General features: G+C 42.2%; 8 protein-coding genes across 11 annotated transcripts in view; 4 read left to right on the top strand and 4 right to left on the bottom strand.

The window, feature by feature from the left end:
* terb1 (telomere repeat binding bouquet formation protein 1) overlaps window positions 1-9,488 on the bottom strand; it is a 14,110-nt gene extending 4,622 nt beyond the window's left edge. Inside the window, exons 1-16 of the mRNA XM_072695812.1 lie at window positions 9,473-9,488; window positions 9,020-9,130; window positions 8,804-8,932; window positions 8,463-8,591; window positions 8,136-8,196; window positions 6,017-6,114; window positions 5,660-5,788; window positions 4,545-4,697; window positions 4,336-4,467; window positions 4,088-4,213; window positions 2,666-2,781; window positions 2,338-2,601; window positions 831-1,123; window positions 510-574; window positions 282-377; window positions 1-158 (exon numbers count right to left, since the gene is read on the bottom strand). The exon at window positions 1-158 is cut by the window's left edge and continues 130 nt beyond it. Of these exons, the coding sequence (XP_072551913.1) occupies window positions 1-158; window positions 282-377; window positions 510-574; window positions 831-1,123; window positions 2,338-2,601; window positions 2,666-2,781; window positions 4,088-4,213; window positions 4,336-4,467; window positions 4,545-4,697; window positions 5,660-5,788; window positions 6,017-6,114; window positions 8,136-8,196; window positions 8,463-8,591; window positions 8,804-8,932; window positions 9,020-9,130; window positions 9,473-9,488 (2,076 nt within the window). The remainder of the gene's footprint in view (window positions 159-281; window positions 378-509; window positions 575-830; window positions 1,124-2,337; window positions 2,602-2,665; window positions 2,782-4,087; window positions 4,214-4,335; window positions 4,468-4,544; window positions 4,698-5,659; window positions 5,789-6,016; window positions 6,115-8,135; window positions 8,197-8,462; window positions 8,592-8,803; window positions 8,933-9,019; window positions 9,131-9,472) is intronic.
* Window positions 9,489-10,872: 1,384 nt separating this feature from the next.
* Window positions 10,873-14,803, top strand: pdp2 (putative pyruvate dehydrogenase phosphatase isoenzyme 2). Of its 2 annotated transcripts, none has more exons than XM_072695207.1 (2): window positions 10,873-10,943; window positions 12,202-14,803. In XM_072695207.1, the coding sequence occupies exon 2, from the start codon at window positions 12,253-12,255 to the stop codon at window positions 13,843-13,845; it is 1,593 nt and encodes a 530-aa protein (XP_072551308.1). In that variant the 5' UTR covers window positions 10,873-10,943; window positions 12,202-12,252; the 3' UTR covers window positions 13,846-14,803. The 2 variants fall into 2 exon arrangements, with proteins under 2 accessions (XP_072551308.1, XP_072551307.1); XM_072695206.1 differs by having other exon boundaries at window positions 10,911-11,150.
* A 1,972-nt stretch (window positions 14,804-16,775) lies between these two features.
* Window positions 16,776-28,205, top strand: anln2 (anillin, actin binding protein 2). The gene is made up of 23 exons (XM_072695189.1): window positions 16,776-16,840; window positions 18,001-18,082; window positions 18,852-19,025; window positions 19,181-19,267; window positions 20,762-20,934; window positions 21,105-21,197; window positions 21,638-21,779; window positions 21,930-22,387; window positions 22,487-22,575; window positions 23,289-23,418; window positions 23,544-23,679; window positions 23,765-23,929; window positions 24,016-24,142; window positions 24,703-24,751; window positions 24,906-24,971; window positions 25,065-25,097; window positions 25,213-25,234; window positions 25,315-25,424; window positions 25,551-25,604; window positions 26,158-26,244; window positions 26,356-26,463; window positions 26,566-26,699; window positions 26,826-28,205. The coding sequence occupies exons 2-23, from the start codon at window positions 18,004-18,006 to the stop codon at window positions 26,989-26,991; spliced, it is 2,682 nt and encodes an 893-aa protein (XP_072551290.1). The 5' UTR covers window positions 16,776-16,840; window positions 18,001-18,003; the 3' UTR covers window positions 26,992-28,205.
* Window positions 28,206-29,449: 1,244 nt separating this feature from the next.
* On the bottom strand, window positions 29,450-33,737 carry syt1b (synaptotagmin Ib). The gene is made up of 8 exons (XM_072695011.1): window positions 33,542-33,737; window positions 32,880-33,055; window positions 32,653-32,766; window positions 32,387-32,554; window positions 31,348-31,515; window positions 30,999-31,116; window positions 30,391-30,524; window positions 29,450-29,653 (listed from the first exon to the last, which is right to left on the bottom strand). Exons 1-8 carry the CDS (start codon window positions 33,735-33,737, stop codon window positions 29,450-29,452), a joined length of 1,278 nt encoding a protein of 425 aa, XP_072551112.1.
* Window positions 33,738-36,677: 2,940 nt separating this feature from the next.
* bbs10 (Bardet-Biedl syndrome 10) lies at window positions 36,678-40,495 on the top strand. Its single transcript, XM_072695576.1, has 3 exons — window positions 36,678-36,859; window positions 37,355-37,551; window positions 37,901-40,495. Exons 2-3 carry the CDS (start codon window positions 37,361-37,363, stop codon window positions 39,555-39,557), a joined length of 1,848 nt encoding a protein of 615 aa, XP_072551677.1. The 5' UTR covers window positions 36,678-36,859; window positions 37,355-37,360; the 3' UTR covers window positions 39,558-40,495.
* Window positions 40,083-48,191, bottom strand: LOC140575312 (cAMP-regulated D2 protein). Its single transcript, XM_072695575.1, has 8 exons — window positions 47,095-48,191; window positions 45,688-45,889; window positions 44,445-44,578; window positions 44,098-44,225; window positions 43,868-43,986; window positions 43,637-43,777; window positions 42,322-42,494; window positions 40,083-42,067 (listed from the first exon to the last, which is right to left on the bottom strand). The coding sequence occupies exons 1-8, from the start codon at window positions 47,878-47,880 to the stop codon at window positions 41,615-41,617; spliced, it is 2,136 nt and encodes a 711-aa protein (XP_072551676.1). The 5' UTR covers window positions 47,881-48,191; the 3' UTR covers window positions 40,083-41,614.
* A 10,612-nt stretch (window positions 48,192-58,803) lies between these two features.
* caps2 (calcyphosine 2) lies at window positions 58,804-67,192 on the top strand. Of its 3 annotated transcripts, none has more exons than XM_072695638.1 (16): window positions 58,804-59,083; window positions 60,825-60,865; window positions 60,946-60,997; window positions 61,076-61,165; window positions 61,369-61,584; window positions 62,733-62,800; window positions 62,956-63,039; window positions 63,168-63,242; window positions 63,569-63,664; window positions 63,771-63,849; window positions 63,973-64,088; window positions 64,268-64,344; window positions 64,951-65,102; window positions 65,254-65,373; window positions 65,458-65,554; window positions 66,601-67,192. In XM_072695638.1, the coding sequence occupies exons 1-16, from the start codon at window positions 58,910-58,912 to the stop codon at window positions 66,762-66,764; spliced, it is 1,701 nt and encodes a 566-aa protein (XP_072551739.1). In that variant the 5' UTR covers window positions 58,804-58,909; the 3' UTR covers window positions 66,765-67,192. The 3 variants fall into 3 exon arrangements, with proteins under 3 accessions (XP_072551739.1, XP_072551740.1, XP_072551741.1); XM_072695640.1 differs by lacking the exon at window positions 58,804-59,083 and adding an exon at window positions 59,932-60,058; XM_072695639.1 differs by lacking the exon at window positions 65,458-65,554 and having other exon boundaries at window positions 65,254-65,407.
* cers3b (ceramide synthase 3b) overlaps window positions 67,170-68,738 on the bottom strand; it is a 7,604-nt gene continuing 6,035 nt past the window's right edge. The window contains exons 9-11 of the mRNA XM_072695641.1: window positions 68,081-68,187; window positions 67,839-67,992; window positions 67,170-67,757 (exon numbers count right to left, since the gene is read on the bottom strand). Coding sequence (XP_072551742.1) covers window positions 67,650-67,757; window positions 67,839-67,992; window positions 68,081-68,187 — 369 coding nt within the window. The 3' untranslated portion in view covers window positions 67,170-67,649. The remainder of the gene's footprint in view (window positions 67,758-67,838; window positions 67,993-68,080; window positions 68,188-68,738) is intronic.

Genomic DNA, 68,738 nt, shown 5'->3' with positions numbered 1-68,738 from the left:
GAGATCATGCGTGTGCATGACAGGCTCACGTCGTAGACCTCTCTTGAAGTGATCCTCGGCCTGCTGCAGCACCAGGTGAAACTCACAAAGGCATCTGCAGCTGCGCATCACAGCCTCCATTGAACGGCTGTCCACCTCATCCTCACCACTCACGCAAGCTGAAACACAGAGCAGGCAAAGAAGAGGCAGATGAGGAGACGGACCATGAGAGTTTATGAACGGCCTCATCATTATTTCCCTTATTAAGACAATAATCAGCTAATACAAAGCTAAAAACACACCAGCACAGCGTAGCTTGCTGGGTTTGGAAACAACTGGAGTGATGAGGATCCTCTCAATCTCGCTCTCCAGCAGCTCAGAGCACAGAGACAGCTCATCTGGGCAGAAAGCACAATATACAAGAGAAGGTAAAACTGTTTCATAACATAAAACACCTTTACCATTTTTAATAGTCTAAAAAAATAACTGTACACTACAGATAGACAAGCTTTAGACAGAGAGTTGTGTACCCTCAGAGAGAGCCTGTCTCTGCTGGCGTCGCTTCATGGGAGCAGGATGTCTGAAAATATCTGGGCTGAAACCCAACAAAAACACAACACAGAAAAAATGTCACGGCAGTGACAAGGCAAGCTCTACTGCCTCTGTGAGAGTTATATCAGCCTGATATGATGATATCTTTCTTTCATAATACATATTGCAGTCTACAATCCGTGGGATATTGCAATGATACTGTAATATCCACTAGAACACCATGTTTAGTGTGTAGTAGTGTAGCTGTGTTTATGCCTGGAAGAAAAGCTGATTTCAATATTACGTGACTTTACTGTTACCTCTGCATGCCTCTGTCGCCTTCTGCTGGTGACTTAGTGCATGTGGCTTTGTCGGGATGTCCATTAGTCCAGTCGACTGTACCTGTGCCTGTGCTTCTGCTGCGGTGAGCTTTCATCTTCACCATCTCCTCGCTTTCATCTCTCCTTTTCATCTCCTTCTGTTTCCTCATTTGTAGCACACTTCTTTCTGTTCCTGCCCTCCCTGTTTCTCTCAGATCCCGTGGTTTCTCTCTGACCTGGGAAGAGCTCAGCGACTTATCAAAGTCTCTGAAGATCTGTCTCCGAACGCGCTGCTGCAAACACACACACACACACACAAACACACACTCTTTTAAAAAAGTGCTAATAAGGTTCCTTTGAGTGATGCCATGGAAGAACCCCTTTCGGTTTCATAAAGATAAAAAAAAAATTAATTGTAGAAGAGATGTGTAAGTGTGAGGAACCTTTTAAACCTTTGTTTATTTTAATCTTTAATCTTACATCTTTCACATCTCTGTGACCAACAGGGCTTCTGCACCTTTATGAAACCAAAAGTGATTCGTCTATGGCATCACTCATAGAATGCGCATATTCATATACAGTGCTGTGAAAAATATTTTTGCATATTTGTCTTATTTAAATTTTATCTAAGTCATTTAATATAAGGTAAAGACAACATGGGTAAACACACAATGTTTTAAGTGATTATTCCATTTATTATTTAATTTATTATTTAAAATCTACACCCCCTTGTGCCACCACAACACATCTGACCATTCCTCAAGACCTCTGAAGGTGTCCTGTGGTAGACTACTGTTAACAGTCCACCCTTTAAATCTTGTAAGTTGTGAGGTGGGGTCAACAAGACCTGTCTGATGTTTTGGAGATGTTCTGACCCAGTCATTGTCTAGAACATCACAGGTTGGTTCTTGACAAAGTGTCTCAGATTCTTATGCTTGTCTATTTTTCCTGCGTCAACACCTTCATCACCTTCAAGAACTGACTGTTCACCTGCTGCCTAATATGTAGATCCACCCCTTGATTGGAGCCACTGTAGATAATCAATAGTTTCCCTTTACCATTGATGCTAATGGTATGGCTAATCAGTGTATTTCACCCATGTGAAAAAGTAATGGCCCTAAACATAATAATAACTGGTTGCGCCACCCTTGCAAGTAACTTGCGATGAGACTTTTACCAAAGCTGTGGGTGAATTTCCACCCACTCTTCTTTGTATTTTTTCTACATTGGAAAGTTTTCCAGCATAAGCTGTCCATTTAGGGCGATGCCACCACATCTCAATGGGATTCGAGTCAGGACTTTGGCTTGGTCACTCCAAAACCTTCATTCTGTTTCTTTTGAGCCACTTGCTTGTGTGCTTCAGGTCATTGTCCTGCTGCACAACCCAACTTTCACAGCACTGTACTGTCATATAACCATGCCACACTCTCAGCAGATCTCTTCATGTAGGACCTCTGCTTTACACTTCTAAAACTAATGTAACAAACGTAAATATAAAGACGTTCACCATTGGCTCAAGGTTTTGAATTGTCTGGGTGGCGACTGGCCGAGCCGGAGGTTGTGTACGGGTCGTGTACATGTGCAGAATGTTCTCTCCATCCGACTCCTCCTCATGTAGCCGGCTTCGACCTTTCACCTTTCGCATCACTGAGCCCTCCCACAATTCCTCTCTGCATTCCACAGGCCAAGCTGTGTGCAGAACTGGAGAATTTTCTGTATCCTTTCCCCACTGCTCCTCCTCCATCTGAGTGAAACACACCACAGAACACCACTTTCTCTAAGAATAACAGCAAACATGAAAAATGTCAATATCTACATCACAACATCTCACAAACCAGCTGTCGCTTTTCTAGACGCTGGATCCTCTGTAGTATTTCCTGGGCTGACTGCCAGTGTTTCTGCAAGTCACAGTCCTTGTTCTGACCCAGTGTGACTCCACCCAACGACTCCGCTGGAAAGAGAGAAAGAGCAAGGGACAGAGAGAAAAATCATTCATATTGGAATTCTGCAGTATCAGTGTAATACTTTAATAGGTAACCATCCTAAATAATATATTTTTACATAATAACAATAAATAATACATTAAATAAGTAAGAATTATTAAGAAGAAGAAATTTATATCATGTAGCATGTTTTCTCCCTGGTGGATAAAACACATACAGATTTAAAATGTTAAACTTACTTAAGTCAACTGAGGGTATATTTATATTAGCTTGGTAAAAAGTGTTATTTATTCTTTGCACTTATTGGTCAGAAAGTAAAATAAATAATATAATTAATATAATAAGGATTTAAAAACAGATATTCTGGCAATTATGTCTTGTCTATAATGTGGGCTATTCTTGTCTATAATGTAGACAAGACAAAAAAATATAGCTTAAAATAAAAAGAATTAAAGAAATTTGTACAGTATAACATGACACAAAAGAAAAGATACATTATAATCATTAAATCTAAGAGTAGAATTCTAATCTAAGCAAAAATTTAAAAAAATTAAAAATTAAAAATTATGAAATGTTAAGTGCTACATTAATAAATAAATGAATGAATGAATGAATGAATGAAAATTTAAAACAGGAAACTCTGTTAAGCAGTACCTAAAACACTATAAAATAAAAGATGCTAAAAGAAAGTTAAATGAACTAAAGGTTTTAGCCATGTTGTACTGTACAAATTTCTTGTTTTTAATTTGATGTATTGCCTCGGGTACATTGTAAATAAGGGTCTGATGTATTCTGAGTTAGGGGTGACCATTTAATTGGCAGAATTTTAGATTTTTAAATACTTATTTAGATTAATTACATTATTTATTTTACTCTCTAATAAGTCACAAAATAACATTTTTAACAAACGAACACACATATCCTATAACACAAAAAACTATACACAAATATAAATCATATAGAATGTCAACTAAAATCCAATAAAACTGTTGCAGGCTGAGTGGATGTGGGTAGAGACTAAGAGTTTTAAATGACTGAGTGATACCAGTGAGCTGAGCTTGCGAGTTCTTGTAGCCCGCTGGTGCACGGTAGCTAAAAGCAGTTTTTCCCAGTTCAGTAAAAACTCTTGGTACCTGAAGGGTGATCCAATCACTGGAACGAGTCTGATCATTTATGATGTACGATGGCATATGGCCAGAAAGTGCTTTAAAAATAAAAAGAAGCCAGTGTGTTTCTAGAGATGGTGGTTAAGTGGTAATGTGGTTAAGATGAGATGCATTAGAGGTAAATCGTAGGACTGGGTGTGTAACTCACTGATCTTTTTACAGGTATGTAACACAAAAATAGCTGCCTTTCTGACTTCCTCATCCTTTGTGTCAGTCAGCACAGAGATCATCAGGGGAAGCCCTCCACCAAGCAGCAACTCTGACTGATGCTCCACTAGAGAAAGAGCAAAAACGTCAAAAAGACAGACCGATTAAAAGTCAGGTTTGTAAAGCTAAATTCCTTTACATCGCACCAAAAACTCAGCTGCATGCTCACAGAGATGCATCCACACTCACCACAAGCGTCAGTGCAATGCCCAAGAGTCAAGACCACCGGCAGTTGGTCTCGTTGATTGAGGTTTGGGCTAGACAGCAGCAGGAGGAGGTCTGGAACCACCCGCAGCTTGGATAGAACAGGAGCTAAAGCCTCTGAGAAAGAGAAAGAAAGACACCGCCTGCTTCACCGTGTTTACACTCACATGCGTGTATGTGTACAGATACTTTACCATTGTCTGCGATGCAGGCAGAAAGCGTTCTGGTGATCATAGCAGCAAGCTTGCATGCCGTACCATTGTTTCTGCACTGGGGCACCACTTTGGCCAAAGTGTCAGTGAGTGTGATCAGCCCTCCAACTGATGCAAAGTACTCTTGAGCACATGCTGAAGAAGGACCAAACACATACACTTGGTATTACATTCCATGATCTTGATCTTGATCCATCTGAAAACACCTGTTGCTTATTTTAATGAAGGTAAATGAACATACAAGGTTCATCTGTCCAAAACTTAGTTCCAGAGGTCCTGGCCTTTGTGTTCCAGGTGTTCTCTGGTAAACTTTAGTCTTGGCCTGCTTTTTTGGGGGTTAGCAAGAGTTTCCTCCTTGTACACCTTCCATTAACATCAAGCTTGTTTGGTCTCTTTCTGATGGTAGATGCTGTACTTTGACATTAACTGTGGGGAGAGCTCCTTGGGCTGCTCTTGGGCTAAACTTGCTAGGATGGACTAACCTGGTCATGTTGGTGGCTCTTAAATGACTTAGCAGACAGTGGAACACCCCCCTCCCAGACTAATCTGCATCCACAGCCTTCAACTTTCTGAAGGTCTCAGAGAGCTCTCTGGATCTGGCCATGGTGATTTTCTTCACCCCTCACTTCAATCATCAATCAAGATCAGACCAGACTAAACGTCTGAGGTTTAAATAAGACTCCAGACTCCTCCAGAATAATCCTCTCCAACCATGTTCTGATCATCTGCAGCTGATGTTCTGCAGCTGAGTCTGATTCTACACATTTGAAGCAGTAATAAATGTATGTGTGGGGGGGTTGAACTTTTTCCTCATGAAAAAAAAACCATTTCTATTAATTCTATTTTATAAATGATGATAAATAAAGACGTTTATTCAGGTGTGTGAGTTTAGTTGGATTACCTCCATCTCTCAGTGTTGATCACATGAAGATCAAACGTCCAGATGTTTAATATGCTCAAAAAAATACTGGGTTTTATGGGGTGTCCTTTATTTTTTTAACAGGACTGTATATACAGTCTACAATTCAGCAGGTATCACCACATCATGCACTTCTGCACTGCACAGTTTCATCCTCTGCTCAGTGCTGTGTACTCACTGTTATTGGCCACAGTCATGCCGATGAAAGAGCAGATGGGTTGTGCCAGCTCTGCCTTGGATACAGACACCTGCAGCAGCCACGCTTTTACCAAGGGGAACACACACATGCACACACGCTGGTTCTCCTCTGGTACGGAAATAGAAAACACAATAAACAGACACACGCGTGTTTGTGTTTGGTACCTTACCTCTTTGAGAAGCTGTTTCCATAATGTAAGGGCTTATTGAAGTGATGACAGGGGTCCAGACAGAGTCTGAGTTAATGATCCTGCTTCTTATCTTACAGCACTGATTAGGTTCCGTTACGTCAGCAGTTCTGATGCATGGCAGCGTGTGTGTGTGTGTGTGTTTGTACCATTCTGGGGGTTGTTGACACAGCCACAAAGAGCACTGGACACTGAAGCCCACAACGGGAGCAGCTCATTAGGCCCACCAGACACTGGAAAACAATCCCTGACAACAGACCCAGAGAACATACGCTCATTGAACATTCAATGTGTGTGCATTCGCGAGACTGAGCTCACCACCCCTGATCTTACTGATTTAGACAATTGTTCTATATATTAATCAGCTGTGAGATCAAAAATACTCTGAATTTGACTTCACAATTTCTCCACGCTTTACGTGTTTTATGGACACCAAAACTCAAGCATCTCAAATTTATTCTGGTTCATTCATTCCAACGTTATTCTCCTTCAGCAAGCACCGGACGTCACCTAGGCTTAGACGTTAGACATAAAATTTTAGTTGAAAATGTAAAATCCGGTTGACGTCAAAGACCAATGCTGTGTTGACATCAAGCTCCAATGTTAGATAGACGTTTGTCAACACCTAATAATGTTAGAGCGTCACATCAAGTAGATGTTAAGACTATGATGCTGACCAGACGTTTGGAAGTCGCTGGATTTTGGTTGCTTAACACTATGACTTGCTTAAAATCATCAACATATCAATGTCTAAAAACATTAATTAAGTTAACTTCATGATGTTTCACAGACGTTGGGTTTTGGTCAGGCCACCTCACAACCTGTCGATATTCTATGTCAATATGATGTTAGCGCAGGACTTTTGGAAGACTTTGGATTTTTGATTATGTGGCACCAACAAAATATCAACATCTAAAAATGTTAGAATGTCACGACAAGAAGATATTAAGATTATGATGTTGACTAGACGCTGAGCTTTGGTCACCATGTCTCATACTACTAAAAGCTGGTATTCAATTCAGTTTGACGCTATTAAAATTTGGAAGACGTTGCTTAACACCACAACTTAACAAAACAACTAAATATCAACATAAGCAGACGTCACTACTCTACGCCAAATAGACAAGTTAGAAGTTGGCATCAGACACTGAATTTTGGTTACCTGACATCAAGTTGTACATTCAACCAAATATTATGGTCTATGAATGTTGATGGCCAGCTGGGCCAATTCAGAGCTGTACTATCTCAGATAGGCCTGGTTATTAACTGATGCATCAGGAGTGGGTAGGGTAAAGGGGTGCAGGAGGGTACTCCAGTGTGGTGCACAGTCTTACATTACCGATCTAATTTCACTTGCCAAGGACCGCCGGTCAGTATTGCGTCTGCAGCAACGTCTGCTACACTCAGGAGATATTATAAACATTCTTCATTACAATAATTGTTGAACAGTTTAGTCAATTAATAACTTAAATTCATTAATAGCCACACAGTTTATTGCTCGGTTTGCATACCCTTTTGGTTTTCAGGTCTGAGTCCGAACTAGCTAGCCTGATTAGCAATTTTCATTACCATTCAAGACGTACAATTAACTACAAAAATCATAACTGATGTTAATTCAAGTTTATACCAGATTTGATGTGTTTATTTACAAATATTTACAAATATAACAATGCTACACAGATTCAGGCACAGGCCTATTGGACGTGAATCATCCAATAGGCACAGCATGGAATTGCAACCGGAAACCAGGGGAAGTGAAATCAGGTTTATACTGGAGTTACAAGAGTAATAGAGGATAACACTATAGGTTGGTTTCAAGGTAGTCCAGGACTACATTTACATTTATGGCATTCATCTGATGCTCTTATCCAGAGCGACTTACAAGGTTACTCGTATTATAGAGGAGTGTTAGGAGTCTTGCCCATTGGTGTAGCGCAGCATAGTCACCCAGACCTGGAATCGAACCTCACTGGCAGGTAGTGGTGTTATCTGTTGCGCCACACCAACCACAACACTTACTAGGCTAGACTAGACTTAATCCCTTTCTGGGAAACTGACCCTATGACTTTCAAAGCTAAATCTATGACTAGACTCTACTCTCATCACTTTTAGCTTCAGGAGCTCACATCAAACATGCCGATTCAGTTACATTTAAGCCAGTTGGGGAACTGGGTCAATCTGATTAGTCGGTGCACCTTTCCTTTAACGTCCTGATACAGTAGTCAACATTTCACCTTGTGTAACGAGTGTGATGTTAAGTTTGTGTACCTGAATATTTTTAGTAGAATATCAATGCACCCTGAAGCTTTCGCAAGGCTCTGCCCCTGTCCTAAAACACAAAAGCAAGTACATTTAATGCAGTGTGTTGCGTCTGTGAGAATATCAGCGCTAATTAGAAACAGACACTGAGCAGCAGAAGTATCTCCACAACTCTGGAATTACTGGAATGTCTGGTGTGCAAGCTCAGATGCAATAGCACCCAAAACAAAGCCCATCTATGGAGAATTGGCCTTCACCCTGATTACAAGACCTATGACTACTTGAAATACCTATTATCATATGACTCGGTATGATGCAACTGGTAGCAAATCTTACTGTTGTTGGAAACCAGTACACAGAGCACATATACTGCCACTCTCTTCTGTGTTGGGGACGCTTCAGTTTTCATGCACTCTGCCAAGCCACCGAACGTCTCCTCTGTACACAGGGCCTGTTTACAGCTCTCTGCAAAAAAGGGCAAGCTGTCACTTTTCAGTTGTATACCTGCACTTACACTGTATTGGTGTTACACTGGAGGAAAGCAGAATCAATTAAGTACTAAAGCTGTTCTTCATTTAACAAATCCAATCTGTTACTCTGGACCACCACAACTTGAAACATCTTTAACGTCACAAAATACAAGCAGAAGGCTTACGCAGACATTCACAGACACACACCATTAAACTCCGCCAAGGAACCCAGAGTGAAAAGAGCTGTCTCTTTAACTTCAGAGTAATGGCTGGACCTGGAGAGGTTGTAGATGAACATCACGCCTCCAATTTCTTTGAAGAACTCCAAATTCTGTCCTAATAAATGCAAAAGAAACACACAGCTCTGTATTAAACAGGAACTTTAAATGCATACACTGTATATATATATGCTGTGAAACTGACCATTCTGTTGACAGATTGAAACAATGGTGAGTAGGGCTTGTTTCTGTGAGTCTGGACATTTCATCTGGTACTTCAGGCACTCGAGTAATAAACGGAGATCAGTCTTGATTGCTAGAACAAATATATGTTTGAATAAACATCTGAGGTCACAGCGAAATCCATAATTACTGCTCATGCCGGAGGGAAATCACACAGTGATCTTGCCCACACCTGTCACCTGTAGGGTTATATAATTCATAAAGATAATTGCCAGACAGTGTACTTCCTTATGGCGATATCACAGGCAGTGTTATAAAACGCAACCTCCAGGACGGGCTGTCTGAACAATTAATACTTCAAATTCATCCACCCGCAAAACAAAGTTCAAACAAAATGTTCATCATAATGTTCGCTCTAATTGTTTAAAATCTTTAAAAAGTCTTTAAAGAAAAAATTCTTTAAAGTCTTACCTACCGAGATCAGTCACCATCGTTGAACAATTTGGATTTATGAGAATTGACTATTGCAGAAGCAGATTATAAGGGTTTATATAATGACCGATCAGAATCTGGGAATAATCTGTGTCTGGAAAACCAGTCCTCTGTGATCTGATATTTTAGAAAACAAACAGGTGTCAACTGATGCCTTGTAGATACCTGCAAAGCTCTCGCTGTGTGCTAATCAGTCAATAATAAATGCAGTCTATATATGATTATGACTGACTTACCGTTTGACATTTTTGAACAACCACTGTTCATATTTCCTCCTTGGGTGCCTAAAACTGCAAAGACAGAGATGACATTACAGTAATGTTAATGGAAACAAACACTGAGACCTGCACCATATGGAGAAAGATTTTGGGACATCTGCTCTTTCATAGTTTCTTCTGAAATCAAGGGTACCAAAAATGATCCTGCCTCTCCTGTCTCTACTGTTTAGGGAAGTGTTTTTACTAGATTTTGGAGGAGCATTGCTGTGAGGATTTGATTGCATCCAGCAAAAAGAGCGTTAGTGAGTTCAGGATGGTGGATGATCAGCATCCCACCTCATGCGCAACTTTCATCCCCAACTCATCCCAAAAGTACTGGATGGAGAGCGAACACAGTTCCTCTGTTCCACAGCTGGGGGGCTTTCTACCCCTCTAGCCCTACCCTAGCATTAGGCATGGTGCATGATTCATCAGTGTAATACTTTAATAGGTAACCATCCTAAATAATATAGATTTTTACATAATAACAATAAATAATATATTAAATAAATAATAGTAATTATTATTAAGAAGAAATTTATATTAGACACATGGTGCATTATCTGTTCCAAAGAGTCAAATTATATAGCTATATATATATATATATATATATATATATATATATATATATATATATATATATATAGCTAGTTAGCCACTTAGCACTATGTATGCTAAGCTAACATCTCAAGCTTAACCAGGTTTAAAATAAAATCTACGTCTAAATACTATTAAATGTACCACATTTTTGAACATATAAGAGAAAATAACATATACTGACAATCATAAACACATTTTATATCAACTGTTCTGACAACAGACCAGGCTAATGTTAGCTAGCTGGTTAGCTCGCTAGCACTTGCTATTTAAAATAAATTGCGCCACATTAAGCTTATAATTTCAGGATGTTTCTGTGGGGAATGTTCAAATTATTCTTTCTGGTCATTAAATATTACCTGAACTCACTACTAGTACCTTAGATTATAGCTAGCGCTATCCAAACGCTTCCAATTTAGCCTTTAGCCTGTAAAAAAAAAATGACACAGGCGCCGAAACTACATTTCCCAGCATTCCAGTTTTTACACAGTCACTAACTACGCATGCCCGTGTGGGCCAAAAAGCCACCAGGAAATGCGTGGTCTCCTCAAAGCGAGATTGACGGGATCCGGTGAAGCGGCCATTCATTGATTTGGACTGGTATTCTGTGCCTCTACTTATTTACTCTCCTTTCTGAGCTGAATCTGTAAATCTGTAGAGCTGTAGATCTGTAGTTAGCTGACTGTGCCGGGTGAACGTTATCTAGAAAACGCGTTTGGGTTTTTCTATACAGATTTCAGTAACGTCGAACCGACAAGGGTCGCTTTTATTGCTCTGGTCCAACGTTGGATCTTGGTTGTGAAGTCGGTGAGTTCAGTGCAGAGCTTATATGATAAGTCTAAAGGCATCAATAGGTTTAAATTATAACTACAGCTGGAGCTGAACGTTAGTTAGTGATTACACACAGCAGCAGTGTTGATCCATTACTAGTGAACTGAGCAGACCTGTGTTAGACCTGTGTTAGACCTGTGTTAGACCTGTGTTAGACCTGTATTAAACCTCTCAAGCCTTTTTTCCCCTTTCTTATTAATTCATTAAGTAGGTGAAATTATACCAAATGCAGTGTACTGTATATTGTTGCTGCAGGAGAAAACCTTATATCTCTATTTATACTAGGGATGCACTGATACAATATTGGTATCGAATATCGGTCCCGATATTAACAAAATCAGTTGGATCGGGTATCGGACAATTAGGCAGATCCATGAAACCGATCCTTTCGCTTTAATTTGTTGGTGTGAGACTGCACTAAATGTGCAAATGAATGAATGAGAAATGGTAATTTAGTACATTTATATCGGTGTTAATTTGTTATATTATATAAAGTAATGATGCTTTAAGTCTCTCCCACATGGTGATATATATATATATATATATATATATATATATATATATATATATATATATATTTTACATCTTGAGTCCAACCATGTTTAAAATACAATTTACGTCTAAATACTATTAAACGTACCACATTTTCGAACATATTAGAGAAAATAATATGCTGACAATTAAGTCTCTCCCACATGGTAAGGTATACAATGTATTAATTCAGTAATGGTATCGGACTGGTATCGGGTATCAACCGATATGCATTTATGTATCGTATCGAAACTAACAAAGCCGGATCGGTGCATTCCTATTTTTTTTTACCACTATTTGAAATAATCTGAATCTGGCAGTTTGTCTTTACAATGTTTCCAAACTTTATTATGAATGGACCAATAGAAGTGCTCCAAAGTGACCTGCGATTAATTTCAGTTGCCATTATGCAGACTAATGCAGCCTGCGTTGAGTTTCTGCTGTATTTTTTAAGTGGTGAGAGTAATCCACTGTTTCTTTGTTTGTGTTTTTCCAGAATTTCCCAATGTAGGAACTCCAGGCTTGTCCTCTGTAAACACAGGCCGTGATGTCAGCTAACATGTGCACAAGGCTGCTGTGCCATGTAGGCAGAAGCCGTTCGTCCATCTGTTTCCCACCTGCCTGGTATGCTCTTCCGTCCTCCTGCCATTTCAAAGTCTTACACTCCCAGACCCGGGCCTGCTCCTCTCGCGGTAGAAGGTCGGATGGGGACTCAAACCAAGGCAGAGTGCAAGGGCTCTCTTCTCCTGCGCGTGAACTGGACTTCCAGCTGGGCAGACTGCAGATCGATGGACTACTGCGTGCCAATGAGCAGTCTGTGCGTGTTCCAGAGTTTGACAGACGTGGTGGTCCCAGCCCTGTGCTGAAGTTTGAGAGTAATCAGCTTGCAGCTAATTCTCCTCTGGAGGACAGGCGCAGTACAGCCACTTGCTTGCAGACGCGGGGGATGATGTTCGGTGTTTTTGACGGTCACGGTGGACATGCATGCGCTCAGGTCGTCAGCGAGCGCCTGCCTTATTACGTGGCTGTGGCCATGATGTCGGAGTCTGGCCTGGAGGACCTGGAGGCTGCCATGGAGACCATGCGACCTGTCCCTCCAATTCTGCAATGGTACAAGAACCACAACGACTACAATTACCGTGAATCTGCTTCTCTCTATGTCAACCACTTGCGTGTTTATTGGCAAGAGCTGCTCGCGAGTGAAGAGCATGGTGATGGAATGAGCCCTGATGAAGCTCTTAGTTATGCTTTCCAGCGCCTGGACACGGACCTCTCCCTGGAGGCCCAGGTCCCGCTGGCGAGCGATCTTATGCGTAACACAGCTGTCCAGGCTGCTTTTGCAGGCTGCACGGCCTGTGTCGCCCATGTGGGGCCTGAGAGCATATTTGTGGCCAATGCTGGAGATTGCCGTGCCGTGCTGGGAGTGCAGGAGAGTGACGGGAACTGGAGCGCTCTGCCTTTGTCGTTGGACCATAATGCTGCCAACACCGCCGAACTGGAGCGAGTACGTTCCCAGCACCCAGCGAGCGAGAACCAGACCCTCATCATAGACGACAGACTGCTGGGGGTCCTCATGCCGTTGCGCGCCTTTGGGGACGTTCGCTTTAAGTGGAGTCGGGAGCTCCAGCAGAGCGTGTTGGAGAACGGAGGCTGTGACTTGGAGGCTCTGAACCTCTATCAGTACTCTCCGCCCAACTACCTCACCCCACCTTACCTTGAGGCCACGCCCGAAGTCACCTATCACCGCCTGCGTCCACAGGACCGCTTCCTCATCTTGGCGTCGGACGGTTTGTGGGATGAACTTGACAATGAGGAGGCAGTCAGGCTGGTGGCAGAGCACTTGACGGGCGTCCACCTGCAGGCGCCGGTCTCTGCAAGCCAGCGCCAACTGAGTCTGGGACAGATGCACCAGCTGTTGCTACGGCGACGGGCCCGCGCAACACCAGTCCTTGACTCGAATGCGGCCACTCACCTCATTCGCCATGCTCTCGGCACCAACGAGTACGGAGAGATGGATCAGGAGAGGCTGTCGGCCATGCTGGCGCTGCCAGACGACCTGGCTCGCATGTATCGAGATGACATTACAGTCACTGTGGTTTATTTTAACTCCAGCCTAAACAAACCATCCCGTAATAATTAGTGCCTTTGTGAAGTCCAGTAATTCTCATTAATCCTGCCCGTTTCTTCACTTTGCAGAGTGTCTCTAGAAGCATATGTCCTTTCCTCTCACTTAATATACTGTATTCAGTGTTTGTCTATTATCAGAGTATAGTTTTTAACTGTGAGCATCAGCGCTACGGTTTAATCACAAATATCGACTCATCCTACATGTTGTGTACGTTTTAGAGCCCATCATTACTCCTGGTTATACACACTCTATATGCACACTCTAATTGGCTGAAAAGGGACTGAATTTGCCTATAAAAACAGCTGTCACTTTAACCCCATGTTTATGTCCGTCTAACTGATTTCCCTGTAGGATGCAGAAGTAGTGGTAATGGTGGTGTGATGGTTTGTTAATAAGGTATCTGTGAGACCTCTTAAAGCAGCATTTCCTAAAGCTATATAATCTATTATTTCACTCAGTATGTTTAATTTGTGAGTATGCGTTTACATCGTGTATATAATCTCAAGGCAGGCCTCCCTGAGAGTTTTTGTATGTTTCTTAGTTTGTTCGTTCGTTCATTTCAGCAGCCAGAACCTGTTTACTTCACTGGACCTTTCCTAAGACGTTGTTTTCTCATGGCACTTTAGTGGACGCTCACTATGTGATACTGTATGTGTCTAGCCTAACAATATGTTCATTATCTGTTGGTAATTTGGACAGACTAGTAGGCAGTTTTTATGAATTTTAGTGGCTGCAGGTCATGTTTTATGCTGTGAAGTTGTCACATTTCCTAACGTTTGCCATTAATAAAAAGTTTTTTTGTTGTTTATGATTTTACATTTTGAAGAAGCTTGATTAATGTTTTTAAAAATAAGTTAATCAGCTATAATGTAATATAATAACACAGGAGAAGAAAATCTATATTTTTAGTGAAGTTTTGTTTTGATAGTTTCTAAATTAATTCCAATGTTGTGGCATCTTTCTTTTGTTTGTTCTCTCAACCTTTTAATGCTTTTTAACCCTTTTTTTTTTTTTTTACTTGTACATGTAATATTTGCTTTTCTGTGTATTAAAGATTTTGTTCCAACTTTAAATGAACTAAGCCGGGCCCTCTCCTTATTTCTCATCTTCAAGCTCAGTGTATAATTTGTGTTTATCACCTTAAGCATTTATAAGGATCAAAATGTATACAGATATAAAAGCTCCATTATTATGTAATTTTATTTTAGACCAAGATTGTATCAAAAAGAGACAAATAGCTGTAGAATATAGAGGAAACTACCCTCACAAGCTTCATGTCCTATGGTGAAATATCTTGGGTTAAGAAGAGCCACAGCCAAGTCACCGTTTTTTATGCTGAGAAGTAGCAACCCCAACCTTCATAGCTTCTTATACAGAAACAATATCTTCAGCAAATTTATGTGCACAGTTAGAACAGAGTAGCTATAGCTTTTTTCATCAGTGTGGCCTTTAAAAGTTTTGGCACCCTGTGCTTCGACAAAGCCTCAGACCTTGATTAGTGAATTAGGCCTCAGGGAAATGCCACCATCTGTAATTAAGACCTGTCAGCTGACCCAAAGCTGTCCATGCCTCATAAATGATGTCAATGGATTCCACAAAATCCCAGCAAATCCTGGATGCAAATGTCAAACCATCTGTGGAAAGGCAGACACTGAAAAGAGGATATCTCATAATAATAATGATTCAGAATATATCTCAAAACCACCATATGGACAACCTGAAGACACATCAACTGGAGAAAAAAACTAAATCACAGTTCCCTGACCTCAACATCATAGACAATTTGTAGTTTGACCATAAACAAGCTGTGAAGAAAGACAACTAAAGAATATCTCGGATGTAGAGTCCTTGATGAAGAGCGCAGTAAAGAGTGGGGAAATTCCCATGACAAGATCCAGAAGACGTGTTAGCAAGCTGTGATTCGAGACAAAGGGGGTTTTACTGACTCTGTAATGTGCCCAAACTTTTGCACTTTTTTATTTGCTTGTTTACTCTGTTAAGAAAGAGCATTAGATTGCAGCTGAGCTGCAGATGACATGTTCACTCTTTCTCAGTTAAAAAAATTACAATAATCTTTTTGGCCAAGGGTACTCAACATTTTACATGTGTAAATGCAAGATCTTTCACCATAGGACATGAAGCTTGTGAGGGTAGTTTCCTCTATATTCTACAACTATTTGTCTCTTTTTTGATACAATCTTGGTCTAAAATAAAATGATAAATAATAACGGATCTTCTATATCTGTATACATTTTGATTCATTCTGAGAGAAAATATGGTCTTTTCTAACATTACTTTCATGTGGTTTCAACTTGTTATCAAATGGTTATCTTAGTGGTCACTCTCTCTTTGTATACCATCAACCCCCCCTCAACTTCACCCACCTCCTACCCCTCTTTAAAGTGATAACTATGACCCCCTATTGTTGATACTCCAAGTGACCTATCCTTCATCCCCCTCCTACCCCTCCTTAAACTCCTCTTCATCAACCTTTCTCCTCCCACAATTTCCAATGTATATAAGGCCCTCTCAAAATACCCCTAATCAGACTTGGTTGACCGTGACCGATCGAGTTGTACATCTCTGTGTGTATCAATAAACTCATCAACACTGAAGATCCAGTCTCCTGACTCCTGAATCTGTCTCCTGGACGCTGGATTTCTATTTATTTTTTTATTTTGTATTAAGATTAAGTTATTATAAGTATTAAGTATAAAATTGTTCGGAAATGTACTTCTACATTCACTTGTACTCCAAAAAAATCAAAATACAGAAAAAAATATTATATTATAATATATATAATAAAATATATAATATATATAATATATAATAAAATATTATAATAGCAAAATAAACATCTGCATTCTCACCATTATTATGAGACTTTCCGTTGAGGCCACTAGAGGGCGTCGGGCCAGTCGCAGTAGTGGGACGCAGTGCGCATGCGCCGCGCTGAAATTCAAATGTTCGAGGGAAGCGTCCGAGGAGTCTCCCTGCTTTCACTGAGGTAAGAGAGAAACCAGCAGCAGAACTGCCTTTACTTTCAGCCTGGGTTCAGTAAAACTGCTGGTCAAACTGAGATATCGTGTTTATGTTCGTGCTGTGCTGTTTATAACACTTATTACTTAGAAAGTACGTTCGTTAGCTAGCTAGCTAGCTTGTTAGCTAGCACTAGCTGAGCAAAGGTAAACACCCCTAACTGACCAAACGGCGGACAGTCGACTGCAGGTATGCAAATTAAGCATTTATAGGTTTTAATAGTCAGTGTAGTTTATAATATAATCTATGTTAAGGCTTTAATAGTATTCTGGGGGCTTGTTAGAAGTGTGAAGTTGAACACCTAGCTAGCACTAGAGCTGTGTTAGTAGCTAGTAGCCAGTGAGGTCAATTCCTATAGTTTAACTGTTACAGATATCTGATATATATATATATATATAGCTAAATATGTAGATATTAAAATATTACATAGTAGAATTATATAGCTACAACATATTTGGCACATCTAGCTATATAGAATTATATAGCACAATCAAATGTGGTGCACAGTTCAGCCCTATGTAACATTTTCTAACTAATATATGGTAGAAAATCATCAATCATCGTCAATCAAACGTCATATCTCCAAAATGTCAACTTTACAAAAACTTTCAATGAAAGAATTGTATGTTGACACAGTGTAAACTACTGGCAGAACTGAAAACCACCTGTTTTATATGTATTATACATATATATGTGTCTATAATTGATGTTTACATGTGTTACCTGCATATACAGTATGTATTTGTGTGTGTGTGTGTGTGTGTGTGTGTGTGTGTGTGTGTGTGTATATACACCTGCCAGTCAAAACTGGATGTTCAGTTTATGTATTATGCATGTGTGCATCAACCTGAGCCTCACCACAAGCATTTCAATGCATTAATGTCCTGACATGTTGTGCAGATGACAAATAAACCTGAAACGTGAAAAAACATGAATAAATATAGCTATATATTTATTAAAATGTGTGTATGTATGTGTTTGTACAGGAAAGATTCATGCATCGAAAATGTTTTTGGTCAGGCTCAGGAAATAGTTACTGGAGCAGGATAGCAGTACTGTACGGAAATCTCCTAAATATAAATACATCTAAATTGTGTGTGTGTGTGTTCCTGTTTTGTTCCCCGTAAGAAAATGGAAACGCACAGTCAGACTGACCAAAAGCAAAAGAGACAGAGAGATCCACTGGAGGAGAATGTGTTGGTCCCTGATGGTATGTGTGTTTGACACCAGATATGTTTCACACAGGCCTTCTCTCTGCACTCACTCTTCACTTATGTCAGGCTTGTGCAACTCTTTCTGTTAACACTGTCTTCCTTGTCGTGCCACATGATTCAGGTACTTGCTGCAGAACTTGAAGTCCAGAGGGTGGAGTTGGCCGACACCCAGCAACTCCCTGTTTGTGTTTCTGTTAGTCTAAAATCCTGTACTGTTAACATAACACCTGTGCATAGTTAAAATAAACTGCAGTAGAGAGAACCGACTAGTAATTGATACATTATTATTTACAAATTCAGATTTTTATTAAAATGTTCAGTTCTTCTGTGGTAAATGGCAAATACAGCTCCATCTAGTTGGCTTGCTCTTAGAAATAATTCATTGTTTCAAGTTAACAAATTAGTTAACAAATAAGTAAATTTATCACCAAATTTACCCGTAAAACTGTATCCATGCTGAGCATTTTCTTATGGAGAATGAAGATGCACATTTTAACAAAGTACTACAAAATTGATTTGTTCAATGGAATAAAAATGCAGTGGGGAGGAGTTGGATCCAGCTCGACCCTCTGCAGGTTTCAGGTTCTGCAGTAACGATCATCTCACAGGATTTTTGGCAAGCTGGCTTTAGTGTCTACATAAATACTGTATATCTTAACATTTATAGGAGAGATATTTTTATGACCGCTTTTAAACTGTTAAATGTGTATTATTCATTAATACTGTAATGGTGACAGTTGACAGTGCTGGTGTCCCTTTTTCCAGAGCTTGAGAGCGTTCTGAAAAGGAGGCGCGTGGCTGCAGAAGGCGTTGAAAATCAGCAGCCTCTGGCAGGTTCCCCATCCAGATTGCGACGAGTTGAGTTAGAGTTGAAGCCAGACACGCCGGCCATAGCCTCTGTTCGCCTTAGGGTGCAGCAGCTCACGCAGAGACAAGATGGTGAGAGAAATCTGACATCTACTATAACTCTCCACTTCTGTGTTGTTGAGCTCAGGGCATTCTTTTTTTTTATTTTATTTTTTATTATTATTATTATTATTATTATTTTATTTTTTTAAATAGTAAGTGACTGAAGGTTATGTTTGTTTTAGTAGGTGGGGCTGCACTGGTCCAGCGCTGTATGTCAGACCCAGGGGCAGAAAGTCCCTCTACCAGCATACTCAGAGATGTTTGTCACATTGGTGAGCTGACATTTGAATAAGGACCTGCAGATGTTTTACACACTTTAAGTTAGTCTGCTTGAAAAGCACACACACAATGTGGGTCTGTTTTCCCAGAAGATTAAGCCTAAACCTACACAAAAAAAAATGCAGTTAGGTAGGTATGATGATAACACAGTACAATAAAATATTGTTATGGTACACTATATGCTTTTCTAAGCATATGGAGGATACTGTTAGTGCTTAATAAATACTGATCATCTGCAGGTTTCAATACTAACAGTGTAATAAGACTGGTTTCAATAGACAAAGTGTAGCAGATGTATAAAAATCTCTGTACTCAGAACAGGAAAGTATCTGAATAGTAGTTTTTAAGAATCTGTCACTACTGATGTTTTTAGTCTGTCGTTACATATATCGTGTATGTCTTTAAATGTCGTGATCTAGTATTTTTACCATATTATTCCGCCCTCTGCTGAGTCACGCTTAAAGAAAACAATATAGGCCAGTTTCCCAGACCACGGCCCTGCTCGGACAGGATTGATTTTACATGAGGAGGTGGGGTAATAGAAACTCTGGTAATTACCAGTGATTTTGGTTCTGTCTGAATGCGCCATGTCAGTCATTCTGGTGCCTTTTTTCTTCTGTAAAACGGGCTGTAAAAATAACCTCAGGTTAAATGAATCCTGTATGAATCGACCTTGTGTAAATTATAGAGCATTGTTATTGTGATAACGGTATGCTTTTCTAAGCACATCAAGGATACTGTTTATTTATAGTGCTTAATAAACACTGATCAGCTGTAGGCTTTTATTACAGGCTGTGTAATTAGACTGGTTTAATTTGATTTAATTAGACTGGCTTAGTTAGATGAAAAGCTGCAGATGTTGAGTACAAATCACAGTACCCCATACGGGAGAGTATCTGAATAGTAGTTTATAAGAATCTGTTGCTACTGATAATTTTAATCTGTGAGTACATGTATCGTGATAAATATTGTGTATCGCAAAAAAACTCTTTAAATATCGTGAGAGAGTTTTTGCCATATCGCCCAGCCCTAGTAAATCATATGTGGAAAAAGATTTCCCCACTATGGAGGCGCTCGAAGAGACATTTACTTTCCGTTGTGCACAGATACCTCAGGTCATTCAGGTCTGTGACAAACCAACCAAAGGCACAATCCTGCTGGCAGCTTTTGGCAAGTGATTGTGTAGCGTAGCCTATAGCTATAATATAACTAATCTTATATCCCAGTAAATAGTAATGATGAATTTTTAATATGAAAATTAAATTATCACATTTTTTGGAGGTGAAAGAAGGGTGTAAATCAAGTAGCCACTCCCATTTCAGTCATTTTTGCAGAGATTTCTTATCCTGTGTGAGTCTGTTATACATTTTACAGACTAAACCTTAACCTACACTAAAAATAATTTACAATAGGGAATCACTGTTGGCACTGACGATTAGTTCAAAACTGGTTGGATGTGAATAACATTTGTCGTGTGTGTTTGTAAGGTGACGGTGAGTTTAACTCACGTTTGGAGCGCTTTAAGACGCCCACCCCGGACAACAGCCCAGTCCTTTCCACACCCTCTACACGCCACCTTTCCAGCTTTGTGCACAATATGCAGCAGCAGCTTAACGCTACAGTGACCCCCAGCTCTAAGGAGGCGTCCCGTATCCGCCAGGTGGGGTTTGTTTCCTGCAACACTAAAACGACCCGTATTATTGGTCTGAAGACATTAACTGAGATGAGTGTAACTTCACAGTAATCACATGCCCTAATAAGCATTCAAGCTGCATGACCAAGACTGCCTCTGGCAAGGCTGACATGTGTATGTGTGTGTAATCTGTTCAGGCTAGAGAAGATGAACTGAAGTTATTGAAAGTTCAGCCTCTCACAGAGAACATGTGGCTCAAGAGGAGCTTGTCTGACTCTTCTCTTGCTGAGGTAAGTTGTTCTTACTAGACGCTTTTCGCTAAACTTTTAATTAATATTTAATCTGACTAGATCATGTCAGTTATGATTTATGCATATTTTGCCAGAGAGCTTCTTTGCCAACGAGCTCTACTTGTGTTTGCCAGAGATCCAGAAAAATCCCTTGGCCTCCTTTACAGTTTGGGAATGTGAGCGTAAATCTGAGACTGATTATGTGCACTTGGTGTTTTGGTTCCTCTATTTTTGTATTTTTGGTTTTCACATGTTCAACCGCCTGTAACTGTAACTAATGCTGTCAGAGGTCTTTAACCATGTCAGTGTCATAACAGCAGTTGTATTTATTTTGTATTATTTTATTTATTTACTTTTCATTCCAGTTTAATGCTCATCATTCATATTTGGCATGGGAAGTATGTTTGGTAGCGCAAAATCTCTCTCTGTTTACTTGCCAGGATGACTCAAGCATTTACTCAAGGGAGGCTGAATGCAGCATAAGCTTTAGTGGTGTAAATGAAGGGGTGGGCGACAGCTTCAGCGACACGTCAACCTTTGCTGGAGACTTACGGCCCCCTTGCAGAGAGTTTTGTCCCTCAGGTAAACCTAATAGTGGGATGTACACCTGCTGTTTTGTCAAACCCTGCAGACTGATAACTACAGAAGCAACTAGTCTTGACTAGTCAGTTATTATTTGGATTGCAAATTCTAAAAGCACTGTTCAAAAACACTCTGAACACTCTGTTTTAGAATCTGTGCTGCAACCCAATGAAGAAATGAGCACCTCCGCCTTAATCGACAAGATGTTTGAAGACGTCTTGCAAGCAGCTGACAAAGAAGACGAAGAAGAGAAGGGGAATGAGAAGGGACGCAGCCTTTTTGAGCTCAAAAAGGAAGTGAAAACTGACACAAATGCAAGTGAAACTAAGCTGAAGGGCAAAACTCTGGCTTCTAGCCCTGGAAGGAATGGCCTATGCAAAGAAGAACCAGAAGAAGCACCTCTTAGTGCTGAATGGGTAAAGAGGGAGAGTAGAAGGTCTAATGAAGGAGATCAAGCTGAGGAAAAGAAGGTCTGCGTTAATAGAGAGGAGAAGATGAAGGAAGAAGAAAGCACTCCAATGTGTAGTGAAGATGATTTCCTAACTCTCCCACCAACTTGCATCCTCTCTCCTCTCAGCAAATCTGTGGAGGCTGTCGTAACGCCATTGGTAAGGGCATGTACCTGCCTATGTCCCTTTACCATAAATTGATCATTTCATTTCCCTGTCAATACATTTGACATTTTTAAATATTTTTGTGATGTTTAGAGAATGGCAGCCACTTTGCCTCCACCGACAGTCCAATGCACTCCTGCAGAGGAGGTGGCTCCTGCTAACAGTGCTCCACCTCTGTACAGGTAAGACAAGAGAGATGTACTAGAGATACCTGCTGAAACATATGCCTCCTTCTGAGGGCCTAAAAGTATAGGTACCAGTTTGGTCAGAGGTTCTTCATAATTGGTTTTAACTCCGCTATAAAATTATCATTTATTGGTACAGCCACCTCTATTAAACAGTTTGTTCTTTTCTGAGTTCTGCATTAGTAATGAGAGCAACTGACTCTTTTAAAACAATTTGTCAGATATAATTACTTGCTTTGGTATAGCTAAAAACGCAGCATTCAGAGGAACATTGTGTAGCAATTTTTACCTTTAAGATGGCAACTTCAGAATCATGTTGGTTCTATATTGACTGTAATGGGAGGAATGGCAACATTTTTTTGGAGCTGGTGCTGTGTAAATTAAGTCATATTTATGCAAACTCCTGTAATATTACTCTACCATCTGAGTCCACATACTAATTTCCCTTTAAATGCTGCTTCTAGATCTCTGTTTGTCAACAAATGCATGTGTACAGCTGTCCATAAGGGAGAGCTAAAAGCCTGATTTGTATTTACAGCAATAAATAAGAGAGTACACTCCCCACCTGTAGGGGGAGCCCAGGAGCAAAAACAATTAAAAATACTAAATAATAATTAAAATACTAAGGAATAGCTTGAAGCCCAAAATGGGCCGATTTTGGATGTGTGATCCCTATTGTTAGTAATTATAAGTATATTCGTTATCAACAGCATTGATGCTTACCGCTCTCAACAAAAGAACAGTCATCTACCCTCTGAAAGTGTAGCCTCTGGGCTACAAAGGCAGGCTCCTCAGAAGTCCTCCATTAAGCCAGCCATCAACACCAAAGAGACGATCAAGGTTTGTCGTACTTGAATTAAGTTTTAATGAGAATGTACAACTAACAGCATGTTGTGTGACAGCAGTTCCTGTAGAGCTGTATGGGATCAGTAGATTTTCACCTACATGTCTGTTTTGTGTTTCAGGCTCTGAGTGAAGAGGCTGCCAAACTACAGACTGTAATTAACCAGACTCTGCAGGCCCTGAGCTGTTGCAGTGATGAAGAACATGGCAAAGGATCCTTGCAAGAGGCAGAAGCTGAAAAACTCCTGCTTGTTTCCAGTGAGCAAAGCCTTAAATATTTAACACAAGTTTATGTTGGTCATGTGAGTGTTGTGTGCTGTTAATAAGGGTTGCTCTGATTCAGGTGAGAAGCACACTGCCCTCCTGGCTGAGATCAGCAGACTGAGAGAGGGAAAGGGAGCTGAACTGAACTCTAAAGCTGGCTCTCTGCAGCCGTGCAGGGGCACCGTCAGCATCAGCAGTGTCCAGCTGCCCCTGAAAGTGGAGTTTGTGTGCTCTGCCCGAACAGGTGAGTCATGCACTTCAGATGGAATGCTGCTGTCAAAGAAGCCATGTATGAATGTAGTGCTTAATCTTACTGATCTCTCCCGGTAGGTCGTCCCACTCACTACTTTTTCATCCTGATCCGTTATGGTTCCTGTAACATTGTGGCCACCCCACTGGCTACGGCAGCTGATGCTGAGAATGGCGACACTATCACATTTCCCACTTCCATCACATTGTGAGTGCACTGAGAGTTTGTTTATTTATTTATTTATTTACCTATTTATTAAAATCGCTCAATTTGAGGAAGATATCAAATGCAAGAACTACTACTGAGGTTTTGGATATGCCCTAACCATCTGTGGCTGGTTTTCCAAGAGACTATAACTGGCCTCACTCTCTCTGGGCTGGTAGGGTGGCTCGATTCTTGCTGACATACCAGGATTGACAGTATTCTCCTCCAAGCCTTTTTAGCTGTCCAGTGACATTACATTAGCAGCAGTCTGAAGAACACAGTGGGGCTTTACACGTCTCAGAGGAAGCATATGGTTGCCCTCACCCTCCCAGAGCTGGTAGCCTTATGTGTTTGGGAGACCTAGTGGTCATGGGAATTTGCAATAACTATATAAATAATTATCTGCCTTTTTGTCCAGCCCCCTTCTGCTGACTAATGTAATATGTCCAGCATTGTATTAGTTTTAAATGAAGCTCTGTACTGTATGTGAGATAGCAGGTTAGGTTTCCAATTTCCAAGAATAGGGGTTTTGAGATCCATCTTTTGTTTGTATGTTGCTACAGACAGGACATTCGTTCCAGCTTTGAGATTGATATAGAAGTCTACAGCCTGGTAAGCAGATATTTACACATGCATGCCCTGTATTTCTGAAAATACCCCAGTGAAATGAGTACTATTCAAATTCTATGTTCTTTGGCTGCCACTTGTGAGTGCATTGAGTTGAGTTCATTTTTTCCCCTCCCCTTCTCTTCCATGTATTTTGTAGTCTGGTAGTGTAGCGAATACCTGCACTGCTAATCTGCAGCAGCAACGCAGCTCTACTAAATCCCGAGTAAGTATAGATTCACATTAATGCAGAGTTAATGCAGAGTATGTTCTCAGAGGTGGTCTTCATTGTGTCCTTCTCTTTTGTTTGTATGAGTAGGTAACACCAAGGAAGCTCCTCAGCACCATCACGGTATTACTCTCCTTTTTCCTGAATGCCACTTTGTAATTCCTGAATAAAAATGTAGTGTGATGATAATATGATTAGGTTTAGATTCCTCATCAGGATTTTATTTTTTCCCCTACAGAAATCCAACCCAGGTTTGACCTGTAAGTATCTACTACACACATCTTTTACAAAGATTCTGGAGCTGGAAGTTTCTCATCTGTATCATTTTTTTTCTCCGCAGCTGGAGCTCTGCCTGTTCTAGGCCCTCGTCGGACCAGTAGCTTCTGTTTAGTGGGCTCTCACAAGATCACCCTAGCTTCCCTAGGGCAGAGCAAGTTCACACTAGACAAGGTGTGGGGTTTGTTTGTTTGTGTTTTAATCCGTTTCAGGTTCATGTTGGGTGTGTTGCACAGTGGTGGGCTCTCTGGTAATGTAACTTTGCCTCCTCTTTCCTTGTCGATGTTTCTGTCTTCTCAGATGAAGTTTGAGGGCAAAATCAGGCGACTCCTTGGAGATGAGTTTCAGGAAAAGGTTTCACTCTTTCTCTCACAGTCTTCCCTTTTCTTCACAGTGTTTGGTGTTCTCAAATGCATGTTTTGAGTTTCTGCACATATTTTGTGACTCTTTGATTCATTGGCTATGAATAAACAGAACATGATCTATACAAGAGAATACAATCAGTAACTTCAAAGAATCTGAATGTTTCTGGACAAATTAGTCTCTTTCTGTTGATTTAATTATAATATCAGCATGTTTGTCCTTGGGCTGACACCTTTTCAACAACTGAAGTGATTCAAATGAGTCAATAACAAAAACAAAATACCAGTTAGCATATAATGCTGCTTCATGTGCAGCGCAGCCAAGTTCACCTGGCTGACATTGTTTACATAAAATTGCAATTTAATAATAATAATAAAAATAATTAAAATAATTAAAATAATGGACTATTGTCCTTAATGGTAGGTATATTTATTATCAACAGAATTGATTCTGACCGCTCTCAGCAAAAGAGCAGTCCCCTACCTCCTGAAAGTGTGGCCTCTTTCTGTTGACATCTTAAAGATTTTCTGTAACTGTGTTGTAGGTTCCCTTCCTGTCTCCCCTGGAAGGCCACATCTACCTAAGGCTGCACAGCGAGAGCCACTCCAGTGTCGAGCACCAAGGCTTTCTGGTGCGTATGAGTGCTCCAGGTCGAAAATATTGGCCAATAAGCGGCGCATGCACACAATATGCTAATGGCTCCTGACAAGTGTTTCATCCCCTTGTACTCATGCCCATTTAGACCATGTTTGAGGATGTGAGTGGTTTTGGAGCTTGGCAGCGTCTCTTCTTTAAACTCGACGGAGGATTCTTCTTCTACTGGAACCATCCCAATGAGATGGGTGACAAGGTGGGGACTAAAATGCATAGCCTTCTTGATCTTTAACAGTGCTTGGTTTTTGTGTGTTATTTCTATTTATGTTGTTGTTTGCTTTTGTAATTGTCCCCTCAGCCTGCAGAGGGAAGCATATCTCTGTGTGGTTTTGACTGTGTGAGGCCTGTGGAGAGGGACTCCTGTGCACGCCCCAACACCTTTGAACTGGTGAACACCAGAGCCCTGCAACAGGATGGCCATGTCTTGACTAAGTAAGATGTTTTGAGGACCCCTGCACACTTGAATGCTCCTCAGGCCAGAGAAGCCGTTGATTAGGATGTTACTGCAATTGAATATGCTCATTAATGATCTTATTGATATTGTTCCCACCTGTCAAGGACCTGGTTCTCAGCAGATACTCGGGAAGAGCGTGCAGAGTGGATGGAGAAACTGAACCAGGTGCTGCTAGATCTACACACATGGAGTCGGCAACCTTCTCACAATGAGGTGGACCGAGCCAACACCTCTTCTAACACTGCCACTTCGCGTGAGAGCATCCTATAATGTTACTGAAATCAGAAATGTCCACAGTAATCTGAAGGTATTTTCTGCACTTTTACATTATGAAGAGCAGAACGACCTGGTTTACCCGGCACCTTGCAGGGTACGCCGCACACTGTTGACCAAGAGCAGGCAGTCAACTCAGCCATTTTTCAAATATGAGTGACCTTGTAATAAATAAATATAAATGTTTATGATGGTAATATTCATGATGTACCAGCTTAATCATAACCATATGGGAGTATGGACATATTAACGATTCTGATATTTAGGATGAAAGGTGTGGTTATGGCCTGCGTTGTATGAATTCAGGGTTATTTTCAGTGCCTCTGTTGTTGATTTATATGCTACCCTGTTCGGGCACCTTTGGTTTTGATTGACATGACTCTTGACACTGTCAAGGATTTCCTCTGACTGGTGACTTTTTATAAACACAGCAAGGGTGTAGGTGATCATTCGCAACCCAAAGGATCATTGCTGTTTTATATAAAGAGTATTTGTTGAGTAGGTAAATGCTACTCTTTTTCAACACTATAGACAAACACTGCAGATGCCCTATAGGTGGTGGTGTTTTTGTTATTGTTTTGTCCCCTTCTCAAGCACTACTTACAAGATGGCCGAAAAGGTGTGACAGACTGTCATGGGAGTATCAATTTTATTTGCACATATGAAGTGCTTAGTCTGTACTATGGCATATTATTTTGAAAGAGTAGCATTTATCATTTTATTTTATCGTCCTTTATAATGAGTAACGTCTGCGAGTGATTTCATCAGTGGTTAGATTGTATTATGCATTAGAGAAATCTTTCACAGGCCTTGTATTCTGTAAATTGTAGCATATATACTTTGGAGACACAATCTAGAACTGTAATGTACTGAAGCGTGATTGTAATGAAAATATCAAACTGTAGGCTACATGTCTTCTACGCTTGGCTTTCTGTGGACTAGAGTGGAGTGCCACCTGTCTGCAACGTGAAGGATGTGTTCGAACTTCAAAACAAATATCCAGAATTGTGGCTTAATTAATTGGCTTTCCTCTGTATGCTGGTAAAGGCTGTATTTATGAGCTGTTCTGGGAGGGAATTGACTGGATTAGGTTGGATATTGGGACGATAGCCATGAAAATCGCACTTCTAAAGCAGTATCTTGTTTACTACAAGCTATTATCTATGTATTATCTGTCTGTTCTCTGTCTGTCTGTTATTTTCTCCTATCTGCCAACCTCTATGCAATACTCTGGTATAGGTACTACGGAATAAATATGGCTATGATGACCTACACACTTGAGTCGTGTTTGAATGTTGGTGGCGGTTTTGTCTGCCAGCTGAGTATTTTGTACTTCTGCCTTTTCAGAGATTGATGGCACTTCATGGTGACCTCAGGTGTGGCTTGCTGTTTCTCTCATTGAACTTGAGGGGAAAAAAAGGAATGAAATTCATTCAGGTTATCTCAGGTTGTTTGAACTGGATCCTTTAATGACATTTTCGCTGCATCATACAGGGCACAGAATTAAAAAGAATAACACTGAAAGTAGAAAATAAGGCTACGTTCACACAACGGGTAAAAGTCTCCCAAGTCCGATCTCTTTCATCATGTGGAACTCAGATGTGTTCTCCATGTGGCAGTGTAAATGGCAGAAAACACACCGGATCTGACAATTTCCTGTTCAATTTGGGCCACTTTGGCCATGTTCAGACTGCAGACAAATGCTTTCATACACTGAAGCAGGAGGCTTTGAGGCCGACCTGAATTTTACATGGTCGTTGTCTGTCGTGTTGTCAGTGACGCAAAAGAAACTTGGAAAATATTTTGTCCGTCCACGCTCTCAGAAATCAACCTGGAGACAATCTAGATCTGCTAAAAATCTGATTAGGCTGGCAGTCTGAACACAGCCTTTCATACGTGGCAATAAAATCCGATGCATATCCGATACTCAGTCGGAACGGCCAGATTGGGTGATGTCTATTGAAACTAAATTAGGCAGCTATTGCAACTGTTCCATGTTTAAAGAAATTGCTGAATGTGGTCAATTGATGGCGCTGTTGCAGCATCAAAGGAAAATATAAATCTTAAAAGCAAACCAAGGACGCAAACTAACGAAGTGGCCATGGTCGAAAAACATGCCGCTTTTAGCACAAGCTCAAAGGCATACTCTATGATGAGCCCAGCCGTCAGCCACTGGAACTCTTTGATGGCTCCTGTGATGCTGGTGAAGATTAACCTCACATAAAGCACTGCTCTTTTGTGCATCAGTTTATACAGTTTATGCTAAAATGACAAGCATTAACAACCTAAAAAAACTGGCTAAGGATTCAGGGCCCTTTACCTACTGTGTGAACGTAGCTTTAGTGTCCCTGTTATACACATGAAGCCAGAGGACACTGTAATGATGATGGTGTGTGGTTGAGTATGTCTGATATAATATAACTTTACATTAATACTGATCCACACGAATACCCCTTCATTTCTTGGAAAGCTCTGCGTCCACGTCTTCCTCGGGTTTAAGGGCGTGCCATTGAGCGATTGGTCTTCTTGGATTGGCCAACATGTCTGCCCAGTGACGTTGCTCAGTCCCAGAGCTGTTCAGTCCCACGAAAACCTTCCCAATTGCATCATTCTTGCCGATCTTATCATAATCCAGCACTGTCACTACAACCTGCACCTTCTGTGGAGAAACAGAAAAGACTGGTGGATTACCATCAGTGCGGGCACTCATTTACCACATACACCTTCTTGCTCTTGTGACCGGCATGAAATCTACTTGTACTATATCTGTCAGTTTTATTTATAGAGCTCATATGAAAACAACAAATGTTGACCAAAGTTCTGTCCAACTGTTATACCAAAAGACAAGGCTGATAAATGCCAGTATAATTATTAAGATGAAACTAAACTATAGTAAACTATAAGTAAGGGTCCTAGCCTAACATGCAGTGGCAAGTCATCCCATAATGAATTCTATGACCGCTACAGCACAATCTCCCTAGATTTGGCACCACCAGAAGAAGCCCTGTAGAGTTCTTTTGGGCCATGTGCTGATGCTTAATCAACCCTGTATAACACAAAACTGCTTGTTCAGGTAACACAAAGTTCCATTGGCACAGAAACAAGGTCAAATCTGTTGGCCTGGCATGTTCAGTAATTCAGATTTCCTTATCTCAGTGGCTCAAAATCCCAAATCAGGGGATTGTACTACAACTGTACAGTAAGTCAGGACATCTGGACGAGCTAAAAGCATGTGTAACCCTTTGAAAAGCCCTAAAAGTTCAAATCCCTGTCCGTTATCAAACCTATATATTTTTTTTACATATGGGTCCAAAAAGTCAGATTACTGACTTCAGATTACAACAGTAGTTTTAGACTAATCGGACCTGAGGTGTTTCATGCGAGATGCAATGGTACCTGGATTTGTTCAGCTGGAACCTCAAAGCTGAAGGACTCGTTGTAATACGGGTTCAGTGTGTTCTTCTTAATAGTCGTCTTCTTCTTCTTCAACCTCTTGCCGTTCTGCATCAGGTGGATCTTGACATAAGGGTCTGAGGAACAGAGGAGCACTGTGAAGTCATGTTTTCCACACACTTCCATGCACTGAACTGAACCGTGTCCCAGACACGGATAGAGACGAATTATGTGCTGGCTTTCTGCTAGATTCTGGAGCATTGCTCAGAGGATTTGATTGCATTAGTGAGATCAGGATGTTGGATGGTCACCATCCCCAGCTGGAAAGCATTGAATGGAGCATCACCATCGTTCCACAGTTCTTCCACTGCTCCCCAGCTCAATGCTGGGGGGCTTTCTTTATACCCCTCTATAGCCCACACCTGGCATTAAGCAACAGGGTGCCAATAGGTTCATGCTTAACTGCTCCAGAGAGTCCTATTCTATTGGCTGTACTTCTCTATAGAGTTTGTTGAAGCTGTATGTGAGCAATTAAAAGCAATGGGTGCACGTCTGAACAGAGTAGCCTGCCCTCATCATTTGGCAGTACAAGCTAGTCTAATTATGCCCACCTGAAAGTCCACCCACATCCATTTTCTTGAGGTTTTTGGCCTCCAGGACGACGACCGTTAGTTTGCCAGCAGTCGGGACGTATCGCAGGGACAGACAAATATCCCCCAGCTTCTCCTGCTGCAGAGCACCAAGCACAAGTAAACCTGGGTTAAAGTTCCATTTACTGAACCTTTCTGACCTTTATCAGACCTCTAATCTAAGTGATTTTTGTTATTTTCATCATTAGTAATAGGATTTGATAGATGCTGGGCCACACCGCAACCAGACATACAACAGTATTTGAAGTGGGTCACAATAATACAGTGAAAATTCAGGGAGGTCATCACTCTCTTCCCTCTGTCCCATTACCTCCTCCTTCTCTGCCTTCTGTAGTGCTCTCCATTCCTCGGTCACATGGCTGAAGTCAACTTTATTCATCTGGACTCTCACATCCCCGATAGCGTCATGCTTGGAGAAACGGTCAAAGTCATAAACTGTCATGACCAGCGTCTTCCCACCCAGCTCTGTGTAGGGCACCTGCAGATGGTCAGGCAGTGATGTCATTTCATATTTATTATCATCACAGACTTTTTTTTTTTTTTTAGCATTTTAGTAAAGCAGTCTATATCAGTCCTGATTCTTAAGTACCACTGTCCTACTATACAGGGCTGTGGTACTCCTGTGGTACTTCACCATGAAAAGAAGCCCATACACCAATCAGCCCTTACAGTAATTATCTTGTCGATGGCACCTGTATATTAGGCAGCAAGCAAACAGCAGTGTTGCAGCTCATATAGTCTATATTCATGTACACTGATATATATATATATATAATGTTACTTGGTTTTAATGCCAAAACATTTTTTTGTTACAGTGATTGGTGATTCCAGTAGCATCTGTCAAGAGGTGGAATCTACATATTGAAGCAGGAAAAATGAGTAAGTGTAGGAATTGTAGACACTTTGACCAATTGTGATGTCTAGACGGGTCAGAACAGCTCCAAAACACCAGGCAGGTCTTGAGTAGCGGGTTCCTGGGATGCAGTGGTCAGTACCCACCTAAAGTTCAGTAGTTCAGGGGCGCCCAAGGCTCATTGATGCTTATGGAGGTCCCACCTCACAACTTCCAGAACTTCCAGGATCTGCTGCTAACATTAGTCTTGGTGCCAGAAGCCACAGGACACCTTCAGAGGTCTTGTGGAGTCCATGCCTCGACAGGTCAGAGCTGTTTTGGTGGCCTCTAGACAATATTAGGTGGGTGGTTTTAATATTATGGCTGACTGGCGTACATAACGATGAGTCAGGCCTGTCAAACTCAAGTGCTTGGCTTTGCTGTTTCCTGTCTTACTACTGTCGATAGATCATTAACGTAGAGTAATTAATTTGCAGATTATGAAATCCAATCAGACCTTAAAGGTGAAGTGCTCGTTGAAAGTGGGGTTAAGGGTCTTTCGGTGGACTTTCGTCTCAAACTTTTTTTTCTTGTCTGGAAGGAGATACAGCTTGACGTATGGGTCAGACGTTCCGCTCATATCCATGGCAGCCAGGTCTTCTGCCTGCATCACACCCACTATAAGCTGAGAATAGAAAGAAATGAGAGAAAAAGAGGCGATGGTGAAGTATTTTCCTTTGACTAAATGATATGCAAATTTATATCTGATATGCATATTCATACAGCTCCATCAGTGAAGTTGTAGTCGAGAGTGAACTGCAGTTTTCCCAGCTCTTCTTGCTCTTTAGACGCCTCCTCTCTGTCCTGAGCGTCAGAGTCAGGGTCGGGACGCAGAGTCTGAAACACACATTCACTCTTCAGTCAGGGCAGGAGACCCGAGTGGCCAGAGAGCCTCCGCATGTTCTGAATGGCCTGAGTAAGCAGTGTCCACAAACACACTGATACCTGACCTGTCCGAAGCCCTCCTCTTTCACAGTCGACATGCTGATGGCATCCTTTCCACTCTTCTCTTTCCCTTTTTTGTCTTTTTTCTTCTTAAATAAAAACTTCTTACATATGCAGAAGCAGCAGCTGAGCATGAGGAGGACTGTGATGAAGCCCAGCGCCGCCAAAGCCCAAGAAGGCACTGGAACAGACAGTACACAGAGAGTCAAATTACATAGTTATATATATTGGAGCATTGCTGTGAGGATGGCATTCAGCGACAAGCGCATTAGTGAGGTCAGTTGATTGATCACTGCCCCTGGATGGAGCACCACTATCACTCCAGAGAACACAGCTCTTCCACTGCTCCACAGCTCAATGCTGGGGGGCTTTATACCCCTCTTGTCCACGTCTGGCAGCATTAGGCAGCATGGTGCCGATAGGTTCATATTTATCTGCTCCAGAGAGTCCTATTCTATTGGCAGTACTTGTATACAAGGACTAGACAAGCTGTGTGTGTGTGTGTACACGTCTGTGACAGCAATTGTTGCAGCCTATGTAGCTGAATGCATTCATTGGCATTCATTGTGGGGTGTCCACAAACATTTGGACATATGATGTTTCATATATACATTTGTGCGTGTGTGTGTGTGTGTGAAAGAGAGAGATATTGCATTAGTTTTCTCACGTGGGATTTTGTGAAGCTCATTCATAAATTTACTCCTGATGCTGGACATGGCCCCCTCTCCAGGTGCTGCCTGTGGCGGGGATTCAGTGGGTGGAGCTTCAGTAGGTTTGAGCGTCCTTGAACCATTCATCTTCTGAGTAGGCGTGGTAGATCCAGGGGGCAGGAACACCTGCTCTTTCATCTTGCTGACATGCATTCTGCATACAAACATTAAGTATATGGAGATCTACACAGCATGTACACTGATCAGCCATAACATTAAAACCACCTGCCTACTATTGTGTAATGTTGGAGATCTGGGACCAAGATGTCAGCAGCAGATCTTTTCAGTACTGTAAATTTTGAGGTGGAGCATCAATGAGCCTTGGGTGCCCACTGCCAGGCCGGCACTTTTGGTAGGTACTGACCACTGCATACCAGGAACAGCCTACAAACGAGATGTTTGTGTGACCCAGTCATCTATCCACCACAAATTTGGTCCTTTTCGACAGGCCTCGCTTGCCCATTTGTCCTGCTTCTAACTTCAACTGACTGGTCATTTGCTGCCTGATATTTAAATTCCACCCCTGGAGCCACTGGAACCAGATAATCAGTGTTTTTCACTTTAGGTCAGGTGGTTTTATTGTAATGGCTGATCGTGTGTTACATATACATATACAGTCCAAACAGCAACACTGCAGACTTCAGGGTTTCCCCTAATTCAACTCATCAGGCCCTCACCTTTCTCAGGGCCTGCATGGTTAGCCCAACTGGGAACCAGAAAGTCTTGTCCATGGGTTTCACATTGACCCCTTATATGAATGCCCACCAGGGTCCCACTAGGGTCAGTGATGGGGCCATGAGGGTTTAAACACGGACCTTGTCTGGGTTGTACGTTGCACGTGGGGCCTAAATGGTGGGGTTGTACAGTGGGCTGTATGATTAGTCAGGCCCAGTTGGAAAGCCAATCTGGGTCCCAGTAAAAATGCATGTACAAACCCACTAATAGCCCATGCCCACCTGGAACCCACCTGGAACCCACCTAGCCCATATTTCTGAATAAAAAACTTTTTTGTTTGAACACTGTTGTTTTTCTGCTGTATCGCTTCCACCCCAAAAATATTAGGAATATTAAATGTTCTGATATTGTCTAATATGATAATATTGTCTATATATAATTATAAATTGAGTAAATAAAGTGGTGTGATGGTTTTTTTATATAGTTTTATAGCTTTTTGTATAGCAAGCTACTATACAGTATAATTTTACTGAGTGTGTGTTTGTGCATTGAGCAAAGCTAAACTGAGTATATTTATGATAATTCATAATTATTAATTTAACACTGGGCCCGCTGTAGCGTGTATGTTGTTGGACAAGATAGGTTCTTATTTTGCACACGGCCTGATACTTTATAACCTTGAGATTATTTTGAGAAATGCAGAGTAAGGGAGTTAAGGACCTATTGATTTTCTCTCAATTTACAGGGAAATGAGACAGAGCGGCAGTGACACTGATACGGCTCACGATGCGCAGCCCATCCAAACTTCCACCAGTACATACAGTGCAAATATTTAGAAAATCACTCATCTACATACACTCTCTCACACACACACACACACACACACATACACATCCATTATTTCTTCATCTGACCATTTTCTCACAGTAATTCATCATAAAAAAAAAAATAATAATAATAATAATAATAATAAAAACAATATTCATATTAGGAGGCATTAACGCATGTCTGAACACCAATGCCAACATTTTAAACATCCCATACCATCACTGACTCAGACCGATTCAAAAGACCCTTACCTGATCCACTGTAGGGGGCTCTGGAGGGGGTATAGAAGGACAGTCAGTTGAGCCGCAGGGCTGAGGAGCAGAGTTTACAGGGTGCTGAAGCTGAGAGGTGAGGAGGTGAGTGTAAGGAGGAAAGAGAGAGAGAGAGAGGGAGCGCAAGAGAGAGAGAGCGAGAGAGATAGAGACTTACTGCAGGTCATCCAATTGGAGAGCTACACGCAGTAGGAGGACCCTACCATGAGAACACTAGAGGAACAGTATGGACGTTTGTTGGGTCACATAAAGAGATGTATAGTTTAGTGCAGTAACTGTGTAAATAAGGACACTGTAAAGAAACAATAACCACAACACCACTGGTCAAAGAGTGACATGCATAAATGCTGGACCCTACAGTAGCGCACAGGGCACAGAAATGACCTACAGACCTTTGATTGGGTATAGAATAAGATTAGCCGGTGTAGAAATAAGACAAATTGAGCTGGAGTTAAAAAGCGTGCTATTTTACAGCTTGTGCTAAATAGTGTGAACACTGTGGCTCGAATTACGCCACCGCTTAGGGCCCCAACGCCACCAGGGGGCCCAAGAGCATCTAATTTGAAAATCATTGATGCCAGGTCAATCAATTCCTGCTGTCGGCTGCTGCTGCCACTGTTGGGTAAATGCAGATACGCGCCGCTTAGGTGGTGGATAAAGGCCCGAGCGCTTCAGCGTATTGCACAATATCTCTCTCCCTATGAAATGATCAAGCATCTGGTGCTGAGGTGGTGGTATGGGGGGGCCCTAGGGTCCCATAAAGGCTTGGGCTTGGGCCGGCCCTGCACTGTGGTATTGCTGTGTGCTTGTCAGAGTAGTTTGTGACCATTTGCTGCCCATACCCCACCAACACCATTCATCTATTCATCTGGCAGGTCTGAAAGCTGGGTATTAAAAAGGTCCTCATAGGCATTTATAACGTCCCTGGACATGATGCCAGCTCACTGCAGGAGACCATACACACACTGCGTTTGTGGGAGGAAGCCGGAGTACCCGGAGGGGAACGGGCCAAGGTCCTCACAGACAGAGAGAGCAGAGCGAGGACCGAACCAGAAAGCACTAGCTAGCTACCTGCAGTGCCACCCTGCTGCCCCCTACCCTTTTTTTTTTTTTTTTTTTTTTTTTTGAAGCAATTGAACCCCTACAAGACCCTGTTGCTGTTGTCATTGCAAACGTCCTGCACTAGAGGGAGCCAGAGAAGATCCGCTCAACACCGACATGAGCCGCGTTCACCTGAAGGGGGCAGTGATGGGCAACACACCGAGCCAGAGAAGAAGACGGTCTCCTGGAGACGGTGAGCGTGTGGGGGCGCCATGACTGTTGTTGTGGAGAGAAGCTGAGGAAATCGCGAGATCGCTGAAAGAGCACGAGGACTAAGCTTAGAACCTTAGAACCTTAGAACCTTAGAGGTTAGAACCTAATCTTAGAACCTAATCTAAGTACTGCAGCAGTCAGGCTGAGAAATGACTAAAGTAAAGAGACAAGGAGGTCTATTTATAGGTCTGTTTACTGTCTTCTAATAATAATAATAATAATAATAATAATTTAAATATTGTACAGGGGGTAAGAAATAAATGGGGAACTTTAAAGTGGATCATGCTTATTAATATTTTTTATCTTATTTTTGTTTTTAAATACTTTTTAGAACCAGTGTTTAAGACCCATTAATTTACTGGAGACCAGAACAGTAAATTAGTTAATTATATTTTTGTGTAACATTATGTCATGATCACAACTTATCTTTATGTTGTAATTTCAACAAAAAAAATAACTCAATAATTAAAAAAAAAAAAAAAGAACAACAAAAAAATGAAAACAATATTGATTCAGTGACTCACAGCATTTCTGGAGGTCTATTATAATATACCCTGAAGTTTCTGAAGCCAGAAATGCCAAATAGTTGGTGGATTCTTTATAGATAATGACCACCTTCTGATGGAAAACCTTGGCCCAACTCTTCAGACATTAATAGTGTGTGTGGTTTTGTGTCCGCAGAGAAACATGTGTGAAGCAGAGAGTCTGTCCCTTCAGGCGTCCCTCGGCGTAGTTGGGGCGTTGGAGCGTGTGGTACGCCGCTGTCTCGGGCCGGACGGGGGGAGTGTACTCTTTACCAAAGACACTGGGGAGACGGTTCTCACCAGACATGGACGGCGAATTCTCACTACGCTACATCTGGACCACCCCATGGCCAGGTTTGCAACCCTTACACAAATGCATGCATTTGTGGGTTTAGTACTCTTACGCTCATACAAATAAAGGAGCTTCACATGGTTCTTTGAGACATGCCATAGAAGAAGGGCCTTAAAATTGGTCCTTTATGGAACCAAAAGTGGTTCTTCTAAAGCAGAGGTCTCTGAATCCAGTTTCCAGGCCTGGATTTTGTTCTCATTGAAAGTTAAGGGAACAGTTCATTTGATTGTCCATGTCCATGAGTCAGAGGTCCAGATTTGAAGACCTCTGTTCTGTAGCATTGCTCGAAGAACCACTTGAAGAACTTTTTAAAGAATTTTTAATATTAACTTGTTTGCGCTTGTCTTTCAGAACGGTGCTGGAGTGTGTGTGCGCACACGACCGTGTTACAGCAGATGGTTCTAAGTCCTTTATCCTCCTGCTGGCTGCGCTGCTGCGAGGAATTCATGACTCTACAAATAGACACCACAGAGTGTCCTGGAGTCCAGCCACCCCTCGAAAACTGGCCAACAAGCTTTTAGCCTTCTGCTGGAAGGAGCTGGACGCTGTCGTAGCCCATGATGTCGTCCCTAATGCCTCATTGCTATTTGGTGTCAGTGGAGACAGACTGGAAGGTGCAGTCCTGCCTGGGTTGGTGGGAGGATATGTGGTGGGACGAGTTGGCAATGGCCAGGCTGATGTTCTCACATCTCTTCTTTGCGAACTCTACAGCAAAGTCAGCCAAGAACCAGCCAGTTCCACTGCAGATGCCATCACCTTCCTCCACTCAGACTTCTCCTTGCTGCATGTGAAAGTGCCAGGACTTCCCTTTGGCTCTTCACAAGTGGTGGAAGGTCTGGTCGTGGCTCGTGATTGGTCAGTGTGGAGCGAAGCCGAAGGTCCAGTGAAAGCTCTGGTTGTTTGGGAGAGCCTGGATAAACCCTTGCTTGCAATGGGCGACAATGTGACTATTTGTTTTCAGCAGGACTGGCTGCTCCGCTCTGAGAAAGTGATGGAGAGGAAGTTAGCGAGGTTGCAGGGCCTCCAGGTGAGCGTGGTTTTGTCGGGGGTGAAGCAGCCGGAGTGTGTGTTGGAGTGGGCTCGGCTGAACGGCGTCTCTGTGCTGGAGTGCTGTGACTCAGAGCAGCTGGACCTGCTGTGTGAACTCACTGCTGCTGAAACGCTCCCCGTGCATCCTCTGCTGCGCATTACTACACTCACCTCCTACAGCCGCCTGCAGCTCGGAGGGTGCAGGTACGCTGTCCTAGGGGTTCCTCCACATGGGTCAGTACAGACACACACTCTAGTGCTCTGCGCACCCACTCCTGGGCAGCTGGAACAGGCCGCCTGTGTGAGCCAGGGCGTGTTTACAATGCTCCAGCATCTGTGTCGGTCAGTCTTCAGAACAAGAGAACAGACAAATGACACATGGTCTCTTAATGACTCACACACACACCAGATAGAGAGAGACGGCGACTCTCTGACACATGACCGACCTCACATGTCCACTCCACTTCCTGACCGGTCACAAAGCCCTCATTCGGAGCAGCCACGAGGCCCCATTAAGGACATATGGGATGGTATTTTACTATCTGGTCAAGTTCTTCCTATGGGTGGAGCTTTCGAGTTGCTGTTACATCACTCCTTGTTGCATTGCAGTAACCATGGCGACTCGGAGAGCCGAAGGCTGCTTGCCGAGGCCGTACTGAGCGTGCCCAGATCGCTGCACTCCCACAGACCCAGATATTTTCTGCAGCAGCGTGCACTCTTCATGAGTAAGCTGCAGCTACTGAAACAGGGCCATACGCATGGTGATCCGAGGTCAGGGTCAGAGTTAAGGTTTGGTCTGGGGCCAGCGGGATCAGGTCCCTTGTGTGTCGAGCCAATCTGTAGTAAACACCAGTTGGTGGTGTCTGTGCTGCAGTGTGCGAACAGGTTGTTGTGTGTTGGGACTATATTACACACACGGACTCCAGTGCACAGATCACTCGCAGCAGTCCCGGGGGATAGTGAAGAAGAGGACATGTGACGTTGAGCAGGGCTCCCAAACATGTCCTGGAAAATCTGGAAAACGTACCTCATCTATGTTGAGTCTAGCTGTATGTAAATTGCTTCTAATTCGTGGACAAATGTTTGTGGACACCCCTTCAAATGAATGTATTCAGCTACTTTAAATTGCACCCATTGCTGACACAGATGTGCACATGCACACACACACACACACACACACACACACACAGCTTGTCTAGTCCCTGTAGAGAAGTCAGGATTGGCACCATGCTGCCTAAAGCCAGGCATGGGCTAGAGGGGTATTTATATGATCTGTGGGGCAGTGGAAGAACTGTGTTCTCTGGAATGATGGTGCTGCTCCATCCAATACCTTTGGAATGAGTTGGGAAAGAGGTTGGGTTGTGATTATCCAAAATCGTGACCTCACTGACGCTCTTGTCACTGACTACAATCAAATCCTCACAGCAATGTTCCTCCAAAATCTAGTAGAACGTCTTCTTCCCTGGACAGTAGAGACAGTTACTCCAACAAAACCAGGAGAAACTCTTTTTAATAGCCTTGATTTCAGAAGAAACAATGAAAGAGCAGGTGTCCCAATACTTTTGGAATGTTAAATGATTCATCCTGTAACCATGTGTGTCAAACCAATGGCAGTACTTTTATTTTGAAAAGCTTCCAGCATTTCCTGCTAGTATCTTTTGTAGCATCTGAGACTTGTCTTTGGTAGTCTAGGCTTAGAGTCCAAATTTAATTAGCCTAATAAGAAAACAGAGCCATGTTAGTGCTGTGAAATGAGATATATATAGATAATTGTTCTATGATATATGTTAAAAGCAGCCCATGATGTAACAATTGATTGTTAATCTACATTTGTTTGCGGTTTATTAGTTGAATAATCAGCAACTTTTGTCATTTTTCTGTACAAATGTCAAACAAATAAAAACATGCATTCTTTAAGTGCTTATATATTTTATAATATAAACATAATGGATTTATATTAGATAAAGTGAAGCACATCACAAACCTGGCTTGTAACCCATTCACTCACTCACATTTAGCAGGCTAAAGAAGTCTCCACAAGGGGGTGCTGTTAGTACTCGAATAGCTTCTGGTGCTCTGCATCATCGACACTGTGTATAGTGTGTGTTAGTTGCTAAAAAGGTGTTAAATTTATTTAGCGGAGCAGGGTTTCCTAGGCTTGGGTGGTATAACGGTAATACCGTACACCACTCTATTTAAAAATGTTGCCCGTGTCTCAGAATTTCTGATCTGTGTCTATCTGGTACACGGTCAAATAAGCTAATTTCCCTAGATGTATTTAAGAGAGCCACAGGGTGGGGCGCTCACCGATTGGTGACCTGTCTACTAAATGTGTCTGAAAACCCTCCTGAAAACATTCCCTCGACTCTATCCTCACTCACTATCCTCTAAACAGGTGTGATTCCAGCCTCAGCTGGAACATAGCCTGTACTGTAGCGCTTAGCCTGCTAGCTAACTAAGTCCAAACCCAGCAGAACTGGTCTCTCGTTTCGCCTTTCCGTTGCTCCCAACACCAGTCGCTCGACTTAGTCAGTTGGTCAGCAGTATCTGCTCTGGGCTGTCTGATACTCAGTGGAGCTGCAGTTGAGCTAGTTAAGCGAAGGCCAGCTTAGCGAGTGGTCTACAGATCCTAAACCATGAGGAAATCTAAAGCTTAAATTCAGCTTTCTGTCCTTCTAACAGCAGCAGCTCGATCATAAGATGTTCATAAGTGGAGTTTCCACTTATAAAGTTTCCAGTTTGGTCATTTTTTGTTTTTAAACTAAGGCAGGATAAGATTGTATGGAATTTTTTATATGCCATGTAGCACAATTTTGTTTATGACGGCGTAACGGTATGGAAAGAGTGGATACCGTCCAACCCTAGGTTATCCTTGACATCAAGAAGAGTAATAAAAAATATTTACTGGCCTGAACACTCACTACAAAAGATTCCTAAGAGGCCAAACAGTAGAAACAACTCAATCACTGAACAAAATCAAACAGCTGAGACCAGCATAAACCTCAAAAAAACTGACGTGAGTGTATTCATCATACATCAATAAATGTCCAGCTGGTCCCAGAAGTCGCACAGGTCGTCCCTGTTGCCATGCTGAGGGTGGGCCTGCAGAGTGAAATTCAGTACCGGCCAGCTCCCCGCAGACGTGTACCTAGGCCATGCGGGGAGTCGCTGCTGCCTGCAGAAAGGTGTTTGCTCACTACGGGAGTTGGGGTCTCCAGAGTGTGCGAAGGCACCCCAGTAACACACCATCTGATTGGACAGGAGAGTCTCCTGAGCTGTGAGCGTGAGGTTCGTCACAGGAGCAGAGTCGAACAGAAAGGGAAGCTCCGCCCCATGGCAGGCGTGGTCATAACAGAAAGTCAGTCCTGACCAGATGTTGTGATCAGAGGGGGAGTGGTCAAATACATACATCCACACGGATCCACCCGAACTTATTGCAGAACGAGCCGACCGCCGGGTCGGACACAGGAACACGAAGTCCGTCACAATCTGAAAGAGAAGAGCGGCGAAATCAGACTCAGATGAAGCCAAAGAATCAAACTGCAAACCCTCAAAGAGTGTCCGGTCTTAAGCCGGGGTCTAAACGTTGGAGATGCTGGCCTAGAACCAGAAGGTTGTTGGTTTGATCCACTGAACTGTGAAGGAACAGTGCCTTCACCAAACCCTCGATCACTCCCTGGACATCGTGGTGGCTGCCCATCACCCCGGCTGTGTGTGCTGGGGTTAAATCAACACAGTGTCACCTGTGAGAGCATGATCCGTCTGTCCCGGTTGTGGTAGAGGGGGACGTATTTGTAGAGGATGCTGAGAGTGTGTTGTTTGAAGATGGCGGTGGTGTAGACTATGCATTCCAGCACAGACACGGACTCGGTGAAGACGCCATATACGAAGATCACGCCTTCTTCAGATGTAGTTCCTACGAGGGAGCACATACTAAATTGATTGATACTCCACGCTTAGTGAGTGTGAATGCAGTGAAAGTACTTTAGTACTTTAGTAATCAGTAATTATACAGTACTGGTTTACTGTACTATTATGTTTAAAGATTTGATTTGTATTGAAAGTATTTTAAGTATTTGTATATCAGCTATAACACAATAATAAGTTTAATTTGTATATCTACACTGAATATGTAGCAGAAATACATGGTTATGACTCCTGACAAACCTTTGCTATTAAGCATTAGATATCATACAGTATAAAATACATCATGGCTGTCCAGCAGAAACCTCTCCACAACAGCAGCTTTACAGGAGAAGGCAAAAACCGTCCTAACTTTCAATGGAAGTCAATGGAAAAAGATTTTATTCCAGGTCATTTTGGATACAAAGCAAAAAATTTAACTGCCAGATTCAAACTATGTCAACAAATGGAAAATCGGACACCCAGGGGAAGTTTGTTCCACCACTTCGGTGCCAAGACAGAAAAAGGTCTTGTCTTCCGTGGATCTTAAAGGATACATGAACCTATTGGCACCATGCTGCCGAATGCCAGGCGTGAGCTAGTAGAGGGGTATAAAGCCCCCCAGCATTGAGGAGCTGTGGAGCAGTGGAAGAACTGTGTTCTCTGGAATGATGGATGGTGGAGCTCCATCCAGTTCTTTGAGATAAGTTGAGGAGTTGTGGATGATAAAGTGGGGTGGAGATCATCATCCAACATTCTGACCTCACTAATGCTCTTGAATGCAATCAAATCCTCACAAAATCTAGTAGAAAGTCTTCTTTCCTGGCCAGTGGAGGCAGTTACTCCAACAAAAGCAGGAGAAACTCTTTTTAATAGCCTTGATTTTGGAATAAAAGTATGTAAAAGCAGGTGTCCCAATACTTTTGTCCATATAGTGTCATCATCTAGATTTAGTAGTTTTAGTAGTTTGTCCTGCAAATATAAAGAGAGATTACATTAGGAGCTACAGAACTAATGGAGCCCCTATCCATGGAAGCTCGATCTTTACTTTACACCCACCTTCTCCACCCACCTTTGCTATTACAGACCTCAGGATTACATGTTAACCAGTTGAGAAGGAAGTAAACGGACGAATATGTGTAATGTCTTACAGACCTAGTATGACGGGCTTGTAGCTTTGCCAGTGACCCTTCTGAAAGGCTGCGATTGGCTGCTCCTTGAGCAGCTGTCCATCGATATATGGGCCCCAGGTCTCAAACATCTCCAAGAAGCGGAAGGGGTTGATGATTTTAGAACCTTCAAATGGATAGATAAGATGATATGACAAATGCAGACACAACAAAAGGGTTTAAAGGGTTAATTCACAGCAATCCACCATGTTTTTACCTGCTTTCACCTGAGCATTGAGGACGGTGTGTGAGCTGAGGGAGCGAAGGCATGCCAGGTCAGATGCTGAGCAGTTAGTGAGCTTCACAAAGTCCCTGCCCAGCTTCATAGCATCGAACCTACAGTGTCAGAGTCACCACCACCATCATTATCATCATTACTGCCATCTGAATTAGTGAAACTGGTGGCTGCATGTATCCTGTGTGTGTGTGTGTGTGTGTGTGGATGACCTTGTTTTGAGAGGGATGGAGAATGGCTGACTCTGTACGGCAGCATGCCTAAACAGAGGCTCACTGATCTGCATCATGAGGTGCAAAGAAACGGACTGGGCTCCAGCGCTTTCACCAAACAGAGTCACCTACAAATGCAGAAATGTCCATATGAAGTGCAAACCACCACCACCACCACCACCACCACCGCCACCGCCTAAGGGTGGGTGATGCTCGAAGGCACTTTCAGGGCATGCAGTTCGCATCTCACTAGGTTTGTGAGTAACGATGGATTAGACACCAGATGCACCAGAAGAAAAATCCTACTGCTAACCGCACCATCACCATTCGCTCCCCATCACTCCTACCTTGGCTGGGTCTCCACCAAAGGCCGCAATGTTCTGTTGGACCCACTGCAGTGCTGCCTGCTGGTCCAGAATTCCATAGTTTCCCACTGCAGAGCTCTGAGGGTCTTTTCCTGTCACGAGAAACCCGAACGCTCCTGTGGAATAGCCACAATTGCATAGCATCAGCTTGCAAACACACACTCTACAGACACATACACACACATATGGATTATACTGCAGTACCACATAGTGTACATGACCAGTCAAAAGTTTGGATCTGAAGATGTTAAAAGAACAGAACTGTTAATTTTCCACCACCAAGAAAAAACCCCAAAAAACAGTTTGCTTATTACTGACATTATATGGACAAAAGTATTGGGACATCTGCTCCGTCATGCTTTCTACTAGATTTTGGAGGAGACTTTCTGTGAGGATTTGAAAGCATTCAGCAACAAGAGAATTAGTGAGGTCAGGATGTTGGATGATGATCATCACCCCACCTCATCATCCCCAACTCATCCCTAGAGCTTTATACCCCTCTCGTGAATTTCCCCAATGTGGGACTAATAAAAGATTACCGTATCTTATCTAGTCTATGCCTGGCTTTAGACATGGTGCCAACAGGTCCATGTTTATCTGCTGGCAGTACTTCTCTACAGGGTCTAGACAAGCTGTGTATTTGCACAACTTGCATTCATTAGAAGGGGTGTCCACAAACTTTTGGACATGTAGTGTAGCAAAAAAAAAAAGAAGAGAAAAAGCATAAAAGCTCTTGACTAGGTGTGTAGAAACTAGTGATAGGCTGAGATACAGTGAGCCCAAAAGTATTTGAACATTTGGCTGTCAAGGATGCCAAGGATGGTGCCAAGGATGGCCCTCCCTCTCCCCCACCACTCAGTGTGCTGCTAGTCAGTGTGGGCTTCTGTTCGCTGATTTAACAGAACTGGTGGTTAGTGTTCTCCTTGTAGCGTGTTGAGCTGTCCAGTGATGTTGTGTTAGCAGCTTGAGAACATGCTGTGACAGCACTGGTGGTGTCATGTGATGGGGGTCCTATATGGCTACTAGGTGGAATTTTTCCACACTAAATTTACTAAGTTTGAAGTTGTGTTCAAAGTTCTAATCCTGTTAAACATTTTATGAAGTGACCTAAAAAGCTGCACTAATGTTTACCAGTGGCTAAACAGTAACTGTTTACAGAAGAAGTGCTGAAATGCTTCCTGATGCCACTGTAGGTGATGAGATGAGCCCATGCTGTGAGGCTTACCTAAGCGGTACTCCATATTCACTACCACAGTGTTGCTGTAGTTACTAATGAAGCGTCCATCATACAGAGGTTTAGAGGCAGAGCCAGCAATGAAGTCACCTCCATGAATCCACACCATAACAGGCAGGGCTGTGGGCATCGGCTTTGAGAGGTCCACGCTCAGAGGAGCAAACACGTTCAGATACAAGCAGTCCTCGCTTATCTGAATACGCATATACATGAACAGATCAGGTAAAAATCGTTTACACGACCCTTATCAATAACTCATCTCAAATGGAACCAATCAGACAAGGCAAGTCAAGCTAAAAATAACACTAAATAGCCTAAAAAGACATACAGTCTTTACAGAAGTCTCTACAGAAGCCACATACAGTCGTGTATGCAAAAGTGGTCTAAACCAAAGTAAGCCATAACTTGAATATAGCAAACAAACCTATCCATACAGAAATCTGATTTATGCCACTATACTTAAATATTCAACATTTATTAGAATATGTGGAATTCCTTTATGTACAAACTATATTTGCCACATATTGTCATATACTTGACATATTCGCCAACCTAAAATCGACCATTTTCAAACATGGGACATATATTTTAGCCATATACCAACATATATTTAAGAATATATTTTTATATATTATATATAATTTTTTTTACAATTCATTTGAGATTTTTCCCCAATTTAGATCGCCAATTACCCAACCCGTACATATTCACTCCCTGCCTCCATCACATGCAACCCCCCCCGACACTAGTAAGGAGGGGGACCAACACACACCCCCTGCCAGCCACACCTCTTTTACGAACTGCCATTGATGCAACGTCACCAGGCAACCAACATACTGGAGGCACTGTGTACCCAGCTCTGATGGACCGGCTAGTGATGGCCAGCGCCGCACTAGTGTGATGTAGAGAGAGAGCGTGATCTACCCACTCTAGAAAGAGCAAGGCCAGTTGCGCCCTCTCGGGCCCCGGCTACCTGATTCTCTGATCATAGTGTCAGCGCCTTAGTCCGCTGGACAACCACAAAAAAATATATTTCCAAAATGCACTCTTTAGAGCATATAGAAAAAATTTATATTAACTTTTAATGGAGGTCAGTGTAAAAGGTCAATGTCAAAACTGGCGTATATCTTTTCAATGTATATATTTTAAATACATGGCCATATATCAGATTTCCGTACAGGCTATGTGCATAACAAGCCACATGTTATATTTTATACTTTTATGATAAATTAATATAAAATAAACTGTAATTGTGCATTTGACCACTGTCCCCCAAATTGCATTAATCTAATTGATTTGTAGTTTGCAGTCATTCAGTCAAGTTTGGTTAACAGAAGGAAGCAGAGCTCTGATTAATGAGAGTTGGGTTTGGAGACTGTCATGTGACTGGACGATTACCTTAGGAGGACACATCTCGGAGAACTCCCCAGCACAGGCCTGCATACATGCAGCCCGAGGAAAGGTGGCGTCATATGGCTGCGTCCATGGTGACACAGGGCTGGGAGCGGTCCAGCGTTTCGGCCCTAGAGGAGGGGCTGCATACGGGATGCCGTAAAATACATGAGCTTTATCCAAGGTGAGTCCACGGACTGGGCCAGACTGTGTGAGCACCACAGGGCCCGTATTGGGCCTTGGTTCCTTTGTTTCGTCCAGTACAGAGTTGTCTAGTGGGCCGTCAGTGAGCTTCGTATCCCTCACAACTCCCCCATTAAACTCTCCATCAGCTATACTGTTCTGCTCTGGCTCAGCATCTCCATCCTTAATAACCTTACCATTACAATCAACTTCATTACACTCATCGTCAGTGAGGGTCACTGAGGGTTCACTGGCATGAGATGAACCATAACTGCCAATCTCTAGCTCCTCACTCTTAAGCTTGAGTTTATCTGCAGGCCCATGGTCTGGACCAGCTGATTCAGCATCAACCACGATGAGGTTGTAATCACCGCCCTCAAATATACCATTGTTTTGAAATACGGCAGAACGCGCAGTCCTCTGAATGTGGTTGAACGTCGTGCTCCTCGCTCCTCCAGTCTGAGGCGTGTAATGCCGCTGAGTATGTGTGAGATGAGTGTGAGTCGTGAGTCGTGAGTCCTCGCCTCCCTCTTGTCCCCCACACACCAAGTCTAGTGTCACCATGGAAACCAGCACGACCAAGGTTACTCCAGCGACCAGCGAGACCATGGTGATGATCACTCCGCTCCAGCTGATCACACACACCAAGGTGCCACGGCCCACAGATGGGTTCCACTTATACACTCACACTTATACACACACACACACACACACACACACACACACTGGCACTCCTACATACCAGGCCTTGTAACTCAGGTCCGCTTGTTTTTTGTAGGCATCATGAAGTTTCCCAAAAGCTCTGATCCATACAGGTTCCTCTAGAACGTCTGGTCAGTGGAGTGCAGCTGAAAGTTCTTCGGCCCCCAAACTGACAGAGCAGGAGGAAGTGCGGCGGAGCTGAACTCTGTCCCGTTGAATTTCTCGTGACATCAATGAGCTTGACCCACATTCTCTCTCCCTCTCCCTCTCCCTCTCTCTCTCTTACACACACACACACACACACACACACACACACACAAAGTACTCAATGACATCTTTGTGAAACAAATCAGATTACAAATCTGGACGCAGTTGCTGAAACTACTCACACACACACACACACACACACACTACACTGCCACACACCATCCTCACAACAGACTGAGCTAATGTATGCTATGTGTCCAAATGTTTGTAGACACCCCTTCTAATGAATGCATTCAGCTATCAAAGATGTGCAAATGCACACACACACAGTTTGTCTAGTCCCTGTAGAGAAGTACTGCCAATAGATTAGGACTCTCTGGAGCAGATCAACATCATGACTCTATTGGCACCATGCTGCCTAATGCCAGATGTGGGCTATAGAGGGGTATAAAGCCCCCCAGCATTGAGGAGCTGTGGAGCAGTGGAAGAAGAGCTGTGTTCTCTGGAATTATGATGGTGTTGGTGCTCCATCCAGCACTTTTGAAATGATTTGGAGTTGGGGAGTTGGGGATGATGAGGTGGGGTAGTGATCATCATCAAACATCCTGACCTCACTAACGCAATCAAATCCTCACAGCAATGCTCCTTCAAAATCTTGTAGAAAGTCTTCTTCTCTGGACAGTAGAGACAGTTACTCCAACAAAAGCATAGAATACACTCTTTTTAATAGTCTTGATTTCAGAAAAAACACAGAATGAGCAGGCGTCCCAATACTTTTGCCCACATAGTGTAGTGAAGTCTTTAAATGCAGTTGCATGGGCTTTTCTCGTGTGTTGGTCTCGCAAAAAATGAGTGTCATACGCCCTGGGATAACCTTGTTAGATGAAGCTCAGACCTCCCCCCGTCTGAACAGTCCTATTCTGTGAGCTTGAGTGTCTGTGTGATTATGGCTGCTTTTCAAACAGCCCTGCTTTTATCCTTAGATATAATAATAAGAATACAGTCGGGTTGTGCCGAGTGGCTCTGAAGACATTATGTCCCAAACACAAAGGAATGTGATGTCAGTCTGGTATCGTTGGTGCTCTGAAAACACTGGATTGTTGAGTGATTGCTCAGAAGTACTAACAGGCAGCTTTTTAAGATCGTGACTCATCTGTGTTCACGCTGTTCACACTGCTCTGCCTACAGAGCGCTATACGTACAACCATCGCCATGGAGACAGCAAAATCAAGGGGATGCACAGAAGTAATTCATTAATTAATGCAACAGTGATTCACAGGTCACAGAAAATGACTTTAGGATGAAAGGACAAAGTCTAGAGGACTGCTCTGTCATGCATTACCTGGTCGAGGTGTACGAAAATATTGATATATCGAAGTATTGCGATACGCAAAAACTTCAGTTCACAGTAACGCGTAGTTTTAAGTGGCGTATAGCTTTTATTTATTTAGTTATTTATTTATTTTTAAATGCAATTAATACATGTATTTATTTACATTTATTTCAGCCAAGGCTGTCAATCACTTTTTCCCAAAGTGTAACCCCGCCTTCTTACGATACAGCAAAAAAAATGGGGTTTTCTGGGGGAAAATAAAAGTGGGCCAATATCAGCCCAGAGAAAACTAACTGAATTTGGAGACACTGGAGATGGAAAGACAGTTTAGAGTCAAGAGCACTGCTCTGTCATGCATTACCTGGTCGAGGTGTTCGAAAATATTGATATATCGAAGTATCGCGATACGCAAAAACTTCACTTCACAGTAATGCATAGTTTTGAGTGGCTTGTTGCTTTTATTGATTTATTTTTACATGCAATTAATACATGTATTTATTTACATTTATTTCAGCCAAGGCTGTCAATCACTTTTTTTCCAAAGTGTAACCCCGCCTTCTTATGATACAGCAAAGAAACTGGGGTTTTCTGGGGGAAAATAAAAATGGGCCAATATCAGCCCAGAGAAAACTAACTGAATTTGGAGACACTGGAGATGGAAAGACAGTTTAGAGGAGGGAAAAATGAGATCGTATATTGTACTGCAACCTGCCAGCAGAGGCGCTAGACTTCTCCATGTTTTCTATAGTCATTGTGATTGCATAAAAAATGAACTTCACTTCCATTTTTTCTCATTTTTTATACTGACAGTTTTCCCAAAATCGGATAAAAAAAAAATCCAATATGTCGTCTTTGTGATGATGCCAAGGTGCCAGATGTGTCACCAATGTGGTTAAATCTACTCTACACCCGTAGTAATAGGAAATGCAGCTGGATTGGAGTACGGTGGCATAAGAACACATAGACACACCTGTAAGAAATGTGTGTATTTAGAGAAATTCAATTAACTGCTGGATATTATGTACTGGTTTTAATACTTCTCTAGTTGGTGACTCCTTAGGATGGTATCTTCCAGAGAAGGGGAGGTATTTAGGTAGCAGTGCCTGTGAAAGAGACAACATAGCTTGGAGCAGACGTGTCGACTGCTAAGGGTATCAGGGCCTAGCTAGCTGGCTCGTCACTGTTTTTATGCATTTTTTTTTTTTGCAATTTTTTGTACATTTTAATTTCATTTGTAATTACCCGAATTTATGGATCCTCACCTCTGTCCTGTCCATCCTAAGTGTTCATCTCGCCCACCACATACAGTCACATTACTACAGTCTTGCTTTACATAGCACAGTATCGCTATATAGCGCAATATAATGAATGGTAACCCCTGCCAGGTTCTTGCCCATACACAGCCCAATTACCTGGTAGACCGCAGGTAGAACATTGACACTTGGCGAAATGTACAGATTTGTGTTTATTTTGAAATGTGAGAATAGGAAAGTTGAAAAGTTTCATACAGATTTCATATATGGTCTATGAATAAGACAGGGGCTGGGGTGTGATTTACAACGCGATGGTGATGCATCAGTCCTGTACAGCAGGGAGGATGCCACACATATGACTCAGCGTAGTGCTAGGCCTTCGTAACATCCCCCGGTTAATTGGCGAGAAGTTCAAAAGCATTGACATAAGGCTGAAACAGCTTGGAGTTGGGTTTACTGGGGGATTTCAATGTGTTGCATAAATGTAGAGGAGCCAGCACAATCCAACGGGTAGCTGAAGTCCGGCGCTGGCCATCCAGCGAGGAAGCCTGTGAGCTGAAGACTTCGGGACAAGATCCCAACCAGGTGTCCAGTCATACCCTGCAGAGAGACAGTGATTCGCTTAAACAGTCAAAGTAAGTCTCTAGACATTATACAGATGCTTAAAATAGAAGCATTTGTAGGACAACCATTTCTGAGCCCATGAGGAACCATGTTCATGATAAACACCTACATTCACTGTATGATATTGAGACACACCTCTTAATGATTGTATTCAGGTGTCTGATTCAGTCCCATTGAAACAGGTGTATAAAATCAAGCACCTAGCCCTGCAGTTGGCCTTTCCTCCACACATCAGTGAAAGAACGGGAGGTTCTGAAGAGCTCACTGAGCTCCAGCGTGGTTCCGTATGTAATAGGAGACACCGCTGCACCAACAACAACAAGTCAGCTGGTGAAATTTAGACCTTCCCTCCTAGATCTTCCTCCATCTGCTGTGAGTGGTGTTATTATTGAACAGTGGAAGAGTTTAGGAGGAACAGCTCACAGAGAGCAGCTCAGCCACCGAGTGTCTGTCAGACCACGTAAAGTTACAGAGCGGGGTCAGGGCCGAGTGCTGAGCTCAGAGCAGAGTGCAGAAAAGCCTCCAACTGACTCAGTAACTGCAGCAGAGCTCTAGACCTGCTGCTGCTGCTGGTAGAGCTGCTGTTAAAGTGGAACCAGCTCCATATTAAAGCCTATGGGTTTAGAATGGGACATCATTAAAGCTCCTGTAGGTGACCCAATACTTTAGTCCATGTCCTGTACCAGCTCTTTTCCCCAATTTTCCCCAAACCTCGGACACATATAAGATTCTCCAGGTGTGTCTCATCAATGAAGAGCCTTTAAACTGGTAAAGAACCTTTACATCAAGTGAAGGTTCTGTGGGCATGGTTCTTTCTGGAGCCAAAATTGGTTCTTCTACGGCATCACTCAAAGAACCATTTGTAGCACCTATATTTTTAATAGTTTAGGTAACTACATTGAAAGCAAAGCAGACCTGAGCTATTCTTAGTTAGTCTATAGGAGGGATGAAGCCTGAACCCACCCAACCCCCCCAATCAGGTTCTGACCATTTAAGCAGAAGAAGCAGAAAGCAGAAAAAATCCCAGAAATGTTATAATGCACAATAATGAATAACTGAATAGTGATTAATAAATAAATAAATGAATAATTACACATGAATAAGGAGACTAAAGATAGAAGAGCAGGGGTTAGGACAGTTCTGTGCTCGGTAGGAGAGTTGTGTCACTATTAGTCCATTGATATATGAGTCAGTAGGCTGTACATACTTTTAGGTTTGTCACGAATTGGATCAGCTGTTGAAAAGATGAGTTTACACATCCATAAATAATACATATAGAAAAATAATAAAGTGAGAGGGTCATCAGAGTACGGCTTGTCCTTCATGGGCAGTTTTAAAGATATGATGATCTTATTTTATGATCATTTTGGACCAGTAAAGTGGGAGATATAATGTGTTTGAAAGTGTGTATAGAAAAATAGTGTTGTGGATGTCCTTACTGCAGAGTTTATCTTGGCATTTCTCTTTACCACAGCTGCTGCAGGCCAGGCCCACTATATAGGGAGGGACGCCAAACACGTTTCCGCTGAGGCAGAACAGATAAATCATGTTATTACTATCAGAACAATAGTATAAATCATTTATCTCCAGGGGTACAGACTAATAAACACAACAGTCTTCAACAATTCTGCTGCTCAATGATGGCTGTTTGAGGCTTCCACAGAGACACAAGCCAAAGAGTCAATAATCTTGTTGTCTTTTGTGTCAGAACCCTGAAAGACCACTGAGATTTACCATAACAAAGTACATTTAAAATGTATATATATACAGAACTGTACAGAGGTTTTAGGCCCCTAAGCACATTATTTACTGTATTTAATGTAGAAGCTCCAGATCTCATCAGAACAGATAAAGCAGAACATAAATCCAGTAAAAAGGAGAAACAAGAGCTTCTCATTCTGAAGAAAGAAAGTAGTGAGATCTTGTCGGTGAGCTAGTCTGAAGAACAGAGCTCGGTTCCTCCAGGTTTCTCCTGGACGCCCCCCAGTCCAGCACAGCGTGGAGGATGTGATTAACTCCATCAGCAGCAGCAGCAGCAGCAGCAGCTCACCTGATTTACCATCATTAAGCCCTGATTTACCACCAAACCAGGTGTTGATCTGAGGAGAACTCTAAATAATACTAGACTCCATGAGGAGAACTTTGGAGATGTTCTAATGATGATCACAGTGATGGAGAACCACCACCACTTTCTGATTTACTGAGGAGATACACAGGGGACTAAACCTTTTGCACGGTACTGTATATGTTGTTATACCTACATTTGTATCCACTATATGTCCAAATGTGGGTGAACACCCGTTTTAATTAATGCATTCACCAAGTTGCACCTATTGCTGACACAGATGTGCAAATGCACACACACACACAGCTTGTCTAGTCCCTGTAGAGAAAGAAGTACTTCTAATAGAATAGGACTCTCTGGAGGAGAGCAACATGAACCTAATGCCAGGTGTGGGCTAGAGGGGTATAAAGCCCCCCAGCATTGAGCTGTGGAGCAGTGGAAGGAGTGTGTTCTCTGGAATGATGGTGATGGTGCTCCATCCAATATTTCTGGGATTTGGAGTTTGGGAGTTAGGGATGATGAGGTGGGGTGGTGATCATCAAACAACATCTTGACCTCACTAACCCTCTTGTGGCTAAATGCAATCAAATCCTCACAGAAATGCTCCTCCAAAATCTAGAAAAGCCTTCTTCTTCCCGAGACAGTTACTCCAACAAAAGCAGGAGAAACTCTTTTTAATAGCCTTGATATCAGAAGAAACGATGAACGAGCAAGTGTCCCAATACTTTTGTCAATGTAGTGTATTTTCTGTATTACATTTTGATCTCATATCATTTCACTACCAGTTGTAGTGTGTATGACTGAGTAAGTGGCTGATCAACGTAGATTTGATTTTATTCAGTATAATTAGAGCGTAAAGATTTTAGCGGTACTTACGCATCACCGTAGTCGCACACAAAAATAGTCGACTGTGGATGAGTGGAGAAGTTGTCGATTCCACCAGAACAAACATGGACAGCACAGCCAAGCTTGTAGCTTGTTGCCCACATCAGCTAAAACACACAGATCACAGTCAGAGTAATGAGGGATGCCTCAAAAAGCAATAGAAATGCTTTACATTCACGTCCACTGAAAGTTCCGAAGGTTTTTTCCTCCTCCTGTAAAGTAAAATATTGAACAAGCGAATAGAAGGGCTAAGGTGCAAACCTGTGTGTAGTGGCCGCAGACTCTGGCACAGCTGCGGTTTCGGTGTGTGTAGTCTGCACCCTCTTGGTTCCAGCTGTTGATAGCTGACTCTACTGTGAATGCTGAGTATGGAGTCCCCAACCAGATGTTCTCACCAACCCTCCGGAAGTCAGGATGAGCCTGGCCCACGCGCTGGAGTATGGGGTTGTGGGAAGCCTTGCAATTTCTGGCCCAGGAGCGGGCACCTCTCGCCAGAGCATCGTCCCAGGTCTGTATAAAACACAGACACACACACACACATAATGGACACATGAATGACAGTTAACTCTTTATGACACACCTGGTTCACGTCTCTGTCATTCCCAGTCCGGGCCGGAGCACTGCTGCTGCTACTGCACTATGGAGCTTTGGTGGTGGAGCTGCAGGAGGAGAACCTCTCTCCAGAACTGCTGTATAACACTGTATAACCCATAGAGTCATATTAGTGTAGAATCCTGTAGTGTTACTCTACCACCTCAGCCCACATGCTTCCACACCTTCAGATCAAGCTTCTGGAGCTCGCAGCTTGTCAAGAAATGCATGTGTACAGCTGCTCAATTAGGGGGCGATCAAGGTGCGATTTGTACTTAATGCAGTGGTGTAAAAATGTATTATACTTCCAAACTGTAGGGGGAGCCCAAGAGCATTTTTGCATACTGTTGCTTTAAATGAAGGTAAGGACCACAACGCATCTACAAGGGCTTTCCAAATAAAGTGGAACTGAATCCAGTTCATGTTTGTCTGTAGTTCTGTCTATAACTCCAAACTGTATCCATCTGTTTCTCTGCAGACTCTGTTATCAGCCTTCTTTCACCCTGTTTGTTCTTCAATGGTCAGGACCCCACAGGACTGACCACCACAGAGCAGACTGTAGTATCTGGGTGGTGGGTCAGTCATTCTCAGCACTGCAGTGACACTGACTGACAGGGTGGTGGTGGTGTGTTAGTAGTGTGTGTTGGTACGCTGGTGGTACGCTGTCCTGTCCACTCACTGTCCACTCTATTATTAGACACTCCTACCTAGCTGGTCCACCTTATAGATGAAGGTAAAGTCAGAGATCATCTGCACAGTCGGTCATCCTCTAGTCCTTCATCAGTGCCCACAGGACAGTGGATATTTCTGGTTGGTGGACTGTTCTCAGTCCAGCACTGATGGGGTTTAAACACTCCAGCAGCACTGCTGTGTCTGATCCATTCATTCCAGCACAACACCACCACCCAAATACTACAGTCTGCTCGGTGGTGGTCAGTCCTGTGGGGTCCTGACCATTGAAGAACAAACTGATAACAGAGTCTGCAGAGAAATAGATGGAGACAGTCTGGGATTATGGAACTACAGAGTGCTCCTACATGGTCAGAATGGGCAGTGAGTGTAGAAACAAGGAGGTGGTGTTCATTTCATGACTGATGCAGATTAATCTAAGAATCTTTTTGCTGTTTTTCATTATATATATATATATATATATATATATATATATATATATATATATATATATATTATTATTATATTATGTCAGGATTTAATGAAGAATGGACCAATAGAAATGCTCCGAAATGACTCTATATTGGCTTCCATTGAAAGTTAAGAAGGTTTTTTCCCTTCTCCTGAAAAGTTGCTATTTTGGAGAGACAAGGTTTTTGCGTGACAGCATCAAAATATATAAATTGCTGTATTCAGGGTGTTGTCGGGTATGTGTTGCCTGTTGAAGTCTGCCTTTCAGAACTCTCTTCAGGCTGTCAGCCAGCCTTCATATCTGTACTCTGGGAACTGGCGGGATCATTTGCAGCTCATCCTGTTTTGGGCTATTTCCTGCCATTTGCTCAAATGGTTTTATGATATGATATCTCCCAGTTCTCCAACTCCAATTACTGAATCCAAGCTAAAGCAATTCATTCCACAACTTGACCGCCAAACCTGCAGCCATGCAATCCTGAACGGCATTACTAGTTTCAGCTGCACTACACATGAAGCTTGGGTGGGTTATAGCTCCAGTCAAGTCAAGTCAAGTTTATTGTCATTTCAACAAAACATCACAGGACAGGACAGACTGCAGAAAGTGCAACGTGCAGACATGGGTGACAACATTAAACTAAAAGACAATACAAGAAATACAATAAATACAATAAATACAATTAATACAATACATCTGACTCATTACTGAGTAGAGGTAGTGATTATAAGCTGCATAGAAGTTTTTACATGCTGTGACAGTATATGCAGACAGCTAATAACGCACAGGAAATAGAAACACAGCAAGTACTGAGGTGTCATGCCTGCCCCCCATGCCATTAGTGTTTCCACCAGTGTCTTCTTTGTAGCCACGCCCCCTTGTTAGTCCCAGGTGTTCCTTGTGAGTCTCTTGTTAGTGTCTGTATAAGTGTATAAGTAACCCTTTATTTCAGGCGTCCGTGTCTGGTCATGTGCGTGTGTTGTGCATTGTCCATGTCCATGTCAGTTTCACGGTTAGTTAAGCTGGCATCTTTATGGGGTTCTTGTGTTGTTTATTTGGTAAGCTTTGTTCTTGTTTGTTTCTTGTCTCTGTTGGTTTTGTTTTAGTTTCATGTACTAAAAGAGCCTCGAGTACGTCCACCTCTGTCTTGTGACAAACCGTGACATGAGGTAGTAAGTATCGAACATATAAATAAGATTAACAGGATGCAGACTGTAGCTGGGGTGGGGGGTTAGTTTAGTCTCTGTTGTTTAAACCCTTTTAGTGCAGGAAAGCCCTTCCCTTCAATTCCCTACAGATCTGACAAGGACCTTTTAATAAAGTAAAGAGTACAATAGGGGAACTTTCCACTGCTATTTACAGGAGAAACCCATTCTCCTTTCAAAATCTGTCTGCATTACCCTGACAGCTCCACAGGGTCATTTACTCAATTCCCTTTCTGGCACAGGAAATGAACAGGCCAATGAAAACGTATGACATGTATTAGAATATATGGGAATCCCTTCAACATATCTCCAACATATATTTGCCATACAGTGAAATGTATGTGACCTATATGCCAAACATTGTACACTATATGGACAAAAGTATTCGGACATTCATTGTTTCTTCTGAAATCAAGGGTATTAAATAGAGTCGATCCTGCTTTTGTTGGAGTAACTGTCTCTACTGTCCAGGGAAAAAGGCTTTCTACTAGATTTTGATTAGGATTTGATTGCATTCAGCGACAAGCGTGATGTTGGATTATGACCACCACCCCACCTCATCCCCGGCTCCCCAACTTGTCCCAAAAGTACTGGATGGAGCACCATCATCATCAATCCAGAGAACACAGTTCCTCCACTGCTCCACAGCTCAATGCTGGGGGACTTTATACCCCTCTAGCCCACAGAGGCAGCACAGATACCCCTCTAGGCAGCATGGTGCCAGTAGGTTCATGATGTTTATCTGCTTCAGAGAGTCCTATTCTATTGTAGTACTATTCTCAGTACTACAGGGACTAGACATTCTGTGTGTGTGCATTTGCACATCTGTGTCAGCAACGGGTGCAACTTAAAGCAGCTGAATGCATTCATTTGAAGGGGTGTCCACAAACATTTGGACACAAAAAAACCTTGTCCATCTCCAAAACAGTAACTTTACAGGACAGGGAAAACACCTTCTTACATTTCAATGGATGTCAATGCATAAAACAACAACATATATGTATATAAAATACTGTGAAAAAGTTTTAACACCTGTGAGAGTTAGAATACAAAGCTCCTTATCTGAGCACTAAGAGTGTATTTACTCAGTAAAACACTCATATTAGAGTAAATAAATGAATTACAATCATTAAAACATCTCCAAAGCTCTCCTCATGGGACCTCTCCTCATAATATTATTTATTATTTAGTAATATTAAATTACCCTATTAGTTATAGTTCACCCTAAATATTAATATAATAATAATAATAATAATAAATATTAATATTATACTACTACTACTAATATATATATACATATCAGTTCTCTATAATGATCTCTATGATCAGATGTGTGTATGGTAATACTACATGCATGGGCATAATTACAGCTCTATAAACAGATACATGAGCATTTCAGCAGATTCCTACGTAAATAAGTAACGTACACACACACACACACACACACACACACACACACACACTGTGCAGCTCCAGTCTGCAGCTGTAGTTTGGTAAAGCTGTGTGCAGCTCAGCAGCAGCAGCAGCAGCAGCAGCACATGCACTCCTCACTGACACACTGCGAGCCACCCTCCAGACCTCCAGACCTCCAGACCTCCAGACCTGCCTCACTGATAAACACTCACCATCAGGCGCATGTTGGCTGCAGCTGGCGAGGCGCGCGAGCGGTGCGCGTTGTGCGCCTGGACGCACCTGCGGATGAAGTCCGACTCCGTGATGTCCGGAAGCACGAGCGCGAGGACACCCGGAGAACCCGTGAACAGCACCGAGAGCCACAGCGCGAGAGGCCCGAGCAGGTCCATTGCGCTGGTGAGTGTGTGTGTGTGTGTGAGTGTGTGTGAGTGAGTGAGTGCTGTCTGATGAGCGTGATGCACTCACTGCACTGATGGAGAGCTGATGATGAGAAACAAACCCACCCACTACATCACGATCAAGCGGGAAATCTGGAGCCCCCCTCCCTTCCCTTCATGGGTGCACACACACACACACACACACAGGCACGCATAACGAAATATCAGAAACCTCTAATAAAATATTGAATTGCTTGAATATTTCTAATAATAATACCTATAATAATAACAACAACAATAATAATAATAATAATCATAATTATTATAATCATATTAATATAACATTGTCATTATTTAAAATATTTAAAATTATGTGACGTATGTTTGCTATTAATAGTACAAACTAATTTACTAATAGTAGCAATAATAATAACAAATATAATAATAATAATACAATTATTATAATAATAATAACAATGACGCATCCATTATTTAATAAAATACATATTATATTTAGTAATAAATATAGTAAATTTTAGTAATAAAAGTACAGGAAACATTTTTTTTTACTTTTTACAGTAATGCTATAAAAAGCTCTTTTCTCTTATGTATTTATTTATTTATTTATTTATTGTTTTTTTTTGTTTGTTTGTATTTTAATATATTAACTAATGCACTTAAAACATTGTGTATATACTTATACAAGTCCCAGCTAAAAGGATCTCACAATTATATCAATATAAAAGAAAAACATTAAAAAATATTCGCGTGTTTTTATGGAAATATGTGTCCGCGAGGACTTCATTACCCACAACTCTGTGAGGCTGTGACGCCCCAAGTCACGTGTGTTTTGTATGCGCAATGAAACCATAGCAACGCGGAGCTTCAGCTGCGTTTCCACACTGAAAATAAATTACTAAAATAATAAATAATAAATTAATCAAAAATAATCTGCACACTCAGAATGGAGCGAGGCTTAAAGAGACAGACTCAGGTGAGTGTGTGTTTACAGCAGCCTGCCGCTGACAGGTGGGGACAGCTCGAGCTACAGGGGCAGGACCTGACCTGTACAAATTCTGGGAACATTTATTAGACATATTTATATATTTATGAATATAATTTACAAAGAGAATTAATAAAATTCAGGACCATTTTAAAAGCGTTAATGATATCCAGGGGTACCTAGCTATAGCTACCTCCAATTAGTTTGATAGGAGCCTCTCTTTTAGCTAATGCTTGTAATAAATTATAGCTATATATTATATATTATTCGATATTTAACTCAAAATATAGATTTCACTTATTTACATTACTTAACTTAACCTACCTTACATCATTAACGCTGTTAAAATGGTCATATATTGTATTTATTCTCTATTCTCTATTATTATTATTATTATTTATTAATTTATTTAGCTATTAATTATATTAATAAGGAACGATGTCTAATAAATGTGCCCAGAATTACTCAGATTTATGATGTCATATGGTGTCACTAATGATGTCATTTATTACATTTTTTACTTATGAGAGCAACAGAGCTGTTAAAATGTTCCAGAATTGTATTTGTTTTCTCAGGTAAGTATTAGCTATATTAATAAGCAAAAATGTCTAATAAATGGACCCAGATATTTTTATTCAAATTTTATGTTTCTTTCAAGGAGGCTGATTGCACTTACTTTTTGATAAGTTGTATTACTTCTTACCTCTAAAATAAAATAAACAATTTTAAATAATGTATGTTCTGTTTTTCTATAAAGAGCCAAACCAGTGGAGCAGCCCGGGGCCAGCGTCCGAAAGAGTAAGTCTGAGAAGTTTCACAGCTTTTCTTATTGAGTGTGTTAGTAGGTCATTAATCACACCTCCATCTGTCTTATACAGAGTCCCAGTGCTACAGCTGGACAGACTGGGAGAGAGAGAGGAGGAGGAGGAGGTGAGAAAATGAATACATAAAGAGAGAGAGGAAGAGCGAGAGTATGTGTTCTCTAAAGCATCTTCTTATCATCTCAAGAATGCTGCCTTCATACCAGTGGCCGGAAATCCGTCAGGCCTGCTCTCAGCCTTGAGTTGGGGTACAGCAGCCTCAGCACGCCCACCTCAGGTAGTCATCCATCATCCAAGATCAAAAGCAAATTTCAGTTGTCAATTGTCAATGGACTGGACACTGGTCCACCACTGAGAGAAGTAGCCCAGATTACTAGGAATAAAAAAATTGTGGTATTGCTTTATGATAAAAATGGCAATTTTTACTGTACTTCATCATTTTGGACCTTTTACGATGAGTTTGTCCATATTTTCCCCCAGAAATGGGTTGGAGGAACTGAGAACGTCACAGAAAGAAATACCTCACTGTTGGGGTATCAGGAGTCACCACGATCCAGCTGCAGAGGCCAGCCACTGGTCAGCAGACCACCCAGCAGTCACAAACCAAACCAGCCAGTTCCCCTGACCCCTTACTCTTCTGAACTCAGCCAAATCCAGACGAACACCATCCACAGCAGAACCAAGAAACTGGAGGCCGTGAGTAAATACTGCTCAGTCAGGACTAGCTGTTGCAAAAACTGTTGGCGTGACTAATGGTATATTAATTTGTGCATAACCATATTATTACACTTATAATACTGTGAGATCTGCGATCATGAGTATACTGAGACCAGCGTAATGCTAAAAGCGCACTCTGGGACTTAAAATCTGACTTAAAATGTGAGCAGATCTTCATCACAAGTGCTAAAACTGGACAAAGATGAGCTTGTTCAACAAATGGAGCAAAATAAACCAGCATTAAATATTGTTGTCATAAAAAGTATAAGCCATGATGTCAATCAAATGTTTTGAGGAACTGGTGATCGGTCCTACACAGTGGGTTGGAGGAATTTTGGCCCATTTCCACTGTATAAAACTGCTTGTTGGTGCTCTTTCCTCGCATAAAATGCTCCTTCCACAACATTTCCATTGGGTTAAGGTCTGGATTTTGACTTGTATGTTCCAAAATGTGCATTTCTGCAGCTTTCTGATGCTTTTTTAGGGTCAGTTTCTTGCTGCATGGTTCACTTTTGATTAAGCTTCAGTTTTTGGACAGATACCCTGACGGTCTACTGTAAAATTTGCTGGGACAATCCTGAATTCAGAAGTTTATCAATAATGGCACGCTGTCTGAGAGCCAAAGCTATGGTGGTGCCACCCTGATGCTTAACATTTGGAATTAGATACGCAACAACTACTCCACTAAAATCGACGACCAAATTAGTTGGCAAATAATGGAATAGTTAATTAAATGGTAACATCATCAGACAACACAAGTAAGCTTTTGGACGTAAAAAGGTACTGCGGATTAACAGCCAAACCTTAACCACAACAGTGTGGAGTACAGTTTCACTGCAATTTACTGCAAACAGTAATACAGAGCTGCAGTGAAAACACACAGACTGAGCAACTCTGTAGTAACGGTTTTGTGACCTTGCCTAATCTGGTGGGCTTTGAGTTTTAAAGACTAGCTGAAGTTCTGATTACATTTCAGGTATCATTAATGCAGGAATACAAATCAAAGGGTTCTAGCAGCCTCTTTCAACACATCCTCGTGAGTTAGAGGATGTACAGTTGGATGTTGTGTATCTCTGTGTTCCTCTGCTCCGGTGTAGATTCCAAAATTTCAATTAATGTATTTGTAGGAGGGACTGACTGTGGAGAAGAGAAAACAAGCCGTGATTGAGCAAATGATGGTGGATCAGCTCTCCAGGTTGGTCCCTTTCTCCTCCAAGTTGGGAAATGCTCATGTAATTAATGAATTAGTACATGAACCCGCACAAACGTCCTAAGTGGGCTTCAGGAGATTTTTAATATTAAGTATTAATACATAAGATGAGTGTAAAAAATGGCTGTGGTGTCTTGCAGGGCTGTCATCAGTGACCCAGAGCAGAATGCTGTAAACCAGTTCAGCGCTTCAGCACGCCATAGGAGGACCCTCCACCACACCATGTAACATACAAACACACCCCCTGCTGTCCTCCCCTACACACATACTGTACACACCCAGTGGACCCCTTGACCCCTTGCACAAATACAGTTCCATCGTCCTGATTGTTGCCTGATGTTTGTGTGTACAGGGTGAAAACTCCGAAATCGTTAACAGAGAACCTCTTATCCCACAAGCTCTGCTTTCATGCCAGAATTTTATCAAGGTGACTACATATACACTGCATGTCCAAATGTTTGTGGACACCCCTTCTAATGAATGCATTCAGCTACTTTACGTTGCACCCATTTCAAATGCTCACACACACAGCTTGTCTAGTCTCTGTAGAGAAGTACTGCCAATAGAATATGACTCTGGAGCAGATCAGCATGAACCTATTGGCACCATGCTGCCTAATGCCAGGTGTGGGCTCTTAAGGGGTCTTAAGCCTCCAGCATTGAGCTGTGGAGCAGTGGTGAATGTGTTAGTAAATGTGTGATAATTAGAGCTAGATTTACCCGTGTGTGTGTGTGTGTGTATATTGTTCAGCAGATGTGGACGTGAGGCATGTCGAGAGCTCATTGGGTTCTTCTTCACCTGCGATCGCACGCTGACAGTGTACGAGTACCGCAGCTTTGGCAAAAACAGGTTTGGACTCTTCTCTGGAATTTAAACTAAGTGCTGTGTGTGCACAGTGCAGAGCGTGTAAGGGTAAATACTGCAGTGTTCAGAGAGCTGTGCATGAAAATTGCAGGTGCAGCGCTCTGCCCTTTATTGCTCGGGGTGTCTACAGGAGCCGAGGGAGGCCTTACCGTCTAGCTGACCTCTCACAGGTACCATAGACTTACCATGATCATCATCATCATGATCATCATTAACTGCAGCAGCAGCAGCACGTCTCTCCCATCATCTATTGCTCTCACAAACACAGATGGCATCTGTCGGGTTTTATGCAGGGTGCAGACCTGCGCTTCAGTACAGATGCGCCTCACCTGTCCGAGAGCCTGAGGCAGCGTCCATACCTGACCCTGAGAGTTACTGATGTGGATGAAGAGTCCAAGAAAATTCTACTGTATGTAAACACACAGTAACACATACAGTAAGAATGCTGTGTCCAAAAGTGTGCAGACACCTTCTCATCTGATGTTCCTTCTTGTATTAAGATGATTTAGGTGTGTTAAGGTGTTTGTCTACTCCTCTGGGACGGCTTTACACTAGATGTTGGAACATTGCTGTGAACATGTCTCACAGGGCCCAGTCTGGAGAGAGTGAGCAGTGCCTTCCTGAAGAAGAAATCAATGACCAGAAGACCCTAAGGGGAATTCAAGGTTAGTCCTCTCTAATTTACTCACATGCATTATGTGTCCAAATGTTTGTGGGCACCACTTCCAATGAATGCATTCGGCTTCTTTAAGTTGCAGTTATTGTCTAGTCCTTGTAGAGAAGGATTGTAGGCAATAGAATAGGACTCTCTGGAGCAGATAGACACAAAACTGCTGGCACCATGCTGCCTAATGCCAAGCATGGGCTAGAGTGGTGTAAAGCCCCCCAGCATTGAGCTGTGGAGCAGTGGAAGAATTGTGTTCTCTGAAATGATGGTGGTGATGAGGATGAGGTGGGTGATCACCCAACATCCTGACCTCACTAAAGCTCTTGTCGCTGAATGCAATCAAACCCTCACAGCAATGCTCCTCCAGAATCTAGTAGAAAGCCTTCTTCCCTGGACAGTAGATACAGTTACTCCAACAAAAGCAGGGAAAACTCTTTTAATACCCTTGATTTAAGAAAAAGCAAGGAATGAGCAGGTGTCCCAATACTTTTGTCAATTTAGTGTAAATTGGACAGATCTTCTACACTGTCTAAAGCTTACTTTCGTCAGGCTAATTTGTATTTCTTTACAAATAAATGAACAGTCTTTGCTTGATCTTTTGCAGCGACTGTACGTGATAGGCTGAGGGGTCGCGCCATCCAAACTCTGATTGGACTAGGGAGAAGGCTGCGGAGTATAGACGTAAAGATGAACGGCCTCATAGGCAAGGAGAAGCTCAGAGAATGTCTGGCGGAGGAGCTGAGCCTTTGCCGGCAGGTGAAAATAATCAATCAGAGACCAACAAAACAATCAAAACACTTGTAATGAGTAATCCACCACTTAATTCATCTCCATCAATGTTCATCATTCTGGAGAGAGGACGATGACATGCACGTAACACAGTTTGATGATGATGTCTGTGTGCCAGGACTTTGAGGCTGTGTGGAGGATTGTGGGCCAGCAGGGAGAGCCGCTGATGGACTACGCCGAGATGATGCGTGCTGTTACCGGGGAGATGAGCGAGATCAGAAAAGCCATTTTCATGAAGGTATCAGAGTGCTCCAATCTTCAGCTGTCAGCATGTAAGCACATGCATATCTAGTGTTGTTCTGAGGTTTTCTCTTCATCCCAGGTTTATGCTAAACTGGACCCGAATAAAACCGGATCAGTTCCTCTGACAGACATTGAGAAATTCTGCTCATCTAAACCGTCCCTGCATTTGGAGCTTGGTGAGACACTGCCATTCAAATTCCGCAGACAGTATTTATATGCATAGCCCAGCTGTAGCTGTGTATTTGGACAAAAGTATTGAGACACTTGCTCATTCATAGTTTCTTCTGAGATCAAGGGTATTAAAAAGAGTTTATCCTCCAGCTGATGCATGGCATGAGGCATAGTGGTGGTCAAGGAGCTCCATCCAATACCTTTGGAATAAGATGGGGTGGCTGAACTGAACATCCGTCTTGTGGATAAATGCATTCGGATTTGTACAGCAATGTTGCAAAATCTAGTACCCAGAGTTTGGGCCTCTATTTTTTAAGACATTTTAGACCAGCCCTGATCTCGACATAGGTACAATATCTTTGGTGTGGTCCAGTATCAACTGCTCAGTCAGACACCATAGTCTTTTCATCTTTTTGATTGGCTCAGTGCCTTATTGGATGTAATTGGAAATCAGCTTCGCTTCCTACACATAGGCAATGGGTGTAGGATGTGATAGCATGCTTAAAGCCATAGAAGGTGACATACTCAACCAGAGGATCCATCCAATGGTTTTATATGGTTTGGCAGCCTTTTTTTCAACTACTTTAACTTTGAATTTCCTGCCAGAGACACTTAAATATAGGACTAGGTTTATTTAATTTTTTTTTATGATGATGTGTATGCTTTTTTGCATTTAAAAAACACACAAACATTCCAATATACCTTTACCCAAAGTGTTACAGCTGTTACAGCAGAACAGGGGGTGTGGGAGCTCCCTATTAATACCCTCCAACATACCAGATGAGGATGTCTACAAACGTCTGGACATGTAAACATGTTAAAACCATAATAGCTCATGGGTCCATCATTTGACTGGTCAGGAGGGTCAGGAATACACTTCAAGGGTCTGAAAGTTATCTCGAAGGTTGAGGATTTTCAATATTTTGTTTTCTTTGGCACAGTTGGACACGGCTGATTGGGCTGCTTAAGACACTGTTATACAGAACAGCGTGTTCTTGAATGATCAGTGCATGACTGTTGCTCATGAGTCATTTTTATATTTGCTGCATAGATGTGGGGACAAAAATGGACTTCCTGACTTGTGTGTGCGGAACTGGAAGGGTCCCTAAGGATGTGTCTTATGCTGACTTTGAGGACTACTATGAGGGACTGAGCATTGAAGTGCCCACTGACCAGGAGTACATCGAGATCCTGAAGAACACGTGGAGCATCTGACACCTGTGTGGCCAGTGAGTAGTATCGGTTTATATGGATGAAAGTAATAGTGTAGGTATCTTTATGGTCAAGAGGAACCGCAAGTGGACGTCATTTTAACCAAATGGACTAAGGACTGCTTTAATATGACCTGTTAACTGTTAAATAAATGCTATTAGCCTGGAAAATGACGAGACAGTAAAATGTTAAACATGTAATTTTGTAAGTAATAATAGCTGGGCTCCTTTATAATGTCATTAAATAAGCAGAGATCACTGTCAGAGCTAAAATATAGGCACCAGTTTACTTAAATATGTATGAATATGCATTTTATTTATGAGAATTTAGCTTTTATGTTCAGCTATATGAATATGCATTAATATTTATTTGTGGAAATGTTTTATACAGTAACTCTTTGTGTCCTGAACCTGTTTTCACCCTCAATAAAGTAACCTTAACCTCAAGCACTGAGTCAAGTGGTACGTTCTTTATCCTTTATTGAGCTAAAGGGACTTTGGCCGCCTCCTTATATCAGCCTGTACTGGCACCGCTATTGATGGTCCAAGGCAAAGCAAGGGTATCTCCTAAAAATGTACCAGCACTCCTCCTCAGGACCCAGTAGGAGGTGCTGTTTCATACTTGTAGGTGGTGAGAGGCTAAGAGTAAGAGGAGGGAAGAGGTGGAAGAACATGGAGGCTGCATGAGGAGCTAAAACCAAGTGCTTCACTTTTCTAAGCGAGTATCATACACACACACACACACACACACACACACACACACACATATACACACCTTAAAATGAAAGGCTGTGGATATACTGAATCAGTTAATGAGTGATTAGAGTATCCAATATGGACATAAAGTCACGTGACACTGAAGGATTAGTCGTATGACTCTGGCTGTCTGTCAGTGACCATTCGAAAGTCCGTTGGAAGAGCTGGCGAAGTGCTTATGGTTGTGATCTTCATCCAGACTCTCCTCCTCTTCCTCGTCACTTCTTTCATCTCCTTTCATCTGCACAGAAGAGGAACGACAGATTTAAAATATTATACTGTGCATTATGGTCCTGGACATATTTGTTTGGAGCTCACTCACTTCACCAAAGAAGAACTTTTTGACCATACGTAGAATGAGGGAGGCCCAAAAAATGTGTAGCAGCAATAGGACCACCAGCATGGCGTTGAAGAAATAATACCCAAAAAAAGGCTCAAACTGCTCCAGAGGATACACCCACGTGCAGTGGATCAACCTGAAACACATAGGGGGTTCAGTGTTAGCACATGAACTGATCACTGTTTTTTTAATCTACTCAACCGTTTTTGCTCATTGATACTTACCAGAAAGGGAAGATGACTAGCCTGGTTACCATGAAGACAACAGTGAAAAGGATGAAGATGCTGTTGCAGGCACGCTCCCATCCTGCATAATTAAACATCTTCCCAGACTGACCGAGAGGGACACAAGGAACAGTCAAACCAATCATTTTATAACTTATTACTCTGCATAACTACAACAAGCCAGCGTCCCAATACTTTTGTCCAATTGTATTCATTCCAGAGAACACAGTCCTTCCACAGCTCAATGCTGGGGGGCTTTATACCCCTCTAACCCACGCCTTGCTCTGGAGCAATGAGGCTAATGGAAGTAATGGAAGTCCCATAACTCACTGTGGTTGACATTATAGGAAAATTGGTATTTTTCTTGGGCTCCCCCTACAGGCGTGGAGCATAATTCACTTTTACTTTTACTCAAATATAACAGTATAATGCAGCGTTACGCAGTTCAGCTGAGATGTTTCATGCAGCTGCACTAAAGTACCATAGTGCAGGAGCAGCGTTTTTCGGGCAATGCCAGAGACACTGTTCTCCTTATTACAGTCAGTGGAGCCTCAGCATGACTGAAGCTGCTGTTTTCAATAACAATGTTGCGTAATGTTGCTTTTAATGACTAGAAAACATTGAGTGAGTGCATGAAGTCTTTGTCTCGCTCTCTCTC

Source organism: Salminus brasiliensis, chromosome 13 (assembly GCF_030463535.1).
Source record: "Salminus brasiliensis chromosome 13, fSalBra1.hap2, whole genome shotgun sequence".
Lineage (NCBI taxonomy): Eukaryota > Metazoa > Chordata > Actinopteri > Characiformes > Bryconidae > Salminus > Salminus brasiliensis.
Note: the sequence above shows the minus strand (reverse complement) of the source record. Positions and strands in the feature narration are given on the sequence as shown.

What these genes read in the sequence shown, in the direction of transcription:
- pdp2 (XM_072695207.1), top strand. Translation starts at nt 12,253, where the DNA reads ATGTCAGCTAACATGTGCACAAGGCTGCTGTGCCATGTAGGCAGAAGC.
- anln2 (XM_072695189.1), top strand. Translation starts at nt 18,004, where the DNA reads ATGGAAACGCACAGTCAGACTGACCAAAAGCAAAAGAGACAGAGAGAT. An exon ending in CTGACTCTTCTCTTGCTGAG is followed by an intron (nt 21,198 to 21,637) that starts GTAAGTTGTTCT and finishes TTTACTTGCCAG; the next exon opens with GATGACTCAAGCATTTACTC. An exon ending in CAGAGAGTTTTGTCCCTCAG is followed by an intron (nt 21,780 to 21,929) that starts GTAAACCTAATA and finishes ACTCTGTTTTAG; the next exon opens with AATCTGTGCTGCAACCCAAT.
- syt1b (XM_072695011.1), bottom strand. Translation starts at nt 33,737, where the DNA reads ATGCATGTCAGCAAGATGAAAGAGCAGGTGTTCCTGCCCCCTGGATCT. An exon ending in ACAACTTCACTGATGGAGCT is followed by an intron (nt 32,555 to 32,652) that starts GTATGAATATGC and finishes TTCTATTCTCAG; the next exon opens with CTTATAGTGGGTGTGATGCA. An exon ending in AGAAGGCAGAGAAGGAGGAG is followed by an intron (nt 31,117 to 31,347) that starts GTAATGGGACAG and finishes GGTGCTCTGCAG; the next exon opens with CAGGAGAAGCTGGGGGATAT.
- bbs10 (XM_072695576.1), top strand. Translation starts at nt 37,361, where the DNA reads ATGTGTGAAGCAGAGAGTCTGTCCCTTCAGGCGTCCCTCGGCGTAGTT. An exon ending in CTGGACCACCCCATGGCCAG is followed by an intron (nt 37,552 to 37,900) that starts GTTTGCAACCCT and finishes CTTGTCTTTCAG; the next exon opens with AACGGTGCTGGAGTGTGTGT.
- LOC140575312 (XM_072695575.1), bottom strand. Translation starts at nt 47,880, where the DNA reads ATGGTCTCGCTGGTCGCTGGAGTAACCTTGGTCGTGCTGGTTTCCATG. An exon ending in GAATATGGAGTACCGCTTAG is followed by an intron (nt 44,579 to 45,687) that starts GTAAGCCTCACA and finishes GCTATTCCACAG; the next exon opens with GAGCGTTCGGGTTTCTCGTG. An exon ending in TCCATCCCTCTCAAAACAAG is followed by an intron (nt 43,987 to 44,097) that starts GTCATCCACACA and finishes CTGACACTGTAG; the next exon opens with GTTCGATGCTATGAAGCTGG.
- caps2 (XM_072695638.1), top strand. Translation starts at nt 58,910, where the DNA reads ATGTTGGCTGCAGCTGGCGAGGCGCGCGAGCGGTGCGCGTTGTGCGCC. An exon ending in AGGACCCTCCACCACACCAT is followed by an intron (nt 63,040 to 63,167) that starts GTAACATACAAA and finishes TTGTGTGTACAG; the next exon opens with GGTGAAAACTCCGAAATCGT. An exon ending in GAAAAGCCATTTTCATGAAG is followed by an intron (nt 65,374 to 65,457) that starts GTATCAGAGTGC and finishes TCTTCATCCCAG; the next exon opens with GTTTATGCTAAACTGGACCC.